Source organism: Pavona decussata, unplaced genomic scaffold (genome assembly GCF_977016875.1).
Source record: "Pavona decussata unplaced genomic scaffold, jaPavDecu1.1 SCAFFOLD_72, whole genome shotgun sequence".
Lineage (NCBI taxonomy): Eukaryota > Metazoa > Cnidaria > Anthozoa > Scleractinia > Agariciidae > Pavona > Pavona decussata.
The window spans coordinates 2085388-2157476 of record NW_028145491.1 but is presented as its reverse complement, the minus strand read 5'-3'; the positions used below and the strand labels follow the sequence as shown (position 1 = coordinate 2157476).

General features: G+C 38.4%; 2 protein-coding genes, 3 long non-coding RNA genes and 1 pseudogene across 8 annotated transcripts; 5 read left to right on the top strand and 1 right to left on the bottom strand.

Annotated features, from left to right (window-relative positions):
* Nucleotides 1-3448: 3448 nt before the first annotated feature.
* On the top strand, nt 3449-5182 carry LOC146476925 (uncharacterized). Its single transcript, XR_014865454.1, has 2 exons — nt 3449-3680; nt 5039-5182. It is a non-coding gene; the product is annotated as an uncharacterized LOC146476925 (long non-coding RNA).
* Nucleotides 5183-12775: 7593 nt separating this feature from the next.
* LOC146476924 (uncharacterized) lies at nt 12776-29496 on the top strand. Of its 2 annotated transcripts, XM_085114028.1 has the most exons (4): nt 12776-12939; nt 19014-19079; nt 19739-19909; nt 29280-29496. In XM_085114028.1, the coding sequence occupies exons 1-4, from the start codon at nt 12820-12822 to the stop codon at nt 29367-29369; spliced, it is 447 nt and encodes a 148-aa protein (XP_084970154.1). In that variant the 5' UTR covers nt 12776-12819; the 3' UTR covers nt 29370-29496. The 2 variants fall into 2 exon arrangements, with proteins under 2 accessions (XP_084970154.1, XP_084970155.1); XM_085114029.1 differs by lacking the exon at nt 19014-19079.
* Nucleotides 29497-31769: 2273 nt separating this feature from the next.
* LOC146476923 (uncharacterized) lies at nt 31770-35889 on the top strand. Of its 2 annotated transcripts, none has more exons than XR_014865452.1 (2): nt 31770-32024; nt 35672-35889. It is a non-coding gene; the product is annotated as an uncharacterized LOC146476923 (long non-coding RNA). The 2 variants fall into 2 exon arrangements; XR_014865453.1 differs by lacking the exon at nt 31770-32024 and adding an exon at nt 33765-33939.
* A 1830-nt stretch (nt 35890-37719) lies between these two features.
* On the top strand, nt 37720-39045 carry LOC146476922 (uncharacterized). The gene is made up of 2 exons (XR_014865451.1): nt 37720-37925; nt 38841-39045. It is a non-coding gene; the product is annotated as an uncharacterized LOC146476922 (long non-coding RNA).
* Nucleotides 39046-50777: 11732 nt separating this feature from the next.
* On the top strand, nt 50778-70752 carry LOC146476921 (gamma-aminobutyric acid receptor subunit beta-3-like). Of its 2 annotated transcripts, XM_085113859.1 has the most exons (9): nt 50778-50873; nt 58502-58593; nt 62013-62107; nt 62255-62331; nt 63073-63293; nt 63429-63511; nt 64001-64132; nt 68346-68701; nt 70257-70752. In XM_085113859.1, exons 2-9 carry the CDS (start codon nt 58523-58525, stop codon nt 70506-70508), a joined length of 1287 nt encoding a protein of 428 aa, XP_084969985.1. In that variant the 5' UTR covers nt 50778-50873; nt 58502-58522; the 3' UTR covers nt 70509-70752. The 2 variants fall into 2 exon arrangements, with proteins under 2 accessions (XP_084969985.1, XP_084969987.1); XM_085113861.1 differs by lacking the exon at nt 50778-50873 and having other exon boundaries at nt 58476-58593; nt 62255-62322.
* Nucleotides 70753-71960: 1208 nt separating this feature from the next.
* The window catches only part of LOC146476920 (uncharacterized), a 1773-nt pseudogene continuing 1644 nt past the window's right edge, over nt 71961-72089 (bottom strand).

Here is a 72089-nt window from a genome sequence, read left to right as displayed (position 1 = left end):
AATCTAGCGTGAGAATACAAAAAAAATTACAAATATAGCTATCTAAAAATAAAAAGTAAAAAGGATAAGATCGATAAAAGAGTTTACATGTTTCTAATAAGACGTCTAAAAACTAAAAAATTGGAAATGTTCCTAATGCCGTCTGGGAGAGCGTTCCAGTCATCTACCGCATGACAGATAAAGCGATGCCGACCCCATGAGCGCTTTGATTGTGGTTTACATTGATTGTGATTGTGATTGTGATTGTGCTCTACTCGACACGCTCCCTTCTGAATCACTGAGGAAAGCTGAAATATGATCTCTACCTTTACCGGAAAGCAATCAGATTGGATGTGTGAAATAAGTAGAAACAGTGTCATGGAATTGTTCTACCTTTAAAATAAACTGCGTAAAACTAAAGATAACTGACGGAAAATGTGCGCTTGATACTTAGAAAAAAGAATTTTCCTTTCAGATTCCCTTTGGGTTGGAATTTCCTTTTTCCTATAGATAACTGCCTTCTCCAAGGTATGTTTGTTTTTGCTTCCGATCTTTTGTTTACTTATTTTGAACTTTGCGAGTTCCGTTGGTCTGTCAATGAACACATGTCGTGAAGCGAAATATTTACCTAGGAGCCCTCACTGAATACGTCATTTGCTTTTAATAAAAGCGTTGGACTTACCATTCCGGCTTGTCATGTACACCAGAAGGCCCTTAAGAGTATGTGCTTTTTGGTTATAAAAGCTGCTGTTGAAAACTTACACAACAAATTAACAAAAAATTAGTTTTGGCTGTATTATCTCCGCTTTGATACCTTGATAAATATGATAGGAGACGGGAAGGAGAAGCTGCCGGACCGTCAAGCACGCTAATTAGAGAATAAACAAATAACATCACGTTAACGTAGAATCTGCAACGCCCAACTCTTAAACTCTACTGGGATCATCACAAAATTGTCTCCGGGTCGAAAAAATAAAGAAGTTATATATCGGTCCAAGGGAACAGTAATCAAAGGTAGCAAGGAGGTAGGATCCTCCACTTTAAATCTGCTTGAATGGCCTTTTCGACAAGTGTTACACAGGGCTGAAACAATATTTGAAATGTTGATTTCAATTGAATGGTTTATGGTTTATCTATGGTTTATCCAATAGTTCTAGGAAGCCTATAGTTAATAAGCCCCCGGCTTCCTAGCCTTTAACACATTTAATATTGTAAATAGTCAAGTATGAATATTGTAATAGTAAGAATATTTTGTGTCGTCTATAATGTATTTATGTTGTATTTTTTTTGTTAATGGCAAATAAAAATTGAAATGAATTGAATTGAATGTTTGTTACATTGTAACAAAAACAACGCATCTGATTAATTAGCAGAAATTTCCGAACTGATAAGAAATTACACGTAAGGTAAAAATATATTTAGGTAACATATAAAGAGTACATTAATTACCAAAAATAGGTGAATTGCGAGAAAATAATTTAATTATTGGCTTATTGTACATACCGGATCCTATTGGAACTGAAACTTGAAACTCCTGGTATATTTCTTCCGACACCTGTTTGTTTACCCGACGAGGATTTTTTAATTTTTTCGCTTCACCTCTGTGAGATGGGTAAGAACAACTGGATTTTAACTTCTGGTAATGTGTTGTTAATTCGTATTTGTGCTTTGGACATTTCCCTGTCTTCCTCTGATAGAGAATGCAATCCGGCGCGATTGAGAATAACATCAGCTTCGTTAATCCGTTTCCCTAAGCCTCGACTTCGATCCACTGACACCCAGATTAGTTAGTTAATCTGTTAAATTCTTTCTGCATGATTTTAGAGGAATAACATAAAGCTCATTTGGCGCTGATGGTGTTGGACCGCATACACGGTCCACAGTTGAACTGAATGAGCAGCTCATTTTGCGTTGTACATTACACTTCTGACTGCAATGTAAATCTGTCGCAAAAGACTGGAGCGAAGACCATATGTCACGTAATAAATGTAAATATGGTAAGAACAAAATTGTCATAAAATACTTTCGTACGTGTATAGTCTCTTACGATATAAAATAATATGACGTTATTTTTTCGGATTTTTTTCCCTTTGTATTGAAACAAAATAGAGTTCCTGCAAGTGAATCTGCAAACAAGACTTCCAACTGGGCTACGGTATTGTTTCTCCAAATTACCCTTGTGTTTTTGGCTCTTATTTGATTCGTTGAAATCGCGTCTTTGACAATTCAAGACAGCTTGACCCAGAAACTTCGCCTAATCAAAGCCCACAAAATGCAGATTAAATTTCAAAACGATTTTCCCTGCCCAGCAAGCATAACAACATGTAGGCCATTTAATAAGCAAGGAAAATGGTTGTAACTCTCGTTGGTATCTTCATTTCCCAATAGTTTGTTATTCCTTGCCACTTACGGCATGAGCCTAAACCAGCCTTCCTTAAATCAAAAAGCTTACTTATGAAAAACAGCGTGGAACAATCATCTATGGCCAGCCTTGGCTAGCCCCTGGCTCCCTTACAACCAATCAACTAGTTCCCAGTCTATCCCGAGTGAACAAATTCAACATGGCGTCGTTTTGTTTATTTTCGCGTTTTCTTGATTTTCTTTCCGTTAAATTCGCAAGAGAGGAGATTTGAATTTTTTGTGGAACTAATTTGATCAACTGAATATTTTTAACTTAAGAGAAACCCAATGCGAAATCCAGGAGCGGCTTAAACAGCACATTGATTGCGTCGTGTCGTGCTGTACATGACATCGAGTAGTAGGAGAAATGGAGGTGATGTAGCATCTTGCTGTTTGAATGGCCCAAAAAGATTATTGCTGATTTTAATAGATGGAAGGTAAGAGTGTTTGGTTTTGGCATCCAGCTTTTGCTGAAGATTTAGTTGTGTGTTCTGCGTGAGTTCGAAAATGGCTATTTTCTTGCTCATTCGCAGATACGAAATATAGGTATTCCAAAAGTAAATGTTGTAGAGTGACTTTTGCTTATTTCGCATATCTCTGGCTTTTTACAAGAAGTTCAATGTCTATTTATATCAGGTACAAAACATGAACTCCGTTCGCTAAATTTTACAGTTTTTGCTGGCTGTCAAATTTGGGTCAAATTTACCAGAAAAACTAGAACCTGAGGGGGTGATGGAGAGTGGATCTCATTTCTCCTATACCAAAACACTTGAAGAGCAAACTTTAGTATATTTATCCATAAGTCCACCTAACCTATCTATGATGTTAGTATGGAATGATTTGGCCGACCCCGATCTTTGACCACCTGCCTGGTTTTCTCAGACAATAACTCTTAATATCCAGTGGAAACTTCTAATTGATGAACACAGCTGATACACTGTGCTTTTTTTAGTGTGCGGGCATTGTTTTGTAATTCGCTTTCATTGTAATTCGCGCCCATCTTAGAATAATACCTCACAAATGGCACTCCCTAATAACTCATTAAATGGTAATTCCCTGTTAACTGAACAGCACCCTTGGCTTTAATAAATTAAAACGAAAACTGTTTTGTTTGTTTTAGATACGGCACAGTATTCAGCACAACACACCAAAGATTACCAACCAGAAAATGAAATCAACATCGGCAATTCTGTTTGTGAGCATCTTTCTTCTGGTCTCACCAGAGCAGGAGAGTGAAGGTTTTGGAGCTTCGTTTAAAAGGAGAAAAGAGAGCAGGAAAGTTTAAGAGGTCTTTTGAAAAGGTAATTATACGAACTTCGATAACCGTAATCATATGCAACGTGAAACTCAGTTCTGCACTGTAGAACACATAAGCTCTGCCCAGCACTGACGAATCTGACGAGTTGCCGATGTGATTTCAGACAATAGCTCTTATGTTATTTTAAGCTTAACATTCTTTTCCTTGCCCGCTTTTTATTTTAATTTGAAGCAGTTTACGTCTCGTACCGGCGTGGGAGAATTTGACGGCAAAATCATGAAAAGCTTTTGCTCGGTTTAAATCAAGACGTAAACCGGTCTGAAAGTCTCTCTCTGAAATTTTCCTATTTTAATTTATATCCCGGTTTAGTGAAAAACTAAAAATTTATTTTCATCCACTGAATGTTTTTTTTGATATTCCATGAGCAATGGAAAACATAGGGGTCGATTACTCGAATGAAATTGTCTGAAGTATAAAGCTGAATTTAATCGACACTTGAATGAAATTATAATCTTACTTTCTGATCTGTGTCTTCTTCAGTTCTTCTTCTTCTTCTTCTTCTTCTTCTTCTTCTTCTTCTTCTTCTTCTTCTTCTTCTTCTTCTTCTTCTCCTTTTGCTGTTTGAAATCCCCGTTTCCCGTTTATTCAACACCTGCTAACCTGCCGCCATCTTGACAATCTACTCAGTCCCGGTTCTACACCAACTAAAAAACCCCAAGAAACAGCGCTGGGTAGGCGATCGTTTCGCGTGTTGCCGTAATATACCATCCCTTGTTCAATTACAGCACCGGAATACAACAGAAATTTTCTTTTCTTTTATTTTCTTTTATTGATTTAGTCTTTTCTTTTCATTATTTTGTTGTTGTTGTTGTTGTTGTTGACCACATAAGGTCAGAGGTCTCGGCTAGTAAGGCCAAAACGCAATTTTGATCAAAATATAGGAAAGAAATTGGTACCCTCCGCTAGTAATTTTCCACTAGTAATGGATTTGACTGCCGAAATCAGAATTTACTTTTTGAATACGAGTTCGCTTTCAGAAAGCCCTCGAAACCTAATTTGAATAGTCTGTTAAGTTGCACCGCGGCTAACTTCCAAATAATGAAGTCAGTCTTGCACTTACGAGCTTGTTAAAATGACCTGCATCGATCGTCCACCCTGCGTTTCTTGAGTGTTTTCAGTGGTAGCCTACTATTAGAATAGATTACGGGGTTGCAAGGGTGAAGTTTCAAACACACAAGAATTAAAGTAAACCGGGATATAAAGAGAAGATGTGGGAATCAAAGACACTGAACAACAGAGCATGACGATAAGATGAAGTGACCATGAAATTCAGCATTTTTCTCGAGACTGCTCAAGTGAGTCGACCCTCATGTTTCCAACGAATCGTGGTTTTCCTTTCAGGAGATGTCGCTGGACGACCGTCGCAGTTTGTGCGCAGCTGCACGTGTCCTGAATTGCAACCGGGAACCGGCGGACTGGTGAAGAGTAAAATCATTTTTCTGCCACAGAATGAAAAACATGAGCGAATAAACTTAGGCAAACTACCGCGTGTTTGGTTGTGATATGTTTTTAGTGCTTTAATTTCTTGAAATTATTTGGATAGATGGGTCCCAGAACGGAGCCTTTTAATAGGAAAAAATATATTTTAAACCGGCTCTGAGAGACTTTACGTCAGTTTTTGACAATTTCAATATTCCAAGGTAAAACATTTAGTCCACTGGAAGACAAAGAAACTGATATCGCAGTACTGAATCATTTTATCTAAGTAAAACCTTTACAGAAGTTCAATGTTAAGTAGCTGTTGCATGATACCAATGACAGCTGACAGAACATTGAATGGAAAATTCCATAATAAACAAGCAATGAACAAGGGAAAGTCATGAAACACTCGGCAGCGGCTGAACTACCATGTTAATATTCAGTGGAAAGTTCTAAGTGCTATGAGCTGATCACAACTTAAACCGAGTCTGTTTTCTGCTTTGCCAACTTTGTTTTGTAGTTTCTTTCTTTAAACAGCACTTCACGGCCATCTTAGAACAATAACTGGTAGCTAGGATATAGTTTGCAGGAGTTGTCATTGATTAACACGATATGAATGACAATTCCTTGTCACTGTAAACGATAATAAATTCCACTAAAAACTGTTTTGGAGCCATAAGCTTGCACACCGCGCTCACAGCATTAGCTGGATTAACCCAAGACAACTAACGTGAAAATGAAACCGACTTCTCTAGTTCTATTGTGCGCGATCTTCCTCCTAATCTTCGCAGTACAAGAGAGTGAAGGTTATGGAGGGACTATACGCCAAGGGAAGAGGAAGAAGTTGTTTAAAAAGGTAACTATATCAGAACTTTATATTTATAATGATATCATACAAGTAGCTGTGGCACTAGCAATTGTCTTGCGCAACATTACCCATAGCGTTTCCAGCATGGAAGGACGGAGTAGCCTGGTGTGTTGTGGAACGACAAAGAATGGAACTCAATTGCGTGAAAGTTTGCACTGTATGATCCTGCCTGGTTAGTTTTCAGTAAGAAAACTCAGTTGCAAGCAGTATGTCGGTAACAAAAGCCGGGTATCAGTATTAAAGCGACTCCAAAAGCTTCGAAATATGGGTGGTATATTTGAACAAGGATCCGGACAGAGCACTTAAATTTGCAGTTTCTATGAATTCCTGACTAAAAAAACAAAATTCACAGCCTGGGAGAATTTTTTTTCACTTTTCTGTGATTGTGTGAATAGCTTGTGTTAACTTTGGGTAGCGTAAATAAAACTGGTTAATAATATCTTTCTCCAGCATTATCACTCGGTAGTGCCAAAAAACTGAGTCGGCAGATGTAAGATTATATTGTATTTTTCAGTGGTTTAGTTTCGTTCACCTTCAGATTGAATGAAAATTGAATGAATTTTCCGAGATCCAAGCCATGCATTCTTGGTTAGAACATCTGTTTAGAGTTTCCGCTTTCAATTTACACCCATCACTGACCGGGTTATGATGGAAAGCGGGCCGGTTATTATCCTCAGAGAACTTTACCATGCTGCTTTTAAAAGTTTAAGATTTCAATTTAAAATTTCAGTGCATGAACCGATCTTCCCATCTCAAGTAACTTAAGTAGAGTGCTTTTGAAAACGAGAACATTTGTATTCTAAACTTAGTCCAAGCTTGTATCATGCTTATAAATATAACAGCACCGGGCGATTGACTGAAAACTCCAAGCGTCAGTCCGCAGCCTCAAAGCAAACCCCAACCTCGTGGGTACTCTCTGGTTACAACAAAGAATATTTCAAATTTTTGGATAATTTTTTTCATCCTTTTAACATATGTGTTAAAACTTTTTTTTTTTTCTGCGGAAAAATTGCATTTGACACCTGAAAAGTTCGGCGTCTGAATCAACAGGAGTAGTTCATGCCTTGATTTGGGTCGGCCACAATTCAAATTAAGTTCGGCTCATTGTCCAGGATACCGATAAAAAACTGCTTGCCAAGATTCAGGTTTGAATAGAATAACGCCATATGATCAGCCAGGTCAAGCCTTGATATGCTTGAGGTGGAATCATTTTTATTCAAATGTAACCAATAAATTCCCTGTTAAAATTTGCTGTTGCTTGATAACAACCGACACAGTGTGTGAACTTTGAATGAAAAATGCGATAATATGCACGCAATTAGCAATGATAAAGGGCAAAATACCCTTTCCTCTTCTGAAGAAGCCTTGTCAATTTGTTATCGTGTATTCGACAGTCTGCTTTCATGTACGCTGACTTTGTTGTGTAGTTCTGTTTTACACGGAAAATCACGTCCATCGTAGTTAATCACTAGCAATCACCATTCCTTGATCAACACTGTTGATTACAACTTCCTGCCAAATAATCGGTCCCTAAGCTCTTAAAAATTCCAAGTTAAAACTGTCTTGGAGTCAAACGTTGCACACGGCGTAACATCAGAATAATCCTAGCCATGATAATTGAGGTGAAAATGAAATCAACCCTCCATTTTTTTTTTTTTTAATCATCACTCCTACTTTTTATCTTAGCAGCACAGGAGAGTGAATAAAATATTGGATGGACCATTCGTCGAATCGGGAAGGCCAAAAAGGTAATAGTCCCGAGCATAGTCTCCACATTAATTTGAAACTCAGTCTGTTTTTCGCTAACCGGTCTCCAGCAAGGTGAAAGTTATCAGCACTAACAAATAAATCAAGCGTGCAGAGATCAGTAGCCGTAACATCAGCAACTCCCAAAAGTTCCTCTCTACAAAACAGCTCAGTAGAGGCCAGAACACGTTTTAGTACTGCAGAACAGTGAATATCTGGAACTCTCTGGACTCCTCACTGAAACTTTCTAACTCTGTACTTGTTCAGTCTTTAAAAACGTGTTTCATTACTTCCTGGAACTCTTTAGAAAAATTCCCAACTCATTAAAACAACTGAACGGTTTTTAATGATCTGTTTTGAGAGAACCTAAAAAAATATTTTGATCTACTGAACGGTTAAATTTTTTTCTTCCAGGAGATGCCGGCGCTGGACTATTGACGCAGTTTGTGCAGAGGGAGTGTACTAACATGAATTGCGACCGGGAAATGGAAGACGACTGAAGCAAACGACTAAGGAAGAAAGTTGTTCTTTCATTTTTTCGAAATTGTTATTGAAAATTGAACGCTTTTAAACGTAACTATAAACAATAAAGCACTCCAATGTAAACTTACACATGAGCATCGTAAAGGAGCTGTAGAAATATAGATAAATAAAGCGATACTTACTTTAATTGGCTCAGTGTTATTTTAATTATCTATATCAGAAATGAAGACAAAACCGATTGAATACTGAAAGTAGAAGCTCTTTGTTTCGTAAAACATAAGCAAATACTGAGGCACCTCAAGGAATTCTGGATAGGATGCTGGATTACAATTATCAGTTAAATTTTCGGCCATTTCTCACCTAGCAGTTAATTGTACTGCTCTCAATTATCATTTCAAACGCGGAATATCTCAATCATGGTTACAATTTTGGCGAATTATAATCTACTGAAGGCATCAGGTGAGACCCATTTACAGTGCAACGAAATCAACCGGGGCCACCCAACATTGATAAGCCAATCACAAGTCACGTTCACAACAAAGGGGTCTGGCTTTGGTAGTTTGTAAACCAATCTAAAACAAGAACATTTCTGTAAATTTAAAAGTGTCGGTTTTTCCGGTGAACCCGGTTGAGTTCGTTCCACTTTAAGACCTCTTTCAAGTTCAGACATTTGCTCAGCACCTAGTACGAAATCTCTGCAAGCAGCATTTGCGCCGTGACAAAAGCAGGGCCTCTCCAAACTTTGTGAGTGTACCTTTACACCTTTGCGAGCATGTTTGACAAAGAAATTAAGTTTACAGTATTTGCTGATTCATGAAAGAAGATGCAAAAGTTTTAGGAACGGAGAAGATATTTTGTGTTTTGGATCAACAAGAGAATTTTCTTAGAATTAAATCTTTTTTAAAAGGAAAATGCACTTCAATATGGATCAGTGAAGCTGTTTTTTGGTCTAGATTAGACTGCATGCAGTCCCTTTCTGGTCAGTCGAGTCAGGGTGCGTCCACAGCGCAGCGAGACTGGAGCGAGGAGAAATAAACGAAAAGAGACCCCAAGCCCCCCTCTTGTTTGCTTGTTTGCTCCAGGTTTTTCGCGCTCAGCTGTTTCGTGCGACCTCTCGACTATCCAGAAAGGGACTGCTTGCAGTCTAGGTCTAGATTGGCTTTTCGTATCAACATTGACAATCAGGCCCCCGTTGCTCAAAGAGCGGATAACTTTATACACTGGATAAGTCACTATCTAGCGGAGGAAATGTACTCCAACCAACGCTTTTGGCGGCCAGTTTTCCACATAATCCCATACTTAAATTTGACATATGCTTCTACTCCATCCACAAATTATAGGGCTATCGGGAAAATCTTGCACCAATTTCATCTGCCGGATAGCGACCTATCCAGTGGATAAAATTATCCACTCTCAAAACAACTGGGACCAGTTCTTGACTGATTGAGTTAGTTCACAGTTTCCACAAAAGGCAACGCTTAACGGCTTTAGGCGCCGGCAAATCTTGACCTGAAGCGATATTTTGTTAAACCCATGATGTTGTCGTTATTACCATCATTTGTATTGCCCCACAATTAGTCATGTTTTCAGGGGCACTCCCAGATAATTTTGAGCTCAGTTACGGACACATCTGTGTAAGCTAATGCGGATTGATCTGTTCTGATGATTTAGCTGCAAGTTTATTTGAACAAAGTTTTAGGAAAATAATTTTATTTCCCGAATTCTATCGAGCTGACGTGGATTTTACGAAAATACTAGGCTGACCTTTTCCCGTATTTTTAACGACATATTTGCCCCTACGAAACGAAAGCTTTTCAGTGTTAAGAAATTTTGAGTTGATATTTTGTCGAAGAAAACTGTAGATTTTATTTTTGTTTAAATCCAAATTTCTGTGACAATCCGAGCAGATTCAGAAATTCATTGAAATGAACCTTTGAGGTTTTACGCCACAACCTACGGTCATGTTAGAACAAGTACTTATATGTATGTTTTTTCATCAACGTGTCGCTACGGTAACAATTCTAGTTATTTCGAGCGTTCAAAACATCTTTTTAATCAAAATGATTTTGTATTGTTAATTTCAGTGCCTCCCGGCCGTGCGGCAAATTAGCAGAATCGGTCACCACTGATGTAGGGTAACAATTGCAGCTATTTTGCTGACCTAAACACATTTTTGTCCGTTTTTAATTTAAGCTAGTTCCAAGCAGGTTATGTCTAGCACTGTGCGACAAATTTCCATGTTTAATCACTTCCTAAAACACTCTCAAAAATTATCATCCTTTTGGAAACATAAGCTGTTATCTCAATTCGCCGTTTCGGGAAAAAAACCGGCTTCAAAAAGTAATAACAGCGCCTAAACAAAAGCCTGGGAGTGTCATATAAAACGTTTCGCAATATGCCAGTACGGTCAGGTGCCGAAGAAACAACATTTAAATTTACAGTTTCTGCTCTAATTACACCATCTCAGCTCCATATCTGTCTGCTAAAATTAATAATAACCACGCAGTCAGTTATGAAAATGGACGAATCATCATCCCTCGCACTATCTAACAAACCTTGTTAATATCCAGTGGAAACTTCTAATTGATGAACACAGCTGATACACTGTGCTTTTTTTAGTGTGCGGGCATTGTTTTGTAATTCGCTTTCATTGTAATTTACGCCCATCTTAGAATAATACCTTACAAATGGCACTCCCTAAAAACTCTTTAAATGGTAATTTCCTGTTAACTGAACAGCACCCTTGGCTTTAATAAATTAAAACGAAAACTGTTTTGTTTGTTTTAGATACGGCACAGTATTCAGCACAACACACCAAAGATCACCAACCAGAAAATGAAATCAACATCGGCAATTCTGTTTGTGAGCATCTTTCTTCTGGTCTCACCAGAGCAGGAGAGTGAAGGTTTTGGAGCTTCGTTTCATGGAGAAAAGAGAGCAGGAAAGTTTAAGAGGTCTTTTGAAAAGGTAATTATACGAACTTCGATAACCGTAATCATATGAAACGTGAAACTCAGTTCTGCACTGTAGAACACATAAGCACTGCCCAGCACTGACGAATCTGACGAAGTGCCGATGTGATTTCAGACAATAGTTCTTATGTTATTTTAAGCTTAACATTCTTTTTCTTTCCCGCTTTTTATTTTAATTTGAAGCAGTTTACGTCTCGTACCGGCGTGGGAGAATTTGACGGCAAAATCATGAAAAGCTTTTCCTCGGTTTAAATCAAGACGTAAACTGGTCTGAAAGTCTCTCTCTGAAATTTTCCTATTTTAATTTATATCCCGGTTTAGTGAAAAACTAAAAATTTATTTTCATCCACTGAATGTTTTTTTTGATATTCCATGAGCAATGGAAAACATAGGGGTCGATTACTCGAATGAAATTGTCTGAAGTATAAAGCTGAATTTAATCGACACTTGAATGAAATTATAATCTTACTTTCTGATCTGTGTCTTCTTCAGTTCTTCTTCTTCTTCTTCTTCTTCTTCTTCTTCTTCTTCTTCTTCTTCTTCTTCTTCTTCTTCTTCTTCTTCTTCTTCTTCTTCTTCTTCTTCTTCTTCTTCTTCTTCTTCTTCTTCTCCTTCTTCTTCTTCTTCTTCTCCTTTTGCTGTTTGAAATCCCCGTTTCCCGTTTATTCAACACCTGCTAACCTGCCGCCATCTTGACAATCTACTCAGTCCCGGTTCTACACCTTCTGAAAAACCCCAAGAAACAGCGCTGGGTAGGCGATCGTTTCGCGTGTTGCCGTAATATACCATCACTTGTTCAATTACAGCACCGGAATACAACAGAAATTTTCTTTTCTTTTATTTTCTTTTATTGATTTAGTCTTTTCTTTTCATTATTTTGTTGTTGTTGTTGTTGTTGTTGTTGACCACATAAGGTCAAAAGACACTGTCTTGGTCTCGGCTAGTAAGGCCAAAACGCAATTTTGATCAAAATATAGGAAAGAAATTGGTACCCTCCACTAGTAATTTTCCACTAGTAATGGATTTGACTGCCGAAATCAGAATTTACTTTTTGAATACGAGTTCGCTTTCAGAAAGCCCTCGAAACCTAATTTGAATAGTCTGTTAAGTTGCACCGCGGCTAACTTCCAAATAATGAAGTCAGTCTTGCACTTACGAGCTTGTTAAAATGACCTGCATCGATCGTCCACCATGCGTTTCTTGAGTGTTTTCAGTGGTAGCCTACTATTAGAATAGATTACGGGGTTGCAAGGGTGAAGTTTCAAACACACAAGAATTAAAGTAAACCGGGATATGTCATGAAACACTCGGCAGCGGCTGAACTACCATGTTAATATTCAGTGGAAAGTTCTAAGTGCTATGAGCTGATCACAACTTAAACCGAGTCTGTTTTCTGCTTTGCCAACTTTGTTTTGTAGTTTCTTTCTTTAAACAGCACTTCACGGCCATCTTAGAACAATAACTGGTAGCTAGGATATAGTTGGCAGGAGTTGTCATTGATTAACACGATATGAATGACAATTCCTTGTCACTGTAAACGATAATAAATTCCACTAAAAACTGTTTTGGAGCCATAAGCTTGCACACCGCGCTCACAGCATTAGCCGGATTAACCCAAGACAACTAACGTGAAAATGAAACCGACTTCTCTAGTTCTATTGTGCGCGATCTTCCTCCTAATCTTCGCAGTACACGACAGTGAAGGTTATGGAGGGACTATACGCCAAGGGAAGAGGAAGAAGTTGTTTAAAAAGGTAACAATATCAGAACTTTATATTTATAATGATATCATACAAGTAGCTGTGGCACTAGCAATTGTCTTGCGCAACATTACCCATAGCGTTTCCAGCATGGAAGGACGGAGTAGCCTGGTGTGTTGTGGAACGACAAAGAATGGAACTCAATTGCGTGAAAGTTTGCACTGTATGATCCTGCCTGGTTAGTTTTCAGTAAGAAAACTCAGTTGCAAGCAGTATGTCGGTAACAAAAGCCGGGTATCAGTATTAAAGCGACTCCAAAAGCTTCGAAATATGGGTGGTATATTTGAACAAGGATCCGGACAGAGCACTTAAATTTGCAGTTTCTATGAATTCCTGACTAAAAAAACAAAATTCACAGCCTGAGAGAATTTTTTTTCACTTTTCTGTGATTGTGTGAATAGCTTGTGTTAACTTTGGGTAGCGTAAATAAAACTGGTTAATAATATCTTTCTCCAGCATTATCACTCGGTAGTGCCAAAAAACTGAGTCGGCAGATGTAAGATTATATTGTATTTTTCAGTGGTTTAGTTTCGTTCACCTTCAGATTGAATGAAAATTGAATGAATTTTCCGAGATCCAAGCCATGCATTCTTGGTTAGAACATCTGTTTAGAGTTTCCGCTTTCAATTTACACCCATCACTGACCGGGTTATGATGGAAAGCGGGCCGGTTATTATCCTCAGAGAACTTTACCATGCTGCTTTTAAAAGTTTAAGATTTCAATTTAAAATTTCAGTGCATGAACCGATCTTCCCATCTCAAGTAACTTAAGTAGAGTGCTTTTGAAAACGAGAACATTTGTATTCTAAACTTAGTCCAAGCTTGTATCATGCTTATAAATATAACAGCACCGGGCGATTGACTGAAAACTCCAAGCGCCAGTCCGCAGCCTCAAAGCAAACCCCAACCTCGTGGGTACTCTCTGGTTACAACAAAGAATATTTCAATTTTTTGGATAATGTTTTTTCATCCTTCGTAACATATGTCTTAAAACGATTTTTTTTCTTGCGGAAAAATTGCATTTGACACATGAAAGATTCCAACCAACAGGAGTAGTTCATACATTGATTTGGGTCGGCCACAATTCAAATTAAGTTCGGTTCATTGTCCAGGATACCGATAAAAAACTTCTTGCCAAGATTCAGGACTGAATAGAATAACGCCATATGATCAGCCAGGTCAAGCCTTGATATGCTTGAGGTAGAATCATTTTTATTCAAATGTAACCAATAAATTCCCTGTTAAAATTTGCTGTTGCTTGATAACAACCGACACAGTGTGTGAAATTTGAATGAAAAATGCGATAATATGCACGCAATTAGCAATGATAAAGGGCAAAACACCCTTTCCTCTAATGAAGAAGCCTTGTCAATTTGTTATCGTGTATTCGACAGTCTGCTTTCATGTACGCTGACTTTGTTGTGTAGTTCTGTTTTACACGGAAATCACGTCCATCATAGTTTAATCACTAGCAATCACCATTCCTTGATCAACACTGTTGATTACAACTTCCTGCCAAATAATCGGTCCCTAAGCTCTTAAAAATTCCAAGTTAAAACTGTCTTGGAGTCAAACGTTGTACACGGCGTAACATCAGAATAATCCTAGCCATGATAATTGAGGTAAAGATGAAATCAACCCTCCATTTTTTTTTTTTTAATCATCACTCCTACTTTTGATCTTAGCAGCACAGGAGAGTGAATAAAATATTGGATGGACCATTCGTCGAATCGGGAAGGCCAAAAAGGTAATAGTCCCGAGCATAGTCTCCACATTAATTTGAAACTCAGTCTGTTTTTCGCTAACCGGTCTCCAGCAAGGTGAAAGTTATCAGCACTAACAAATAAATCAAGCGTGCAGAGATCAGTAGCCGTAACATCAGCAACTCCCAAAAGTTCCTTTCTGCAAAACAGCTCAGTAGAGGCCAGAACACGTTTTAGTACTGCAGAACAGCGAATATCTGGAACTCTCTGGACTCCTCACTGAAACTTTCTAACTCTGTACTTGTTCAGTCTTTTAAAAACGTGTTTGATTACTTCCTGGAACTTTTTAGAAAAATTCCCAACTCATTAAAACAACTGAACGGTTTTTAATGATCTGTTTTGAGAGAACCTAAAAAAATATTTTGATCTACTGAACGGTTAAATTTTCTTCTTCCAGGAGATGCCGGCGCTGGACTATTGACGCAGTTTGTGGAGAGCTGTACTAACATGAATTGCGACCGGGAAATGGAAGAAGACTGAAGCAAACGACTAAGGAAGAAAGTTGTTCTTTCTTTTTTTCGAAATTGTTATTGAAAATTGAACGCTTTTAAACGTAACTATAAACAATAAAGCACTCCAATGTAAACTTACACGTGAGCATCGTCAAGGAGCTGTAGAAATATAGATAAATAAAGCGATACTTACTTTAATTGGCTCAGTGTTATTTTAATTATCTATATCAGAAATGAAGACAAAACCGACTGAATACTGAAAGTAGAAGCTCTTTGTTTCGTAAAACATAAGCAAATACTGAGGCACCTCAAGGAATTCTGGATAGGATGCTGGATTACAATTATCAGTTAAATTTTCGGCCATTTCTCACCTAGCAGTTAATTGTACTGCTCTCAATTATCATTTCAAACGCGGAATATCTCAATCGTGGTTACAATTTTGGCGAATTATAATCTACTGAAGGCATCAGGTGAGACCCATTTACAGTGCAACGAAATCAACCGGGGCCACCCAACATTGATCAGCCAATCACAGGTCACGTTCACAACAAAGGGGTCTGGCTTTGGTAGTTTGTAAACCAATCTAAAACAAGAACATTTCTGTAAATTTAAAAGTGTCGGTTTTTCCGGTGAACCCGGTTGAGTTCGTTGAGACCTCTTTCAAGTTCAGACATTTGCTCAGCACCCAGTACGAAATCTTTGCAAGCAGCATTTGCGCCGTGACAAAAGCAGGGCCTCTCCAAACTTTGTGAGTGTACCTTTATACCTTTGCGAGCATGTTTGACAAAGAAATTAAGTTTACAGTATTTGCTGATTCATGAAAGAAGATGCAAAATTTTTAGGAGCGGAGAAGATATTTTGTGTTTTGGATCAACAAGAGAATTTTCTTAGAATTAAGGGACCGTTCATTTTTTATGAGCATGGGGGGGCTGGTGGGATTTGCTTAATTGCCACTACGAAACTGTATAACCCCCCCCCCCCTAGCATGCAATTTTTTTCCACATGCCCCCCCCCCAAGCAGTATTTTTTTTTTTGATGACCCCCCCCCCCCCCCCCCCTGCCTCCCGCCCAACCAGGAACAAATCATACCCTTAACTTTAACAAAACGCTTATGTACTGTTTATATCAAAGATAAACGTAATTGTTACTGTGATTTCTTTACAGTACTATTAAAACGTTACCGTTCTCTGCTTAGGTAAAGATTTCTCTTGTTTAAAAAAAACGTTTTATAGATAGCAACACGTTTACGGCAACGGCAAACCCTAAATTTCCATTTAGATTCTCAAAGGAAGTATAAAAATTAATCAAGCAAATGGTTAACGTGAAATAACTCCCCTTCGAGTAGAAACAATTAATACACGTATGGACACACAGATATCAGGCGCGTAGGTGAGGGTTAGATAGGGGTGTTCGTTGAGCCCCAAATGTTGGTGAGCGCCGGAGGCACTCTTACTAGGGGGGCCCGGGGGCATGCTCCCCCGAAAATGTTTGAAAATCTAGGTTCCCAGAAACCTCATTTCCTGCATTTTGAGACGCATTTTAGGCAAATCACAAATTTGTTTTACAGCAACTTTTTGAGCTATATACATCATTTTTACGGCACAATTGTTTCAACTTAAAGAAGAAAGTTCAATGTACATTCCGCGCCCTGTCGAGTTCTGATAGCTATTCGATCTGCTGATAGTCATACACCAAGCTGGTAAACTGCATCATTCTCGGGTGTAGGCCTTCGAACAAATTGACTATCTCGTCAAGATTGACAGGCATATCATATTTGATATGCATTAGAACCAGGGCGGACATTCTACTCTCTCGCATGGTACACCTCATGTAGTTGTTCAACCTCCTCATTGTGCTTTTTCTTCCGCCATTACTGATCTGTAAAGGGGGTTCGTTCGAACCCCTTGAACCTCCCCCCCCCCCCCCCTCCTACGTGCCTGGGTATCAAAGTACTGCTATTAAAAATGACAGTTACAAGCTTTTCTGAAGATGGCCTACGGCTCAGATTTACCGTCAACTGAAGTCACCAACAACAGTTCTATTATTAAAACTAATCTGGATGTTCACACTAGGCATACTACTGAGTCTACTAATACTCCTGGGTTCAAATAATTTACTTATATAATCAACAGTCTTTATAAAAGTGAGTACTATTAAACAGAACGTTAAACAATCTATTGATATAGTTCTGAGTACAACCACTTTGTAGAAAACTACTCCCCCATGGATGATTCAATAGTGAGACTGTTGCGTTTTTATATTAATTTGAACTTGTACAAACATAGGTGTCTACTTCAGTTTATATTCATTATTGCTTTTCCAACAGATATGCTTCATTTCCTCAGTTGTTGTTAATGTAAAATGCAGATTTCGACCTCAGTATGTAAAACAAATTAAAAGTGGTTAGGAAAATCGCATTAAATAAAATTGAAATAATATTCAATTTCTTCATCGGTTTCTGTGTTGAGCCACTTTCAATTTCCCCTACTAGCCAATTATTGCTGGTGACCCCCCCGCCCCCCCCCCCCCTCTTTCACTTAATTTTTTTTGGTAGGCCCCCCTTTAGTGCCATTTTTTTTCTCGTGCCCCCCCCCCCCCCCACCCCTAAATCCCTCCAGCCCCGCCATGCTCATAAAAAATGAACGGTCCCTAAATCTTTTTTAAAAGGAAAATGCACTTCAATTTGGATCAGTGAAACTGTTTTTTGGTCTAGATTAGACTACATGCAGTTCCTTTCTGGTCAGTCGAGTCAGGGTGCGTCCACAGCGCAGCGAGACTGGAGCGAGGAGAAATAAACGAAAAGAGGCCCCAAGCCCCCCTCTTGTTTGCTTGTTTGCTCCAGGTTTTTCGCGCTCAGCTGTTTCGCGCGACCTCTCGACTATCTAGAAAGGGACTGCTTGCAGTCTAAGTCTAGATTGGCTTTTCGCATTAACATTGACAATCAGGCCCCCGTTGCTCAAAGAGCGGATAACTTTGTACACTGGATAAGTCACTATCTAGCGGAGGAAATGTACTCCAACCAACGCTTTTGGCGGCCAGTTTTCCACACAATCCCATACTTAAATTTGACATATGCTTCTACTCCATCCACAAATTATAGGGCTATCGGAAAAATATCTTGCACCAATTTCATCTGCCGGATAGTGACCTATCCAGTGGATAAAATTATCCACTCTCAAAACAACTGGGGCCAGTACTTGACTGATTGAGTTAGTTCAGAGTTTCCACAAACGTCCAAACCACTATTTTGGGGCGCTTAACTTTAGGTGCCGACAAATCTTGACCTAAAGCGATATTTTGTTAAAATGTTGTCGTTATTACCATCATTTGTATTGCCCCACAGTTAGTCATGTTTTCACGGGCACTCCCAGATAATTTTGAGCTCAGTTACGGACACATTTGTGTAAGTAAATGCGGATTGATCTGTTCTGATGATTTAGCTGCAAGTTTATTTGAACAAAGTTTCAGGAAAATAATTTTATTTCCCGAATTCTATCGAGCTGACGTGGATTTTACGAAAATACTAGGCTGACTTTTTCCCGTATTTTTAACGACATATTTGCCCCTACGAGACGAAAACTTTCCAGTGTTAAGAAATTTTGAGTTGATATTTTGTCGAAGAAAACTGTAGATTTTATTTTTGTTTAAATCCAAATTTCTGTGGCAATCCGAACAGATTCAGAAATTCACTGAAATGAACCTTTGAGGTTTTACGCCGCAACCTACGGTCATGTTAGAACAAGTACTTATATGTATGTTTTTTTATCAACGTGTCGCTACGGTAACAATTCTAGTTAGTTCGAGCGTTCAAAACATCTTTTTAATCAAAATGATTGTGTATTGTTAATTTCAGTGGCCAAACACGTTACTCCGCGCCTTCCGGCCGTGCGGCAAATCAGCAGAATCTGTCACCACTGATGTAGGGTAACAATATTAGCTATTTTGCTGACCTAAACACATTTTTGTCCGTTTTTAATTTAAGCTAGTTCCAAGCAGGTTATGTCTAGCACTGTGCGACAAATTTCCATGTTCAATCACTTCCTAAAACACTCTCAAAAATTATCATCCTTTTGGAAACATAAGCTGTTATCTCAATGCGCCGTTTCGGGAAAAAAAAACCGGCTTCAAAAAGTAATAACAACGCCTAAACAAAAGCCTGGGAGTGTCATATAAAACGTTTCGCAATATGCCAGTATGGTCAGGTGCCGAAGAAACAACATTTAAATTTACAGTTTCTGCTCTAATTACACCATCTCAGCTCCATGTCTGTCTGCTAAAATTAATAATAACCACGCAGTCAGTTATGAAAATGGACGAATCATCATCCCTCGCACTTTCTAACAAACCTTGTTAATATCCAGTGGAAACTTCTAATTGATGAACACAGCTGATACACTGTGCTTGATTTAGTCTACGGGCATTGTTTTGTAATTAGCTTTCATTGTAATTCGCGCCCATCTTAGAATAATACCTTACAAATGGCACTCCCTAAAAACTCTTTAAATGGTAATTTCCTGTTAACTGAACAGCACCCTTGGCTTTAATAAATTAAAACGAAAACTGTTTTGTTTGTTTTAGATACGGCACAGTATTCAGCACAACACACCAAAGATCACCAACCAGAAAATGAAATCAACATCGGCAATTCTGTTTGTGATCATCTTTCTTCTGGTCTCACCAGCACTGGAGAGTGAAGGTTTTGGAGCTACGTTTAGACGACATAGAAAGTTAAAGAAGTCTTTTGAAAAGGTAATTATACGAACTTCGATAACCGTTATCATATGAAACGTGAAACTCAGTATGCTGTTCTCGCACTGTAGAATACATATCTGACGAGTTGTCGATGTGATTTGAGACAATAGTTCTTATGTTATTTTAAGCTTAACATTCCTTTTCTTGCCCGCTTTTTACTTTAATTTGAAGCAGCTTACCATGGTATCCATGAGCATTGGAGTGGAATTGTCTGAAGTATAAAGCTGAATTTTATCGACACTTGAAGAAAATTGTCATCTTGCTTTTTGTTCTGTCTTTGATATCTTCTTCTTCTTCTTCTGTTTGAAATCCCCGTTTTCCGTTTATTCAACACCTGCTAACCCGCCGCCATCTTGACAATCTACTTAGTCCCGGTTCTACACCAACTAAAAAAACCCAAGAAACAGCGCTGGATATGCGATCGTTTTGCGTGTTGCTATTATACCATCATTTGTTCAATTACAGCACCGGAATACTAACAGAAATTTTCTTTCTTTCTTTCTTTTTTTTTTTTTTTTTTCATTTTTTTGTTGTTGTTGTTGTTGTTGTGTTGTTGACCACATAAGGTCAAAAGTTACTGTCTTGTTCTCGGTTGGTAAGGTCAAAACTCAATTACCACCTTCGCGCGCAGCAATTTCTCATGTTGCAGAAAGTAGGCATCGTTTCTGTTTTTTGCAACATGAAAATTTGTTGCGCGCAAAGATAGCAATACGGGCAGCAAATAATCGGAACTTGCAACGCAACATTTGTTGCGCAACAAGTTGCAAGAAAATATCGCCTGTATTCCCCACTCCGGAAACTACGGGAAGACTGGTGCGAGTAAGGGATTATGGGATCGTTTGGGTAGACGGATGGAAATTGCGCTGATGAATAAGTGCATTTCTCGGCAGTCATCAGTTCTATAGGAAATACTCATTTAGTAACAAGAGCTACGTTACCCCGAGAAAATGCCAAAAAAATGCATTTATTCGTTTGCGCGATGTCCATCCGTCTGCCAAACGATCCCACAATCCGTTACTCGTACCAGGCTTCTCACAGTTTCTGAATTGGCGAATTACTTGGAAGAAAACAACAACGCCATAGCATCTCTGAAACATAGCCACTGTAATGGATTAGTTTAACGCTTCTTATGGCTCCACTCGTTTTGATAAGAAATACCACAGGGAAAAATTATTGCTAAGGCAAAGAATTCCTAAAAGATCAGTTCAATTCATTATTGTTGTAATGCGTGCTAACATGCAATAATTCGTGCAGGTTGATTAACTCGCTTGTTAGTTACGGAACTCTATTCATTCGTCTCTGGAATGCAATACTCATTGTTTGTGCACTTGTTAGCCTGCGAACGCGGACGTATTTGCGACAGCCAGAAATACGTCTGCGTTCGCAGGCTATGCACTTGATCGCTTTCCCAGAATTACTGGTGTTAGATATTTATATTTTTTAAACAATTTTTGTTAGCTTGACGTGACACAGAATATACAATACAATAGCTACACTACTTAGACTGCGTTAATCGATTGATCATCGATTAGTTACGTCTGGTACGTTACAGGCGCCTTAGTTTAGTTGAAAATCACTGCCTCACTTTTTTTTAAAAAATCATTTCAAGTGGAGTTTTTTTTTTGATGGTTTGATCATTCGGTTCGATATTGGTGTCATTTAAGTCTCGCTGTTGGCTCGATTCGAACTCAATGTTCATAAAATTCGCTTTGATAAATTAAAAAGGTGTAATCAAGAAAGTGACTGCTGTGTTTGTGGGTTTAATTTGTTATAGACCTTTAAAGTTGTGCTACTGATTTAAGCCTGAAAGCCCTCAAGGTGATTTTGAGGGGTGAAGCAGAAATCCCCTGAAGCTCGCAATACTTTAAGGATCCGATCAAGCGAATCGTAGTTTTGTAATACGTACATGACAGTCTCTCAAAATGTAAATTAAGTTTCCTGCTTGCTACTGGGTCTTTTTGTGATTTGCTTGCAACATGTATAAAGCAGACCTTGTCAAGCCGCGAATACAGAGAATATGCTGGGCGAAGACTCTAGTGGTGTACTGACTCCGCAGCGAACAGGACAGCGTTCTCCGTAATCAAGCGATCCTTTAGCTAACGACACCCAGTGGTTCTGCCAGCTATAGAAAAGAAACTCGCTTCCATACGAAGAATCAAGAAGCAAGATGGCGGTCGTGGTATATATACCACGCTTGTTCCCAGCATCACATAGCTAGTGTCCAGTTTTATTCGGGTGTAATCCATCCTTCTACGGTCATCGATTAAAATAGGTCCGCGATTAAAATGTGTTTTAACTAGTCGTGGCATCAGGGGTATAACCTGGGCACCAAAGCAAGCGGGGCACCACACAGCTCTTAGAAAGGTTCACAGGACTGGCTGAAAAAACAATAGCGGAGTAATGCACAAATAATAGAAACAATAGATCCTAATCTTGAAATGGGAATCCTACGTGGCCGGCGTAATCGGGGAAGGCAGGGGAGCGAGGGAGGCGGGAAAAAATGAGGGGGATTGGGGAGAGGGGAGAGGGAACGCCTACCGTAAGAACCCCCTTCGATTGATTTCTGCGTTTGCTGGCGAACGAAAATTTCTGATTGGCTAATTTCGACAGGAAGTCTCTTGAGAATTGAAGCAATTTCATCACACAATAAAATGGCGTGCGACGAGGACGTGACGTGTTATCGAAATTTTTAGCGTATCTGAACTTGTTGGAATTTAGCTTGAAACCGGAGCAAGAAATGACAGTGAGAGATCTTATAGAGGGGAAGGATGTGCTGGTAGTTATGGCAAGAGCCTCTTCTATCAAATATTTGTTCGCACCTGGATGGTCAGGTAACCATTCTCGTGATTTTCCCGTTGATCAGCATCATCGAAGATCAAACAAGTGAAATATAAGCCCGGTAGTTTCTTGAGGTCTTCTCGCTATTATTGTAAATTCGATCATTTCTTCTATTTTTATTAAGGCAAATAAATAAACGATGATGATGATGAAATTAAATCACTTGGATATTCAGCGATTCTGATCGCCTCCATTGTATGGAATGCTGGAATGTGCCGAATGCATGCGTGATTAGCAGCGGCTTTCCAATTCTTCAGCGCCAAATTTGTAATTAGGGATTTCGTCGATTTATCGAACGATTTTCTAACAGCGACTTCACCATTAGGATACAAAATCACTACATTTATCTGAGTTACTGGTTTCCCAACAATGTCTTCCACATTACAATATAGCTATTCAGATTATCGTCTTCTCGTTTACATTGTTTCTTGCTCTGGTCTACGCCAGTGGTGATTTGCTGTCTGCGGAATCAAGTCCTGAATATACCATTTCTGAGTTGCCGTGAACCTCACTATGAAAGCGAGGCTAAGTGCAAAACTTTTCATATGAAAACTAATTTTCATAACAAAAACTTTGCACTTAGCCTCGCTTTCATGATGAGGTTCAAGGCAACTCGAAAATGGTCTATTATGTCATGAATTTTTGGAAAAACAAGGACTTCTTCGAATTTGCTTTTACAGCAGTACTTTTTACGTTCCTCAACGCTGACTTCGATAACTTTCTTGTTCCCATAGATTTCGCTAATGTCAGACAGAGCGTAATTGTGATTGAAAGCTCTCTTTTGTTTCGATTCTGCGAATTCATATCTTCAGTGCCAGAAACCGCTTCCCCGAAATTTTGCCTACACGTTATTGTGCTTCAACTGATTCGGTCAAAATCAGACCCAGACGTTTTCTTTCCTCCCTCAATGTCGGACAAAATAAATTTGGAAACGGCAGTCCTCTTCCAACAGACTCAAAGTTCATGCCACAAAATCTACAGTTCTTGTTTCGATTCTCTTTCTTGGGCTTTCTCCATCTTACAAATTTTTGTTTGCATTACCTACATTATGTTTTTCACAGTTTTCTCATTACTAGCCGCTCCACGAGCAAATTCAGGCGAGTTTTTGCGCCTTGACGAGTGTCTGATTTTGACTGGTAAGTGCAGTGACAGTTATTGACGGATAAAGTAATTGGATTAACTGAAAATCGTTGGGAAATGAAAATGACGCGAACGGGGTTCTTACGGCAGGCGTTCCCTCTCATTTTTTCCCGCCTCCCTCGCTCCCCCCCCCCCCCCCCCCCCGTTCCCTGATTACGAAATACTGAAATAATAAGGCGTTGATATTCATGTCCAAAGAAATAAGAGGTACTAAAGAACTATGTGCTATCCGCAGTAAACACAGTACATCATCCCAATTTTTTTGTTTCGTTTCTCTTTACAAAATTATAACCCCGGCTGTCAGTGACAACATCACGAGATAACAATGTGAAAAGAAAGGAACATTTCTTAACTCAGGTGAAATCTCATAATCACTTGCAGTAACACAGAAGATTAACTGGTAATAATCAAACATTAGCCGGGGACCGAATTTGCTGTCATCAGGTTTTCTCTCCTTTGCCAAGTTGGTGATGATGTCATCCGCCCCTGCAAAATCTGCGGGGGATGCCAGATACGCGTCCCAAGATCCACTCATTCAATCAACGCGTTGTCCCATACAATCTCGACTCCAGTTTGTATTAGGAGTGCGTTCTTTCTACGTCGAACGCAATGAATAAAGAAGGCGGCCATGTTTGGTTCTACTGAATTTCCAGTTGTTTATTTTTGTTCACCTTAGGTAAATAATTGGGCCTTAGATCGCATCTATACATACTAATCAAAGTATTTACCTAGAAATTGCCCTTTTCTGATACCTGTCATTGAGGTTGTGATGGCAAGCTAGAAATATAAATTCGCCATTTTTGTACTCGACTAGTATAAAGGTGGACACAAGACGGTTAATTCGTCTGCACAAACTATCTTTGGTATTAAATGACGTAGCAGTGATCAAACGCCCTACCAATTTTTCCTACCAAGTTCGTCCCAGATACAGTTACGCGTCTCGCTTTTTGAAAAGTTAAATATTCCAAGCGGAAAATTCAGTGCAAGGGAAAAAAAGCGATATCACAATACATTCATTTGTATTCAAATAAATCGACTACATTCCGTGTTAAATTACTGAGTTTTACTTGTTGATACTGAACGAAAGCTGAGATGAACATTGAATAAAAACTTCCAGGAAGTTAACAAACACATCTGATGAAACATCCCTCGCACAATTGAACTAGCCATAATATATCCAGTCAATAGGCCTAATGAACGTATATTAGATGAACACAGCTACTGATACTGTCTGTTTAACTGCGCGCCGGCTTTGTTTTGCCGTTCCTTTTTAGATAGCAATTTACGGCGATCTTAGAACAGTAACTGGTAATCAGCATTTAGTTGGCACGGAAGTTTCATTAAATTGGAACGTTGAACCACAACTTTCAGAATAACCACGTAATTATCAACGCCGTGTCACAAAGCTGATCACTCACACTAATTATAATGAACAAACCGTGCCGACATGTAACGAAAAGTTCTAATTATCATTTATTACATGAACACAGCTGATCCAGTGTGTGCCGACTTTGTCTTGTAGTTTGTTGTCACATTACTAATCGGCTTACGATCAACATTCCCTACAGAGACTGTAAATAAATGTTCCTAGCCCAACTTATGTCATTCCGCCGAAACTTGTTGGAGCCTTAACTGCCTTAAGCGTGTACAAGGCACAACAGCAGAACAATCCAAGACAATTGACTTGAAAATGAAATCGACATCTACAATTCTAATGGTCAGCATCTTTCTTCTTGCTTTACAAGCGCAGGAAGGTGAAGCTTTTGGAGTTTCGATAAAATCAGGAATCCGAAAGTTGAAGAGGGGGGAGTTTCCTAAAAAGGTAACCGGCTATCCAATCGAACTTCCATAATATAGTCACATGAATGTGAAACTCAGTCTAGTCTACGTTAACGCCTCGCACAGCTGCAAGCTTATCAATTCTTCAATTCTTTTTACACATAGTTTAACTTCGTTTTGTTGCACAATTTTGATTTTTGTTCTTAGAGGTTCGAACGGGCGATAAATTACCATGCTGTTTGAGAAATATGGTAACAAAATCGTGAGAGTCTTTTTGTCCGGCGTTGTTCACTTTGAAAAATGAAACCGGTTTGAGCGAAATTTGAATCGATAATACAACAATTTCTCAAGTCCTCCGCTCTTTATCCCGGTGTTCTCCATCAATCTTGACACACCTGGCGATTTTATACGCCGATCGCGGCGAATTTGATTGCAAACTTCGCTTGCTCTCGAAAAATTTTCCATTTTTGAATTAAAATTTGAAACAATAAGCTTTCATACAACAGTAACTTTATGTTATTGTAACAAATTACAAGAAATGTTCAACAAGACGGATTCTGAATGCGCTGCTTAGAAGGTCGGAAAATGAAAATTACCATTAGTAATACTTTTCGCTTTGGCGAAAAACAAGGTGAAATACTTTTGTTTCCACTAATACCGTGTCTATTAACCTTTTTTTCAGTAGCGGTCTTCCCATGCAAATTAATGACATTTTCCTGAAGGTTATGAAGGCACGACTAACAAACAACGATGCCATTTTCATATTCACGGCACTTTTTGTTTGAAATCTTGAAATTTTGGGTCGAAAAGGGAAGCAAAAACAAAAGTTTTGCTGGTGACAGTTTTTTTCCGTTCTTTTTCTAATACACTGACTTTCTCGTAAACTCCTTTTTTGTAATCTGTTAAATTACGATAACTATGGCTCTGCGTGTGTGCGATTACAGAGGAGCCTTCAGTTAAATGTTTGATGAACTGTCCGATTCGCAGCTGTCAGCTGAATTAGAAGCGACATCCATCTAGCGTACTGGTTTCCGGTTTTGTTATTGTCCTTTTTTAGGCGAGTTTTGAGCATCATTTTGAACTTAACTTAAACGAATTTCTTAGTTCATTTTTGAACCTTAACTTTATCAGCCTTCGTGCCTTCAGCGGCAAACGGATCTGGCATTAAAATGGAGTTTTGGATTTTCTGTGAAGTACTCAATTTAGCAAAAATTCTCTTTTTTCCTTCCACAACTTGTAACTGAAGGATCAGGGAAGTTTCGCTTTTGGCATGAAAGGGGCCGATTGTGTAGAAATTCACCTCTACAAAGAGTGCTTTAACACGAACATCGGTTACGTTTACCTTTTTTTCCTATACTCTTTAAAAAACACACAAACGACGACAATCATTTACAACCTTTCATGCTGCGACATTCATTTTCTGCTATATTTTGTCTGTACATGCAAAGAAATTGTTCATTGAGAAATTTTCATCAGCATGAACATCTTGCGAGCGGTATACCAGTAAGAAAAAGGTACCGCTCTTACTGAAAACGTTTTCAAAAGCTTTAAAAAAAAACATCTTAAAAGAGTCAAATTTCAGTGATCAGTGAGGTCTTAATAAGCTTATTAATGACACACGGTTTCGTATAAGGCAATGCTGTCAATCTTCAAATGAATTATAGATAATAAAACGAATGAGAAAAACGGAGCATTTGGTATATATCCGCGTCAGAACAACCTCAGACAAGTGACGTGAAGATGAAATCAACCTCCGCAATTCTGTTATTCAGCATCTTTCTTCTGATCTTAGCAGCACAGGAAAGTGAAGGTTTTGCTAATACCGTTGTACCAGGGAGGAAAGAAAAGAGGTTGTTGGGAAAGGTAACTCAATTAAATTCTTTTATCTCAGGCCGTAGAGCCGGCGAATATTATGCCGGCTAAAGTCACCGATGTAAAGCGACAATTGTTCTAGTGTACCACGATAATTATAATTTAAAGCTCGACACCTTGATTGTCTCCGCATTGGTTCAAAGCTTAGTGTTATAAGATTTACTCCTTGTATCGTGTAGCAAATTTCTGTGTTTCAAAGTTGAGACTACTACTATTTTAAAAACGTTAAAAGTTTGACGATGCACTGGACAGTAAGTAGCAAATTATGTTTTTTTTCTCGCCACAAACTTAATTGCTCTCTCAGTTTAATGTTAAAACACGAGACCATGTTAGTAAAGGGGTCAACAAAGCTCGGATCATCTAACCCAAAGATCGGTGGTTACCATTCAAAATCGGACTAAAATGGACAACAAAGCTAACAGCGAGATGAGCCATGAATGACAGGGTAAGGTCGGCACCTGCTAATGTGGTTTAATCTCAAACACATTTCAAGACCAAACTTGACTAAGGAAACGAAGAGATGCCGGACTGAAGGACATGAACTGTAGCGATCCGTCAGCCGAAACATTGCAGTCTGTTTCTCTCTCGAACTTCGGTTATGAAAAGAAATTAGGTCGAGAAATATAAAACGAGGAGGATTCGACCAGACGTCCGAAAAGCTCTTTTGATCGACTCGTCTGGTTTCATCGAATACTTGACTAAGGTTTTAAGGTTTTTATTATTATGCACTATTTCAATGGTTTACAACAAAAGAAAATTACAATATATAAGAAAAGTAACATAAAGACAGCATTAAATTAGATAAATGTGAAAAGTAAAATGTGCGCAGTGACCAAAGGAGGTTAGGCTTTCGACTAGCCCTAAGAGAAAAGGGGACTGCAAGCAGTCTAAGCGTACCGCGCGCCAAGTTGGCTATTATCATTCCATATCCAACAAGCGGGAGTTGGAACAACTGTTTCATTAAATACAACAAAGAAATATTGTTAGATCTCTAGATCTTACTGATATCATCTTTCAAGAACGACCGGAAGACAATTTTATGGCTGCTATTTCTTGAACATTGCATAATGATTGACATCCCATGACCGCTCAGCCAATCAAAACTCTGGAATTGTATTATCCAATGATCTAGTTTATAATAATAGATTTAACGCCGGTCAGGTTACACAGAACATCGGCAAAGTTTCAAATTATCCTGATGCTTTTCCTAAGGAAACCGAAACTTATTTCTGAGGTTTTTCTACTTAAAAGATTTGTTTTTCATTGTTCTAGAACAGTGTAAATTTTCAATCTCTTAATTAGTTGGATGCTTCGTTATCGCTTCTTGCATTTGAATCAACAAAATAGCCAATACTCGTATTTACTTTTTATATTTGAACTTATGATTTGCTGTATACGTAAAGTGCTAACACCCGTTTGAGCAAAGGCTCTCAAAGTTTCTCGTTACTAGTATAAATGTACTTTAAAAAGGAATTTTTTGTTCACACATTAAACTCTGCAATCTCGTGCGCAGAATCCTCAGCACTTGGGGGCCCTGTAAGACTCTGGGAAACTGGAATTTTATTACCGCATGATTTTTACGGTATAAAATAATGAAAGCCTTTACTTAGCAGCCAATCAACAAATTTAATTTTTTTTCGATTTTCCTATAGTCTCTCCTGGCGGCCAACCGCTGGCCAAAGAGCCTGAGGACTCTGGGTACGAGATTGTAAGTGCTGCAAACATGTTTTTCTTTTAGGAGATGCCGCTTAACTACCGACGCAGTTTGTGCGAAGCTGCACGTAACCTGAATTGCCACCGGGAACTGGAAGACGAACCAGAGGACTGAAAAGAGATTGAAAACTGAGCGCTTTTTAACAAGAATACGGAGACACGCAAACCTAAACGTATAAAGAAAACTGTAAAGGAGCTGTTAAATGTAAATGAATAAATAAATTAACAAAGCGACGGTAATACTCATGGCTATGACTCGTTATATCGTATTATTTTATTTATTTTTTTTTTTTTTTGCAAACTGTTTCAGATTCTAGGCTCTTTGACTCGGCCCTAAAATATAAAAAAGTAAAAAACGTAGCCCAGTCCATTGAAAGCTATTTTCTTCAATATAGCTATTCAGAATATCGTCATCTCGTTTACATTGTTTCTTGCTCTGGTCGACGCCAGTGGTGATTTGCTGTCTGCGGAATCAAGTCCTGAATTATGTCATGAAGTTTTGGAAAACAAGGATTTCTTCGAATTTTCCTTTACAGTAGTACTTTTCACGTTCCTCAAACGCTGACTTCGATAACTTTCTTGTTTCCATAGATTTCGCTAATGCCAGAGCGTAATGGTGATTGAAAACTGCTTTTGTTTCGATTCTGCCAAGTCATATCTTCAGTGCCAGAAACCACTTTCCCGAAGTTCTGCCGCATTTCTTATTTTATGACTACATGCTATGCACACCCGTTCAGAAAAAATTGGTTTTTTTGCTAATGGTAGCCCGATTGTGCTTGAACTGATTCGGCCAAAATCAGACCCAGACGTTTCCTTTTCTCCCTCATTGTCGGACAAAATAAATTTGGAAACGGCAGTCCTCTTCCCACAGACTCAAAGTTCATGCCACAAATTCTACAGTTCTTGTTTCGATTCCCTTTCTTGGGCTTTCTCCATCTTACAAATTTTTGTCTGCATTACCGACATTATATTTTTTACAGTTTTCTCATTACTGGCCGGTTTTTGCGCCTTGACGCGTGCCTGATTTTGACTTGTAAGTGCACTGACAGTTAATGACTGCTAAGGTAATTGGATTAACTGAAAACCGTTGGGAAATGAAAACGAAGCGAATGGGGTTCTTACGGCAGGCGTTCCCTTTCCCCTTTCCCCTCTCCACAATCCCCCCTCAATTTTTCCGGCCTCCCTCGCTCCCCCTCACCTTCCCCGATTAAGCCGGCCATGCAGGCTACTGAAATAATAGAGCTTCTTGAGCACCACCGCAGCAAACCCAACAAATCATCCAAATTTTTTTGCTTCGTTTCTCTTTACAAAATTATAACCCCTGCTGTCAGTGATAACAGCACGAGATAACAATGTGAAAAGAAAGGAACATTTCTTAACTCAGGTGAAATCTCATAATCACTTGCAGTAACACACAATAATCAAAGATTAGGGAGTGCGTTCGATGTCATCAGTTTCTCTCTCCTTTGCCAAGTTGGTGATGATGTTATCCACCCTGCAAAATCTGCGGGGGATGCCCGATACGCGTCCCAAGATCCATTCATTTAATCAACGTTGTCCCATACAATCTCAATTCCAGGCTGTATTAGGAGTGCGTTCTTTCTACGTCAAACGCAATGAATAAAGAAGGCGGCCATGTTTGGTTCTACTGAATTTCCAGTTATTTATTTTTGTTCACCTTAGGTAAATAATTGGGCCTTAGATCGCAGCTATACATACTAGTCAAAGTATTTACCTAGAAATTGACCTTTTCTGATACCTGTCGTTGAGGTTGTGAAGGCAAGCTAAAAATATAAATTCGCCATTTTTGCACTCGCCTAGTATAAAGGTGGCCACAAGACGGTTAATTCGTCTGCACGAACTATCTTTGGTAATGACGTATCAGTGATCGAACGCCCTACCAATTTTTCCTACCAAGTTCGTCCCAGATACAGTAACGCGTCTCGGTTTTTGAAAAATTAAATATTCCAAGCGGAAAATTCAGTGCAAGAGAAAAAATAAACCGATATCACAATACATTCATTTGTATTCAAATAAAACGACTACATTCCGTGTTAAATTACTGAGTTACACTTGTTGATATATACTGAACGACAGCTGAGATGAACATTGAACAAAAACTTCCAAGCAATTATATCCAGTCAATAGGCCTAATTAACGTATATTAGATGAACACAGCTACTGATACTGTCTGTTTAACTGCGCGCCGGCTTTGTTTTGCCGTTCCTTTTTAGATAGCAATTTACGGCGATCTTAGAACAGTAACTGGTAATCAGCATTTAGTTGGCACGGAAGTTTCATTAAATTGGAACGTTAAACTACAACTTTCAGAATAACCACGTAATTATCAACGACGTGTCACAAAACTGATCCCTCACACTAAGGAACAAACCGTGTTGATATGTAACGAAAAGTTCTAATTATCATTTATCACATGAACACAGCTGGTCCAGTGTGTACCGACTTTGTCTTGTAGTTTGTTGTTCGCAGCAGTTCGCACCTACCTTACAACAATAACCGGCAAACGATCAACATTCCATAAACAGACTGTAAATAAACGTTCCTAGCCTAACTTTAATATGTCATTCCGCCGAAACCTGCACGGCACAACAGCAGAACTGAATCCAAGACAATTGACGTGAACATGAAATCGACATCTACAATTCTGCTGTTCAGCATCTTTCTTCTAGTTTTACAAGCGCAGGAAAGTGAAGCTTTTGGAGCTGCTATAAAATCAGGAAAGTTGAAGAGGGGGAAGTTTCGTAAAAAGGTAACTATATCCGATCGAACCATGATAATATAGTCACATGAATTTGAAACTCAGGCTAGTCTATGTTAACGTCTCGCACAGTTGCATACACCAGCACAAATCGTCAAGTGATGCCAGTTTATCAATTCTTCAATTCTTTTTACATATAGCTTAACATCGTTTTGTTGCACAATTTTGATTTTTGTTCTTAGAAGTTGGAACGAGCGACAAATTACCATGCTGTTTGAGAAATATGGTGACAAAATCGGGAGAATCTTTTTGAACGGCGTTGTTCACTTTGAAAAATGAAACCGGTTTGAGCGAAATTTGAATCGATAATATAATACAACAATCTCAAGTCCTCCGCTCTGCATCCCAGTGCTCTCCATCACTGCCGACTTTGATACTCCCTCAGACAGTTGGACGAGGCGAGTCCGTGAATACCGTGATACACTCCGATCTTCGAGAAACAACTCAGTGCAATGAAAACGGAAACAGTTGACCGGTTTGATGAAACGGGATTTAAAATTGTAAACTTCGCTTGCTCTCGAAAAAAATTTTCCTTTTTTGGATTAAAATTTGAAGCAATAAGCTTTCACAGTAACTTTATATTATTGTAACAAATTACAAGAAATGTTCAACAAGACAGATTTTACATGCGCTGACAGAAGGTCGGAAAATGAAAATTACCATTAGTAATACTTTTCACTTTGGCGGTCATTTTGCACCCATCCCCCCCCCCCTCCCCCCCTCCAAATAAAGGCTGACACGCTGTTGTTTCCACTAATACCGTGTCTATTAACTGCCAATTCCTTTTTAAAGTAGTGTTTTTCCCATGCAAATTAATGACATTTTCCTGAAGGCACGACTAACAAACAACGATGCCACTCTTCATGTTCATGGCAAATTTTTCAAAACTCTTGAAATTTTGGGTCGAGAAGGGAAGCAAAAGCAATCGTTTTGCAGATGGCACTTTTTTCCGTCACTGACTTTTTCGTAAACTCCTTTTTTTTAATCTGTTAAATTACGATAACTATGTCTCTGTGTGTACGATTACAGAGGAGCCTTCAGTTAAATGTTTGATGAACTGTCCGATTCTCAGCTGTCAGCTGAATTAGAAGCGACATCCATCTAGCGTACTGGTTTCCGGTTTTGTTATTGTCCTTTTTAGGCGAGTTTTGAGCATCATTTTGAAACTTAACTTAAACGAATTTCTTCAGTTTTGAACCTTAACTTTATCAACCTTCGTGCCTTCAGCGGCAAACGGATCTGGCGTTAAAATGGATTTTGGATTTTCTGTGAAGTACTCAATTTGGCAAAAGTTCTCTTTTTTCCTTCCACAATTTGTGACTGAAGGATCACGGAAGTATCGCTTTTAGCATCAACGGAGTCTACAAAGAGTGAAGCACGAACATCGGTTACGTTTACATTTTTTCCTATACTCTTTAAAAAACACACAAAGGACGACAATCAATTTATACATCCTTTTCTGCTGCGACATTCTTTTTCTGCTGTATTTTGTCTATACATCCCAAGAACTTGTTCATTGAGGAATTTTCGTCAGCACATCTTGCGAGCGGTATACCAGTAACAAAAAGCTACCGCTTTTTAAACGTTTAAAAAAAACATCTTAAAAGAGTCAAATTTCAGTGATCAGTGAGGCCTTAATAAGCTCCATAATGGCACACGGTTTCGTATAAGGCAATGCTGTCAATCTTCAAATGAATTATAGATAATAAAACGAATGAGAGAACTGAAACGGAGCATTTGGTATATATCCGCGTCAGAACAACCTAAGACAAGTGACGTGAAGGTGAAATTAACCTCCGCAATTCTGTTATTCAGCATCTTTCTTCTGATATTAGCAGCACAGGAAAGTGAAGGTTTTTCTAATACCATTAAATCAGGGAGGAAAGAAAAGAGGTTGTTGGGAAAGGTAACTCAATGAAATTAAATTCTTACATCTCAGGCCGTATAGCAAATATTATGCCGGCTAAAGTCACCGATGTAAAGCGACAACTGTTCTAGTGTACCACGATAATTTTAATTTAAAGCTCAACACCTTTTTTTGTCTCCGCACTGGTTCAAAGCTTAGTGTTATAAGATTTACTCCTTGTATCGTGTAGCAAATTTCTGTGTTTCAAAGTTGAGACTACTACTATTTTAAAAACGTTAAAAGTTTGACGATGCACTGGACAGTAAGTAGCAAATTATGTTTTTTTTCTCGCCACAAACTTAATTGCTCTCTCAGTTTAATGTTAAAACACGAGACCATGTTAGTAAAGGGGTCAACAAAGCTCGGATCATCTAACCCAAAGATCGGTGGTTACCATTCAAAATCGGACTAAAATGGACAACAAAGCTAACAGCAAGATGAGCCATGAATGACAGGGTAAGGTCGGCACCTGCTAATGTGGTTTAATCTCAAAACACAGTTTAAGACCAAAACTTGACCAAGGAAACGACGAGATGCCGGACTAAAGGACATGAACTGTAGCGATCCGTCAGCCGAAACATTGCAGTCTGTTTCTCTCTCGAACTTCTGTTATGAAAAGGAATTAGGTCGAGAAATATAAAACGAGGAGGATTCGACCAGACGTATTTCATCGAATACTTGACTAAGGTTTTAAGGTTTTTTATTATTATGCACTATTTCAATGGTTTACAACAAAAGAAAATTACAATATATAAGAAAAGAAACATAAAGACAGCATTAAATTACATAAATGTGAAAAGTAAAATGTGCGCAGTGACCAAAGGAGGTTAGGCTTTCGACTAATCCTAAGAGAAAAGGGGACTGCAAGCAGTCTAAGCGTACCGCGCGCCAAGTTGGCTATTATCATTCCATATCCAACGAGCGGGAGTTGGAACAACTGTTTCATTAAATACAACAAAGAAATATTGCTAGATCTTTAGATCTTACTGATATCATCTTTCAAGAACGACCAGAAGACAATTTTATGGCCGCTATTTCTTGAACATTGTATAATGATTGACATCCCATGACCGCTCAGCCAATCAAAACTCTGGAATTGTATTATCCAATGATCTAGTTTATTATAATAGATTTAACGCCGGTCAGGTTACACAGAACATCGGCAAAGTTTCAAATTATCCTGATGCTTTTCCTAAGGAAACCGAAACTTATCTCTGAGGTTTTTCTCCTAAAAAGATTTGTTTTTCATTGTTCTAAAACAGTGTAAATTTTCAGTCTCTCAATAAGTTGGATGCTTTGTTGTCGCTTCTTGCATCTGAATCAACAAAATAGCCAATACTCGTATTTACTTTTTATATTTGAACTCATGATTTGCTGTATACGTAAAGTGCTAACACCTGTTCGAGCAAAGGTTCTCAAAGTTTCTCCTTACTAGTATAAATGTACTTGAAAAAGGAATTTTTTTGTTCACACAGAAAATGGTGCAATCTCGTGCGCAAAATCCTCAGGCTCTTTGGCCAGCGGTTGGGGGCCCTGTGAGACTCTTGGGAACTGGAATTTTATTACCGCATGATTTCTACGGTATAAAATAATGAAAGCCGTTGCGGAGCAGCCAATCAAAAAATTTTTTTTCGATCTTCCCAGAGTCTCTCTTCGCGACCAACCGCTGGCCAAAGAGCCTGAGGACTCTGGGTACGAGATTGTAAGTGCTACAAACATGTTATTCTTTTAGGAGATGCCGCTGAACTACCGACGCAATTTGTGCGAAGCTGCACGTAACCTGAATTGCGATCGGGAACTGGAAGACGAACCAGAGGACTGAAAAGAGATTAAAAACTGAGCGCTTTTTAACGAGAAAACGGACACGTGCAAACCTAAACGTATAAAAAAAACTGTAAAGGAGCTGTTAAAATGTAAATGAATAAATAAATTAACAAAGCGACGGTAATACTCATGGCTATGACTCTTTATATCGTATTATTTCTTGCAAACTGTTTCAGATTCTGGGCTCTTTGAACCCTAAAATGTATCATTGAAAACAACGAGGCTTTGTTTGAATGTTATAATTCTCGGCATGAAGGGTTCATTTCTCATTTTTTTTATTGAACCGTCAGCCTTTTTTTTCTCTCCATAGTATTGCTCTGTATGCATTTTTTTATCTTTTTATTATTTTTTATTTGCACTGAAAGTATGTTTCAACGATAGCTGAAACGCCTTAAGCCCGCTTTCTGTCAGTTTGAAATCAAAATATCTGTGCATATTATGAATGTTAAAAGTAGCCCAGTCCATTGAAAGCTAATTTCTATGGTCTAACGGTGAATTTCCACCGTGGCATAAATTTTACGTGCCTAGTATACGCAGACAAAATAAACATAAAGAGTCATCAAGCTAAGCAGGTCTTTTAATTTTATGTACGTTCATAAGCCGTTGTTAAATTCACGCCCGTACGACGTAGACTTTTACAAGACAGCGAGAGCCCAACTTAAGGATATGAAATTAAGGAACGATTATATGAACGGCTTGGGTTGGGAAAAAAGCCGCTATTTAACGTCTCCCGCGTTTACGTCAGCTTTCGAACATCAGAAAATATTTTTTAAAGTACAAAACAATCCTTGGTGGAATCAGATTGTTATTTATGGTTTGTGAGTTAAAACAGAGAGGAAAACAATGATTTTATTTATGTGTTGGCGGCAAAAAACAAAGCATCCGCAAAAATATCATTACTAATGGAGATTATCGGGCAAACACGGAGTAAGTTATAAATTGGTCTCACTTCGCTACAAGCGCACTGGCAGTTAATCTGAAAGCGTGCTCTAAGCTCTCTAAAGAGGATACCAGGTGACCATACTTAAGGCGTTGTTTATTGACAATTTGAAGAATTAAACCTCCGGCAAAGGCGCGCCGACGTGTTGGAGAAGTTTTAAACCAGATAATGAGGCAATTTAAATCTATTTGTTAACAGGTGAAGGTGACAACGGAGTTAGAACAGTTATTAAAAACACTTTTAATGAAAACTTGTTTATGCATCTAGATGGTGCCTTTGAAATTGCTTTCGAATTAAGGCACATATCACGCGAATGAATAATTTACCACTTTTAGACGAAAAAGGAGCAAAAACTTTTCAGAGAACTTTGATGAACTCTATTCGAGATGTCTGAGTTCAATAGGTTTGCCAAACTGCTTGTTATCGTAAAAAAAATATATGTATATAAAAAAAAAATAAATAAGAAGGATAAAAAGCGGAAACACTCCCGCTGAGGTATCATACAACATGGAATTGCTCATTTATGTTTTGGGCCAAAACAACTTCCCATAATAAATAAATCATCATGTAGATGATTTTTGTGTCATTAAAGTTGGCTTTTGAACGCCGAGAACGTTTATAAATGCAAATGATACGAAACTGTTTCAAGAAATGATACCTTAACGGAGCTAGAATGACCCCTAAATGTCAACGACAATAAAACATGACTCAATGAGGATAAGAATGGCTGTGTATGTAATGATTAGCAAACTTTTCTTGTGAAATAAAAAAAAAACGTGAGGGGTCAGACGAATATGGAGTTTAATGCCTGACCCAAACTGACAGCTTTATTGTTTTACGTGGGAGCCGGGGTATGTCAGCCTTCTGCAACTTCTCTATAACACATAAAAATCTCTTTATTTTCACATTTGGTTAGAGCAATTATCTGCCATTTCCATATTTAATATTCCGACAAAAGGCATCGCTTCATCTGCCTTTTATAATTAACCCACGCAGGGGAAATAGATATCTATATAAATCACACAAATAAAGGTTTATTAACCCAACCACACTGTGTGTAAGTTCTTCAGAAAAACACGGACGAAAACAAGGCAAGTTTAGAACAATGCAATCCAAACTCTTCATTGTTTTGCTTTGTTTGACTGTACTACTATCGTTGATGAACCAATGTGATGGGTTCACGGGACCAATTCCAGGCAAGAGAGAGAAAGTTATCCAAAAGGTAAGTTTTAACTCAACTAAGCACTGACACCGAAGAACATTTAATCGGGATGCTGTCAGTGAATTCGATATAACGTTAAGTTTGTCTCGGCATCGTCGGCCGTCTTCAAAAACTTCGACCAGTCATAGAAAGCACGCAAATGAGAAATGTTTTAACTGCTGCTGGACGCTTGCGCCTTTTAACGTAACAAATGGCAGATTAGAGCGTCCAATCGCTGAAAGAAAGGTCACGGTTTACATTTCGGTCTGGGAATCAGTCCTTTCTTTGTCCGCCATGCAGTAACATAGTAAATACTACATCTTACTCACGAGAAATGCTCTTTATTTTCGTGTATTGTTTTTGCGCTTTTCAACTTGCCAAGTTCATACTTGTTTCACATTCAGTTTTTATGTATGCTTATACCTTCTTCAGAACTTAAAGAAAAGGGTAGGTCCCATTAAATATGTAAAGTTTTCTGTTCTGAAAAAGAAAATCCAGGAGGTTTCTGTGCGAATGAGACCGCCATATGTGTTTAATGGCTAGAAACTCAATGGGATGTTACCCAGTGCTGGGATAAACAGGAGACACGACAGGATGGCAATCGTTCAAGACGACAGATATCAATATTCAATCTTACCTAGGCTTACCTAAGCTTATTTGTCTGTATTGCGTTATCCCAATCTTCATCTAGTTTACGACAAATGGCAATGTCAATTGCATTAGTCAGTACGTTGTGGAACATGCTCTGGTTTACAATGATGTTGCGAGACCAGTTAAACTAATCATTTCACAGTGCATCACTGTCTGCCTTTCACCCTTTTCCGTCTGTAATGCCATAAAAAGATTCTTAACCGAAGTATCCTTATTTTTTTAATGTTGGTGGTCTTGGACAGCACAGCCTTTTAATACTTTGTATTTTTTGCCGGATCGTTTTAGGCAGCACCGCTAAACTACAGACGAAGTTTGTGCGCAGCTGCACGTAACCTGGATTGCGGTCGGGAACTGGAATCGCAACAAGACGAACCAGTGGATTGGTGAAGAGAAATATCACATTCGGACCGATTCCTCAAAGATGATGAAGCAGCAAAACCAGCCAGATGAAATAGTATCGACAAAATAAAATGTTCTAATACTTATCACATGTATTATTTGTTTTGTCACTGTCTGTGAGCATACCTAATTACCGAAATCAAGCTGTAAGGCCTGTTTCAGACTTGTGAAATAAGCTCAATCATAAGGAAAATTGTCAGCGAATCAGCTTGAGACGCACTGTGCTTTTGATTAAAAAAAGATAAAACGGTAAACTCGCGCTATGCGTAGCAAAAAGGCTACCAGGAATGCCGCTTTGACGTCAAGGATGGCGAATTTTTTTAGTAATTTGCTTGTATTTTTGCATAAAAGTAACCCTTCGATTTGTCATTCAGCAATTGTAAGTTAGCTAAAAAAGGAAAGGGTACGACAATTTCGGAATACGCCCGCGGGAATAATGATAGCTTTGTTCTGTTCTGTTCTGTTTTCTTAACTGCCGTGGACAGTTTATAAATGGGGTTTCTGTTATTGAAAAATTGTAACAAAGTACAAGAAAAACCCGCTTTGATGGGCTTGCTTTTTGCTTGCTTTGTGTAGGTTTACCAGAGCCAATCGAACTCAATCAATTAAATTGTGTTCGATTGAGTTCGGAAACCGAACTCAATCGAACACAATCAGATGGATTTAGTTCGATTGAGTTCGATTTGTTCGATTGAATTCGATTTGTTCGGAAATCGAACTCACTGAAAGTCTGGTGTTCGATTTCGTTCGATTGCCGAACTCAATCGAACTCAATCCACGGATTGAGTTCGATTGAGTTCGATTGGGTTCGATTTTCGAACGTTCGATTTACTATGCTGGGAAAGTGGCCCACGCGCCCAGCGCTTAACCCAATCTCTAATGGAGTATTGCTTTTTGCGTTGGGTAAAACAAAAGTGGAAAAAGGCGACTGCTCTCGCTGGCTACACACCGGCAACATGAGAGAGCACGCTTAAGGACGATGCTTTCTAATAAAGAAGTAATTGTGCCCCGCAGTTTATAACTATGTGGAAAGGGCAGACCAATTTAGCAGATCTTAGCGCGTCATTTCCGCTCGCGAGGAAGGGGGTACCGCAGCATTTCTAGAAAACAATCAAGCGTCAAAAAATGACAATTTAAAATTCCTGCAATTTGATTTCATATCCCGGGGACAGCGCCAAAATACTTTTATTACTTTTTATTAAAGTTCTCAAAAGGACTCTTTTATCACAATTTTTTTAGTCAAACAAGAATTATCTTTGCAACGAAAGTGAATTTTTTCTCGAAGCTGATCAACCGAAAGAAAATATGACCTCTGTCCGGGAGAGGCAAACCGATGGTCTTTTGTGAAGTACACTGAGATGTTGGTCTGAAAAAGACAATCTATTTTCTTTGGACACGTTTTTGCTCTTCAAACTGAGTCCGACCGTAAGCCTCTTTGACTTTTCATTCGACCTTATGACAGGAGACTCTTTCCGATGTAGTTTTTCTGTGAACAGTAATTAGACTGCGCTTGGTGGAGTGTCGGAACACAGAAATGCATTAGAGACTGGTGGAACTCGAAAAAGTGATCATGGAAAGTGGGACCGTTTTTAAGAGTCCGTAACAATTTCCATCATTTCATTCTTTCCTTTGTTAAACCAACTGAACTGGAAAAGTTAAATTTCACTGTTATTCCATTGCTCTGTCTTTTACGAAATGTAGCAACTAATCTGTCAATAGGCAATCAACACCGCGACTTTTAATAGCGTTGCCAATTGCATTTTCATTGCGCTTAATTAACGCCGTTCTGGCGCACCTATTCTACTTATTAGCACCCTTTAGCGTTTCCTACACATTTCTCCCATAAATAAACCTATTTTACTGTTGTCGGTCTTTTTTTTAACGTTTCCTACACATTTCTCCCATAAATAATCCTATTTTACTGTTGTCGGTCTTCTTTTTAACGTTTCCTACACAATTCTGCCATAAATAGTCCTATTTTACTGTTGTCGATCTTTTTTTTAACGTTTCCTACACATTTCTCCCATAAATAATCCTATTTTACTGTTGTCGGTCTTCTTTTTAACGTTTCCTACACAATTCTCCCATAAATAGTCCTATTTTACTGTTGTCGATCTTTTTTTTAGCGTTTCCTACACATTTCTCCCATAAATAGTCCTATTTTACTGTTGTCGCTCTTTTTTTTAGCGTTTCCTACACATTTCTCCCATAAATTGTCCTATTTTACTGTTGCCAGTCTTTTTTTTAACGTTTCCTACACATTTTTCCCATAAATTGTCCTATTTTATTGTTGCCGGTCTTTTTTTTAACGTTTCCTACACATTTTTCCCATAAATAGTCCTATTTTACTGTTCTCGGTCTTTTTTTTTTGGCGTTTCCTACACATTTCTCCCATAAATAGTCCTATTTTACTGTTGTCGGTCTTTTTTTTGGCGTTTCCTACACATTTCTCCCATAAATAGTCCTATTTTACTGTGCTCGGTCTTTTTTTTAGCGTTTCCTACACATTTCTCCCATAAATAGTCCTATTTTACTGTTGTCGCTCTTTTTTTTAGCGTTTCCTACACATTTCTCCCATAAATAGTCCTATTTTACTGTTGTCGGTCTTTTTTTTAACGTTTGCTACACATTTCTCCCATAAATAGTCCTATTTTACTGTTGTCGATCTTTTTTTAGCGTTTCCAACACATTTCTCCCATAAATAGTCCTATTTTACTGTTGTCGATCTTTTTTTAGCGTTTCCTACACATTTCTCCCATAAATAGTCCTATTTTACTGTTGTCGGTCTTTTTTTAACGTTTCCTACACATTTCTCCCATAAATAGTCCTATTTTACTGTTGTCGGTCTTTTTTTAACGTTTCCTACACATTTCTCCCATAAATAGTCCTATTTTACTGTTCTCGGTCTTTTTTTTTTGGCGTTTCCTACACATTTCTCCCATAAATAGTCCTATTTTACTGTTGTCGGTCTTTTTTTTGGCGTTTCCTACACATTTCTCCCATAAATAGTCCTATTTTACTGTTGTCGGTCTTTTTTTTAGCGTTTCCTACACATTTCTCCCATAAATAGTCCTATTTTACTGTTGTCGCTCTTTTTTTTAGCGTTTCCTACACATTTCTCCCATAAATAGTCCTATTTTACTGTTGTCGGTCTTTTTTTTAACGTTTGCTACACATTTCTCCCATAAATAGTCCTATTTTACTGTTGTCGATCTTTTTTTAGCGTTTCCAACACATTTCTCCCATAAATAGTCCTATTTTACTGTTGTCGATCTTTTTTTAGCGTTTCCTACACATTTCTCCCATAAATAGTCCTATTTTACTGTTGTCGATCTTTTTTTAGCGTTTCCAACACATTTCTCCCATAAATAGTCCTATTTTACTGTTGTCGATCTTTTTTTAGCGTTTCCTACACATTTCTCCCATAAATAGTCCTATTTTACTGTTGTCGGTCTTTTTTTTAGCGTTTCCTACACATTTCTCCCATAAATAGTCCTATTTTACTGTTGTCGGTCTTTTTTTAACGTTTCCTACACATTTCTCCCATAAATAGTCCTATTTTACTGTTGTCGGTCTTTTTTTAACGTTTCCTACACATTTCTCCCATAAATAGTCCTATTTTACTGTTGTCGATCTTTTTTTAGCGTTTCCTACACATTTCTCCCATAAATAGTCCTATTTTACTGTTGTCGATCTTTTTTTTAGCGTTTCCTACACATTTCTCCCATAAATAGTCCTATTTTACTGTTGTCGATCTTTTTTTTAACGTTTCCTACACATTTTTCCCATAAATAGTCCTATTTTACTGTTGTCGGTCTTTTTTTTAGCATTTCTTACTCATTTCTCCCATAAATAGTCCTATTTTACTGTTGTCGGTCTTTTTTTTAACGTTTCCTATACATTTTTTGTCCCATAAATAGTCCTATTTTACTGTTGTCGATCTTTTTTTTAGCGTTTCCTACACATTTCTCCCATAAATTTTCCTATTTTACTGTGCTCGGTCTTTTTTTTTAGCGTTTTATACTCATTTGTTCCATAAACTTTCCTATTTTACTGTTGTCTTTTTTTTTTAGCGTTTCCTACACATTTCTCCCATAAATTGTCCTATTTTACTGTTGTCGGTGTTTTTTTTAGCGTTTCCTACACATTTCTCCCATAAATTGTCCTATTTTATTGTTGTCGGTCCTTTTTTTAGCGTTTCCTACATCCCATAAATTGTCCTATTTTACTGTTGTCGGTCCTTTTTTTTTGGCTACTAGTGCTGCGCTGTTCTCGGCGAGTCGTAGACGTACGCTGTTCTCGGTGTATTTAAGATTTTTGCTGCTATCGGCGAATTTTCATCTCTTATGCTTCTAGCCTAGTTTGTAAGTATTTGCTATTTTCGTTTGTGTCGTTGTAGGCTTCAGTTTTCGTTTATTTTGTTGTTGATTAGCTTATGTAACACCCTTGTATTTTGCTTGTTATTTTCAGTTGAATCGTTTTCTCCGTTTTCTCCGTTTGGTTGTTTTCTCCGTTTTTCTTCCTATCTTTTTTGTATTAAACGAATTCAAAATGTGAAACGTTTGATTGTTGTTGCGGTCATTACACGAAAAAATCCGCAATCGTCTACGGAACAAGTAGCTTGCATGATTGAACAAGAAATGGCAACACTAAAACCGAAAAATGTCAAATAGGGGGGAGAGGAAAAAGATGAGCTACATGTATGTGTACCATCGTCTAACAACTCTCTGTTAAATATCATTTGCAAAGTATTGTACACTTTTACTAACCCTTTCACTACCAAAATCTGAAAGCTAATTCTCCTAAGTAATTAATATTCATGTCTCTGTTGGTTTTTCCTGAGAGTTTGGTGTCAGAGCAAACACTATCCCCTTATTAATTTTTTCGTTAATTCTTAAGACCTGTCTGCTTGACAGTGTATTAAAATTATAAGGAGAATTTAAAATAATGCTGCCACTTCTAGAAGTGAAAGCTGGGAGACCGTTGCACAGCGGTACACTTAACCATGTCCATGGTATCTATTCTTTGCCCTTCTGTTATATGCTTACCCTTTATTGAGGGACTACTTCTCAAATCACACAGTGACCAATTAACAGGGCTTTGGAGGGATGACTAAGGATATCAAGGCAATATATAGAACCTTCTGGCTAGGAATGCACCATTACAAATGTGAACGGCTGGGGCGGAAGGAGGAGTGACTTTCTGGAAAGGTATGTTATTTTTTTCCCAACCACCAGGGGTGCAAGATTTTCTTACCATGCAACTTTCAAAACCTTTTCTCGGCTTTCTTTGCAATGCAGGATTCTTTTGTCTTACATTTTAGTTTTGCATGATTTTTTTTCCTGTTTATGGACTCCCCCCCCCCCCCCCTTCACATTTCTAATGGTGCATCCCTAATGTCCTGCAAATTACAGTGTATCACTCCCACAGTCCGTGGAGATGACATCGCACAGAGTGGGTGTGATTACACAACTTGCACAAGGGTTGGGCTATTCAAAGGGCACACTATCCTCTCAATCACTATCATAAAGAACGAGACAATTCATACTTTCTAGCTGCTTTAGCAGATTCCTTCACTTCAAATCAACTGTCCACCCAGCCCTAGCCTCGCGAGGTTTTGCGAGTCACTTATTTCTAGTACTTTAATCCTTATGTCAGCGGAATTCCGATGTTAACACATTTTTAATAATAATTCTTCAGTGTGAAACTGTCAGATACCAAATGATACTTCCTTATGGAAAATCAGTAATGTTCCCGCATGATACCAGGGGGCACTTAGTGATGCATATCATTCCATATAATCGGCCGAACCGATGTTAAGTAATGGCACTATCGATGTATCACAGAGCACAAAAGCCTGCGACTTGGTGAGCGTCGGAGATTTAAATACACATGGGAACCAAGACAGGAATGTCTGTGTTCGTCTTCCTTTCTTTTCCTGCTTTTATAAGCAATATATACCACAACTAGACTTGCAGTTGAGACTTATACAGGGGATGCTTATTGTGAACTTTTGAGGCCATCATTACAGGAATGTCCCAGTTTATCCATCAATGCGATCCATTGTTGACGGCCTACATCTATTTTATTCGACATACCTAGCTTTGGTCTCTCTTTACAAAGTACACGTCAAAAAAGAAACTTCTATTAAAGATGAATTGTAATTGCTATGAAACTCTTTTTACTATACAAGACAATAAATTCTAACACTATTTTTAAAATCAAACAACGTTTTGAGAGTAATCTAAGATCAGATTGAAAAATGAAACTAGTTGTAATCGCGTTCAATTTCCCATCATCTTAATCAGTTAGAGATTAAATCTGAATAGGATTGAAACTAATTAATTCCGACGTCATCTGCATATTCCGTACTCTTATCATAGGATGGTTTTGTATTAGATTGGTGTTCACAATTATGAACACCACTTGATAGCGTATCTTTATTCTTACACTGCTCATCTATAGGCATCATATCATTACCTGATGCGTTTCTGGTGTGACCTTCACGGGTAGTAAGTGGTGAAAAACTCACACATTCACCAAAAGGATCCTTTTCTTCCAACTTTCCATGTGGGGTGTCTTCACCCATTGTGTAACAGTGATTTCTGTCTACTTCATATTTTTCGCAAGCGTCAAGGATCAATGAAGATTTCGCATTTCGTAATCCCGAACATGCTTCCGTCCTTGGATCCTCAGAATTTTCTTCACATTTTCTAAGCTCTTTACATGAGGACTCGTCTGATGATTCCGATGCTTCACTATTGCATTTTTTCATGGTTTGAGATATCAGTAGGCCAGAAAAACAAGGGCAATTTGACGAGCAAATGTTTTTAACCAGGCTTTTCACATTGGAGCAATTGTCTTCTCTTTTCGGTTCATGGACAAAACATGGATTAGCTGACGGTATCAGTGATGATTGGCAGAGCTGCTGTTCATCAGGAAATACAGCGAAACTATGCAGCGAGGAACAGTCCCGTAGAATAAGGTTCCTTATTTCATAGCACCTTGCGATCATGTCCACATTCACCTGTGATTCCTCCAGGTTTCGCATGCAGATCACGTCTATGCAACCACCTTCCACCTTTAACACTCCCTTGATTCTACATTTGTTAAAATCCAAGTTATCTATTTCTTCTGCATTTACTTCCACACGGTTGAAGATACATTTGTGCGCACTGAATGTTTTGAGTTTTTTACCACCTTCAATTCGGATGACGCTACAGCGCATGTCGAGCTTTTGTTTACCGACGTTCAACAGAAAGTGCGTGATTGTCTTACATTTGATGTTGATGGAGGTAATCCGAGGCAATGTGATAAAAGCATCAACAAGATCATTACATCGCAAATCTATGGAAGCATCTTCCGCTGGAAACGGGAAGTCTCCTTCTGGATCATGATGATTGCACATGAATGATTTTAATGTTGGGCAATGCACCTCGATGCGTTGCACTTTGCAGATATCTATGATCCACAGGCGAAGTTCTGTCAAAACACAATTGCCCTCTCCTCGAGAAAGTTTAAAATTCGTTAGATGCCCTCTCACGGTGCAATTTTCAATCTTCTTGTTACTCTGTAGGACCTTGTCTATTGTTTCTGAGGTCAATGCTTCACAGTTTCCAACCTCTAAGAGCTTCAAAGTAGTCGCTGTGACGTGAAGCGATTGAAGTTGTGGAAGGTAGTTGAGAAAAAGCTGCTGTAGCATTGAAGATAAGACTTGAAGACATCTCAAGCTGGAACATCCAATGAGCACAAAGCGTCTTAATTTGGGCATTGCGCACTTTAAATTCACAATGTTTTTTGCTGGTAGGTTTTCCAACTCAAAATACTCCAGGCTATTGGATTCAAGGTATTGATAGCCTGTCATACAGCGATATATATCAAGGAAACGGAGTTTCAAGAATCGTAATGATTTAAGAACTTTCAAGAGAAGTCTAAGCTCTTTGTGGCCAATTGAAACGCACTGGAGATCAAGCTTTGATACAATTAAAACGTGGCGAGATGATAGCAGACACTTTAAAAGCTTTAAACCACTCTGGTTCATCTGGATGTTAACTTCACTGCTGTTATAAGCACAGATTTGGAGATCTTTTAGTTTTAGAGCATTTAAGAAGTCAACCAAAAGCTTTCCTGGCATTCGGAGCATGTTCATCGACAGTTTTAATACTTCTAGCTTTGAATACCTTACTTTGAGCAGTTGAAGATGCCCCGGATTAATTAATGACACTGGCTGACTGTAGGACTGGGTCCATTCTATGTCTGACAAATCCCAAAAACAGTAAAGGTTTAATTCTTTTAGGTTCTTTGCGCTTTTTAAGGCCACAAACTGTTGGAGGTTCCAAGGGAGGGTAGGCACATCAAGGCAAGTGATGTTTGTCATCTCCAAGGTTACAATACGAATGAAGAACCAATAGTCGTACCCAAACACAACGTGCAGCGCAGGTACTCTTAAGCACTTGATAAATGTATTATACTCCCTAAGACATCTAAAAGCGATATTCTTCTGCTGTTTTGTTAGTTGCACTAGCTTAAGATGGAAATGCTCCCAAAGAGAAGGTGTCTTGTGGATGATTTCATTCCAACGGTGACATACCGTAGACAACTTGATAAGTCCATCGTAAACAGGGTGAACGAAACCAAGTATTTCAGAGAGGAGCTCGTTTGGTAAATTTTCCATCTCGCGTGGCGCTACTTTGTAGCTGCCCTTTGTTGCTTTGTTTTTCTCTTCAAACCTCCTTTATGGCATCACCATTGTTACGTCATTATCAGCATTCTAAATGTATCTATATATGACAGTCACCCCATAGAACTCTTCTTGTTGTCTGGCAGTAAATAAAATTGATCACTAAGATATTATGTCTCCTTAGGACAGAAATCACTTGGAAAAGATTTCAAAATTCAAGTTTTCAAGCCAAAGAAGTAAATCTCGCATGCGCGGGCATAAACTGATAACACGCGCGCACTATTCCAAAACGCCGCGCGCGACGTATGAAGCAATTCACCATCGAAAAAGAAAAGAACGCGACTGAAAATTATCCAGGAGCATTAGAAGAAAAGCTGCTTACTGCAGTTTTCAAAAGACCCCTGGGATGCAAATGGGTTAAAATGCAATACGGATATTGTCAAAGTCTTGCAAGATTGTCCTCCAGTGGTAATATGTGTTACACTGGCTACTAGGGCCGTTACATTGGTGGCAGTCTCGATCGGTGTTGGGATAATTCATATTTTGAATTGAAATCCATGTCATTAGGATTCCTGGTTCTAAACTAGTTATTAGCGCTGGCTTCTTTCGGTATACATGTTCGAGTAACCAGTAACAGGCTAGCTTTGCACACAAACAGTTCCTGATCCTAGTACTGGGAAAAGAGCTTGAGGGTGAAGATGTTTAATAAAAATTCATTTATGTTCTTTTTTAAAACTCAGGACCACTTTCAATCAACTTTTAACTTTTCAGATCATATAGATTGAAAAAATTTTGCAATGGAAGATATGATCCCCTTTATGCTCCCCTTAAACCTTGGGAACGCTTTCGATTTAGTTGATATCCAACAGGTCTTATGTATTAATAAGTTAGTAGTTACAATAGTTTGTTTTTGTTCTTTAAATAACTTTTGGTATAGTTTAATAAGTTTTAAAACTTTATATTATTATACGTTTGTCGGGTTGCAATAATTCGCTGTAATAACATAACGCATTTTTATATTGTACAGGCAAAGCTTTCCTCACCTCACTTGCAATAATTGAACCGCTTTTTATGTTGCACCATGCCACACAATACTGACTTAAAGTCATCAGGATGTAACGACAAGTTATGATGGGCCCACGAAGCGGATGCTTTGTCCGTCTCTGGTCTTTATAGACCGAACAACTGAAATTTTCTGTGTGAATGGATCAATGCTTTTTGTAGTTTAACAGCCATAAGTGAGCCATGAATGAACTAATCTTGCAACATTTGCCACTGTGTACGGTGAAGAGTAGATGTTGCGAAAAATAGTCAATCATTCTAGCAGATGAACACGTGACAAGGCTTCCAAGTGGCTGTACTTCCTGAGAGTAGTGGAGAAATTCAGTGTCCCTTCCAGCGCCTTATACATGTTAACTACGCTTCAATGAGTTCAGCACGTGAGTATTGTCGCTTAGTGTGGCCGGCTCAGTGTCCTTCCTCATTATCTTTCTTATATCCTGTTCGCAAACGTCTCTACGCTGACACGTTCTCGATCACTGGCTGTCTGCGTCTGGTTGTAAGACGTGACCACCTTTGTGGGAAGACCACGGGTCACCAAAGTGTAATATCGGAGTTTGCATGGAGTTAAAATTCGATCGATACTTACAATTTGCCCTCAAAAAACCTACAATAATTACAATTAAGTCTAACAAAGTTCACCTCGTGCGTTTTGCTTTGTTTTTGTGGCTTCTCCGGAGCTCCCGAAAACCGTTTTGAGTGGTATATCTCTCAGCGGCTTGTCCACGACAGCGCACGGCTGTACTAAGGCGAAAATTGTAAAGGTTGGGAAACTGGAACGCATGGCTTTGTAAACGGCTCCAGATATCTTAGTAACCCAGTCCCAATGTGAATATGAACTTTTATTGATCTTTGCATTGTAAGGTTACTGCCATTCCCTTTTAGTACCAGGTAAACAATCTTGCCGAAGAAAAACACTTAGCCAAAATCGCAATCGGCAACTGTTCTACACTATTCCATTGGCCACCAAAATATATTACGAAATGACTTTAAAGACCTTTAAAATCCCGATGTTCCGAAGCCATTTTGCTATTTTAAGTATAATCTGCCTGAGCTATAAGATACAAATTAAGCAATGATAGTGTAAAGCGGTAACAAAGACATATAGAGTATAGAGTACACATTAAAACTACCCGTGGCCAAATGAACACAAACAAACACACCTGTAGTCTAAGGCACCTCCTTATTGGTGCGCGGTTTTAGCGGATTATTCATATTTATTTACATGTATACCGCGCTCGCAGCTTGGATATTAAAATTATGAGGGTAGTAGGGGACGCGTCTCTTCAAATAAGAAAGTTACCGGAAAATCTGTACTGAGATTTTGTCATAACGATTTCCATAAAAAGGTAAGACTTATTAGCTCTCAATGATCATTTATATTACCAGAGAGTTTCAGTCAGTAGTACTGCGCTGGTCTCGACTGTTCTTTAACTCCGAAATCATTTTTTCCATTCATGGGTATAATGCCTAGTTACTGGATTAGAGATTGCAACATAGTATGTCATATTTTCAGTATTTTGAATCGTTGCTCTGCCTCAGTTTTTCTTCATTAAAACTTTTAACTGAATATCAACAACGATTAGTAGACTTGATAAGCAACAACAGAAAAATAAAATCCTGACTTAAGTTGCGCAATATATTTTCTTTCGATTTAAACGGAAAAACAATGAACCTTTTTTTAAAATCTGATTACAAATACTATCTGTCAGCCGTGGCGGTTGCCTATCATTCCTTAAGTAGTGATTTAATGTCTTCTTTCATGAGATTTGAACACTCTGCATGCGTAATTACATTGTGTTTGAATGAGGTTTTAGGTAATATATCTGGGTTCATATGGACACTAAATTGATTTACTAGAAATAGCAAATACCAGCTTCCATTGCGCTACTGCAAACCTATCCGTAATTGTGTTAATCGTGACATTAAGTTAGATTAGGATCAGATTTATAAAGTAGAGTGTAACTTGGAATAGGTGCCAAGCATACTGGTTCAGGTATTCGTCAAATGAAAATTGGCTTGAATTTAATAAGAAAAATCAGAATTTAACCTTTGGCGCTTGCAAACTGGACCAGAATACACGACAGCTTGTAAGCCGGCGTAATTCTTGAATGGAGATTGAGGGAGCGACTATTCCTCAGTGTCTGAAATGTATTTACCAATCCAGAAGGGACGGAAAGGTAAACTTTCGAACATAAGCTTTAGGCTTTATTCGTGCAAACTATATTTTTTGCGGCTTTCTTTCGGAGAGGACTTTTCCCGGGGAGGGTTTGTTAAAGGAGAGAATTATGTGTTTCAAAACTCGCAAAGCTTTAACACTAACTCTGAAACTATGTATCATCTGTAGGATTTAAGCGTCTGAGATTTGTGGTGGTTTAATATATCAGGTAGGTGGCTTATATTGGTAGTCGAGTCTTACTGCGGAATTTACGGTAAACCATTCACTTCGATGCACTTGTTGAAAAATGCGAATTGTTGAAGTCAAAAGCGGTTTGAAGTGGATTTTAAAATTCTATTCATTGTTTGAGAAGAGCGTGGTATTATCATTGAAGGAGTGTAGTGTTTCATTATTAATTAGAGGATTTAATTAATGTTAAGAAACCGTCAACACGAGAGCAACAACTAAAAGAATTTAAAAAGGAAATAACTGCGGGGCATGCAGCCAGTAGAATCAGAATCGTGCTATTCGAGGCATGGCAAGAAAACAATAGTAATAACAGGAAAAGAAACCAATAGTAAGGCATCAAATGAAAATAATAACAAGGATAGCAAATAATGCGGCTTGAAGCGTCGAAACTGTGGTCGTTGTCGGTTTTCGGTACTCTAAAGGTGCCGGAACACATATGACTGTCTCCAGCGTCTAAAAATGTTGTTTATAAGCGCTGAACTCGTCACTAAACGTGCAAAGTGATTCGCGCGAACTGACTATTTATTTAAATGAGCTTTCCGCGCACAGGCCGATAACGATTGTTAGACTGATTTTATTCACTCTTTGACTTTATTTCTTGATAATGATGTTAGCTATTACATCGAAACGTCGAATCGCTTTAATTTTTGTCTTTTTAGTTAAATATTTTTTCCCACAGTAAATCGTCCAGATATATCCGAGCGAAAAGTTTATTAACAATTTAATAAACAAGAAAGAGTTAGATTTGTCACCGATAGGTGATTCTGTATCAAAAGTGTTCTTAAAAGTAGTGTCTAACTCGTTCGAACCTTTTGACTTCCTAAATAAAGTTTCAAAGTTGCAGTGAATTGTATACTACTGAATTGTAATCAACCATCTTAAAAACTTCAAAATGATGATTTAGCTACTGTTCTCCATGATTTTTTGGTTCGTTATGGCTTGTTACAGGTATTGCTTCGAAGCGACCGTCATGATTACAAGATTTAACTTGAACATTGGTATGCATCAATGAATCATTATGTTTTTTCAGTCATAGTCGTTTGCAAACGTGTTCTTAAAAGTGTATATTATTACATCCAGAACCGGCCCCCACATAATCGAAGTAAAGACGTACGAAATCAATTTGGTTATAAAATGAGATGTCCCACTAACCGATGAGTTTAAGGGAAAGCGGCTTAATGTGAATTTTAGGTGGAGTTTTCCCTTTCTAGCTTACTTATAACTTTTCTTTTGAGACTTAATCACCGCTTCAAATACCCTGACGCTTTTTCTATGACATGATTTGGAATTTTAAGTGGAAGGGTGTTATTTCCTTGATTCAGAGCGCCCTCCCGCAACTAGCCCGTTTGGTGTCTTGAAACTGAGATAGCCACAGACCTCTTACCAACAAAAAAATTACCTTTAACCATTTTCAAATTTGCGCGTCCAAAAGCGACGCCCATGCGCCTATGCTGCTAATAAATTCATCCTTGAGTCGCACCTACACTAATCGAGTTTGAAACGATAGGCTTTTAGCACGAATCTTATTAATGGCAAATTTAAAAATTACAAGCTAAAATGTTCCGGCCACAATAAGAGATTTTGCATCAGTTTTTAACTCGGTAAAAATCAAACTTACAATGTGCTAAAATATTAAGGTGATTGTAGAGTCACAATGACAACAGCCAGAAGAAGAAGAAAACAATTAAGAAAACGCATTATAAGAAATTTGGGGTTGCTAAAGGCCAGAAAGGGAAGAAAATGATTGCAATCACTTCGGGCAGACTCTGAAAGTGATAAGAGATAACCACCTGGACCACAATTTTTAAGACCTCTCTTTTAGCACGCGTACGCATATTTACGAGGTAGCCGTAAATTGAAGTTTCTAACATTATAGTGTAACAGGGTCTTTCGGGGAATTTTAGCTCTGTGGCTAAGCGAGAGGTGCCCTGCTACCTACCGGGAGATTTTACATCAAGTGGACCAAATCTTCTTCACAGTAACATAGCGTTTATTGCAGATCTTGACTCATTCTCTTACAGGCAGAACTCAGGAACTTTTACTGAAGAACAGTTGTCATATAAGACCCGTAGCCAATAGTATTTCGACAACTCAATTTCACTTGCGTAAGCTTAACAAATGGAGGGAAATTCTAAAGAAATTACTTTTCACGCCTTTACAAACTGAAGCTCATTTCTTATTCGAAAGAACAGCAGGTGTTCAACACCTATGTGTTTTACTTGACGGTTAGAAAGGCTCCGATATTTCCTAAACTGAGTGAAATCTACTTTTACTGAAAAATGTCCCGTAACAATAGCTATTCACGTCCTCTCCATGGAGAAGATAAAATGGAGTTTAAAGCTGGATGCTTTTAGCGCAAGTCCGTTGTTCTTCAGACTTAGTATTTGCAAGCTAAAATATAGTGTTAGATTAATTTTGTCACCTTTGTTAAAATCAAAGTTAAAATATGTTAAACGGTAGGGTGATTATAATGACAACAGGGAGAGAAAAAACTATTTAAAAAGAATAAAATAAGCGATTTGGGGCTGTGAACGATTAAAACTGAGAAAATGATTGTGGCGACTCCAAGATTGAAAATTTTGAAGTTCAAGAGATACTGCCGTACATTGCCAACTTTGTTCCATTGCCAGGCCGTCCAAGCAACTAAGCAGGCAAGTATTTTTATTGTCTTCTGCCGGGAAAATGAAATGAAGTCTGCGATCAAGCAAATTTGCAATAATACGGAAGAGTAGCGAAAAGTTCTCCGCGGCTGGGGGGTTATAGCACAATAGAGCCTCAAAAACAAGTTTTGCTACCAAAAATATTTTCAGAATTCAGTTTCCTCCATGCTCAGCCCACGAAGTCCACTTAGTCTGTGATGAAATGCAAATCAGTCAACCAGGTAATTTTGCAAATACTCGCTGCAAAATGGATCAAGAGTACTCAAACGTTGAATAGCAGAGAATGTCATTTTCGCATACTAGAGCCTTTCGCTTTTACTTTTTTAATTCGCTCGTATTGACTGGATACTACAATCCCGAGCTTAGAAACGTGCAGTTGGTGAGTTCATCAGTTACTGATTTTAAATTTATCTTCTCGTTGAATTCATTTTCTTTCAGTCAGTCACCTTATCTGTTCAAAAACTTACCGTGTTAAACATTCACAATTTGACTGGTAATTGTGTTTATCGAGTTCAATATTTTGCTGAAACGCCTCCTTTCAGAGTTTTGGAAACTCGGCCATCCTGATATTCTCGTCTGTACCAACAGTCTAACGCTGGACTTCCATCGTTTTTACAAGTTTTAAAGTTTTCTTTTATCACATGGAAGCAACTTGGGTCAGTATCTCGTATGAAATTTCTTAGAAATAAGGTCACCGTTCTTATGAGGCAATATTTATTTACCGTTGCCGAAGGTTTTCTTGTGTGTGGTTTTGTTTACAGTCATTTTACATGCTTACATATGGTCAAGCACTTACTTGAGATTGTAGCTAACTCACCAGTGATTCTTTTTAGCTTATTGATAATAGAAACTGGAACGTCTTATTTTTAAGTCACACTGAAATGCAATACGCGAAAAGTAAGTTATTGCGATGGAAATGGAAATCTAAAAAGTGTTAATTGTATGGTACTGAGTAACAACTTTTCTGACAAGCAGCTTGTCTGAACATTGTGTCGTGACTGAAAAGTAAATAAAATAGGAAGGAGAGCAGTAACGATGAAGAAAAAAAGCATTAAACGATTTTTTTAATGTCATTTTAAAATACTATCTTAAGAAAGGTTAATCAATTTCAAAATTGGTCTACTTTAAGGTGGCCCGGCAAAGGAAGTTTTCACTTCTTCTCTGCGGGACTTTAAAATGAGGGAAGCTATTTGATTGTTATGAGATAGGAAGAGATTTAAAGAAAAAAAATTAACAGGGAATCAAACTGTTCTACAATTTTATACTGAACAACGATGAACATGAAATAAAAAGACCCGTCTCAAGTTAAATTTATCAGCAATATTCTTTTAATTAGGATGATTATTTCGTAAGACAAATAAGCAGTCTATTTACAGTCTGATGTGCGCCTGTCTATCCATCTAATTTACAAAAAAAAAAACGTTAAAAAAATAATTGATTTTGAAAATAAGGTTCGAGAAAACCTCCAACTGGCAGGAAGTAGAACCGTTTGCTGTTTATATAAGCCCTAGCTGATAATTAGAAGATTAAGAAAAATTATTTTCGTACCCAAACGTTCTTACTCTCTGATAGTTAACTTTACCCTTTTCTATACATTTGTGCCTGTTTCTACCTGTCTCCGGATTCTTGAGTCTAAGGAAGGACCATTAGAAAGGTGATGGGGTGGGGGGGGGGGGGGGGAGATTTTTAGATCCTTCGTCTACTGCCTGTGCAGGATTGTGTTGTTTTCTTTTGCGTTCGCTCCCTCTCCTCCCCCCACAGTAAATCCTTAAAGCAGCTAAACACTACTGGAACCAACATTTGCTCAGAATACAAGTGTTACTATAGTACCTCAAAACATGCAAGGTTCTTGAAAGATTTAAAAAACAAGATTTTCTCACTGCAAAGTGACGCTTGAAGTGTTTACCAGTCGGCCTTGAAGTCCTCGAATACAAGCAAAGGAGGGCACGAGCATCACTGATACGAACTGGAAAAAATTGTAAAAATAAATATTTCAAGTCTTCAACAGATTGAGTGACTCAAGTTCGAAGCATCCAGAGAACTTATCCTTCATATGGTAAAAATTTGTTTTTTATTCTTACTTCTGCAATGTTTATAGTATGCGCTTAACTGGCACCATTTTCTTGGTAGTAACATGCATGAACCATTTTGTAATCCTGAGGGAAATGAGCCCTTGAATATTTAGTAACTAAACCCCTTCAGGCGGCTGGTATATCGGACTAATGCCCAAGGCTAAAATAAAAACTACCACTGAGTTCCCGAGAAGCGAAGCTTCGAGGGTAAGTGTGAAATAGTAAGGACAATTTTTAAGCCGAGTGCATTATCCTCCGATATTCTGAAACGAACGCGCTTTTCGGTGGAAAAGACAAAACAGCGTGATTGCAGTCAAATAACTGCAAGCTAACTAGTTTGCTAGGTTTTATCAAACTATGATTGGATTTCAACAACTAAGACCTATAACTGTGGTGATGGAAAAAAAATCGTGCGACTATTATCAAATCGGACGACTGTTATGGTCTAACAAACCGCAGTCTGATTTTGTACCACATGACGTGTTTAATTTTGTGAGAACATTAATCAGTAGGTTATAATTCCGGATATCCTTGGAAATGCTTTGTCTGTAAAGTCCTTAAATTAAACTTCCTCAGTCTGATCATGGCCTCACTTTCAAAAAGAGGCTGAAGGGAATTCATAAATAGCTAATGGCTAAAGCCGACAGAATCAACTAAAGAGGGCGACACTATATATTTATTTGTCTGTTTTAAATTTAGGTTATGATTATCAACATGCAGAATCCAGAAAAAGTAGCGGCCATAATTGTGTTATTTTTTCAAAGAGTGGGAAGCTCAATACTAAGGTAACTATCACTGAAATGTAATCAACAAGTATGACTCGCGTGATAGCTACAACCGACTGGGAACCAATCAAGAGTTGGCAAAATTGGTTGCTTATCATTAATACACTAATGCAGTTGGGGAAGTTCCTTTACACTGATTCCTAGAGTAAATGAGCAGAACAAAATGTTTAAAGCTCTATTTACTTTCATAAAGTGTGTCGGCGAAAACTTCACAAAATCGTCTGCAAAACGGCGACTGAAACAAAATAAATTGACCTCGATCCTGTCAAATAATGCAAAAAATCTTGCAGGTAAAGTAGTAGATCCCTTGAAGACGTCTGACATCGGCATCTGGCAATATTATTTTTATCGAAGCCAAAAACAATTAACTCAAGAATGCCTTCACTCGCTAATGGATGGATTTACCTTCAAAACTTTTGCGTTATCTATGTTTTCAAATAAGCGTGGGTTGTGTCAGTTACGTATAACACAGGGGGGAGGGGTCAGGGATTTTGAGGGAAGGGATTGCAAAATTAACCTGGGTTTGCAAAAACGTGCCCGCCCTCAAACTACGCAGGGCCCAAAACTACAACTGTACTCAGTATCTAAACACTTCCCTCCCCACCCATGTGTTTTCACACCCAAATGCGAGTCATTCACCTGCACTTTAAGTCTGACCCTAGGCTATGTATCCTCACCAGCCAATTGAATTTGAAGTGTTACAATTTGGCCTTAAAGTCCTCGAATGCATACGACTTACAGACAAACAGCCTCATTTTGTCGCCTAAGGAGGGCATGAGCATCACTCAACAGGAACAAAAACTGCAAAAATAAGTATTTCAAGCCTTGAGCAGTTAGAAGTTCGGAGTATACAGAGAACCTACCCTTCACATGGTAAAAATTTGTTTTTCATTCTTACTTCTTCTGCAATGATTATAGCATGCGCTTAACTGACACCATTTTCTTGGTAGTAACATGCATGAACCATTTTGTAAACCTCACAGAAATGAGCACTTTAATATTAGTAAAATAAATAATAAGGCGGCTGGTATATTGGACTAATGCCTAAGGCTGAAAGAAAAATGACTAGTTCCCGAGAAGCGAACATTTGACGGCAACTGTGAAATTTTATGAACAATTTTTAAGTCGAGGGCATTATCCTCCGATATTCTGAAACGTACGCGCTTCTCTGTGGAAAAGACAAAACAGCGTGATTGAAGCCAAATAACTGCAAGCTAACGAGTATGCTAGGTTTTATTAAACTATGATTGGATTTCAATAACTAAGACCTATAACTGCGACGATGTCTCTTTGTTTTTCTTGTGGAAAAAATCGGGCGACTATTATCAAATCGGACTACTGTTATTAACAAACCGCCATCCCATTTTGTATTACATGACGTGCTTTGTTTTGAGAAAACGCGCAGAAATTAATCGGTAGATTGGCTATAATTAACAATTTTTCCACGAACGCGCGTTGGATATGAGATGATATATAGCGAGATGGCTGTAATCATCTCATATCCAACGAGCGCGAGTGGATTAACTGTTTTATTAACAACAATCAAGAAATATTGTTAGATTTTGCTGATTTCGCTTTGCAAGAACAATCAGAGGACAATTTAATGATCGCTTTTTCTCGGGCATGGTATAATGCCTAATATACTATGGCCACTAAGCCAATCAAATCGTTGGAATTATATTAGACACTGATCCAGTTCTTAGTAATGCCGGGTAATTATCCTCGGGAAGGCCTTTGTCTGTAATGTCCTTACATAGAACTTTCTAATTCTGATCGCAGGCCTCATTTTGAAAAAAGCTGATGGCAATTTATAAATAGCTAAGGGCAAATGGAACAGAATCAACTAAAGAGGGTGACACTATATATTTATTTGTCTGTTTTAAGTTTTAGGTTGTGATTATCAACATGCAGAATCCAGTAACAGTAGCGGCCATAATTGTGTTATTTTTTCAAAGAGTGGAAAGCTCAATACTAAGGTAACTATCACTGAAATGTAATCAACAAGTATGACTCGCGTGATAGCTACAACCGACTGGGAACCAATCAGTAGTTAGCTGAACGAATTGGTGTAAAATTGGTTGCTGGTCATTGCATTTGGGGAAGTACCTTCACACTGATTCCTTAGAGTGGATTGCTATCATTAGAGTCAAATTCAGTCACATGCCTAAACGAATGGACTCCGAATTTGCGTACTAAGGAGTTCTTACAAGCTACAAGTGGCTGTTTTCATTGGTAATAGGGCAATCACATAGACATAGAAAACAACCAGTTCAATTTTACATTGAAAATGAATTTCAACGTTTGAATATTTGAGCAAAACAAAATGTTTTTGTTGTTATCTAGACCTGTGCTAACATTCCAGCAGAACGCATACAGTATATATAGAATTCCAGCAGTGATTATGAGAAGAGTAGATTCGTTTCACCACACTTGTATAATTCTCTTTCTCTCTGTCTCTGGGTGTATGTAGCGGTACTTTAGAGTACCGACAATGGTAGCCTGTGAACAGGTTCCCAAGTGGGGTATAGTTCGAAGACTAAAATCGAGGTCGGAGAGGGGGGGGGGGGGAGAGAAAGAAAAGGAAGGAGCCTGTGGACATTCCAGTTTGATGCCGCCGTTTCGCCTCCTTGTAATTAACCTGTGAGAAATATGTTAACAAGGTAATTTTATGCCAATCATTCATTCCGCTCGAATGAGTCAAAATATCAATAATATTTGGCAATAAGGGGAAATTCAGCGAGAACGAAAGCGCACAAATTTGTAGATTCTGCGAACAATTCTTAAGACGCGAAAAAATTCTTAAACGCAAAAGAGTACCGGTAGTTTCATTTTTCAACTCTTTAAGGACAGTGCCTACTAATACCGAAGTATTTTTGCGTGGTTAATGACTATGCAGGAAAAGCAGGTCTTAGCAAGTGTTATTGGAATCCAAAAAGAAAAATGGGGGTAACCAGGCATTTTTTAGAGATAATTAAGCAACAATTATTCCAAAAAACAGTAAAATACAAAGCAATGTATGGCATTTTTTCCCAAACTGAAGCTTTATTATCTCTGAAAAATGCGTGGTTATCCCCAATTTTCTTTTTGCTTACCAAGAGCACTTGCTAAGTTCTGCTTTCTCCACATAGATTTAAACCACGCAAAAATATCCCTGTATTAGTAGGCACCACCCATAGGAAACCCGAGTATCCCAAGATGCGCAGAACGTTTGCGCACTAACAATAGTAGGCACCGTCCTTAAACACGGAGCGATCCTATAAGACCAGGCTGAACGGTTCAGACTGTCAATCAAAAATCCAAAACGCGCGTATCGGATTGGTTGATTACCAAAAATCTTATTTTAGCACGTTCAAGTTCCCGCAACTTCAATTCGAAAGGACGTGACGAGTTGGCGGAAAAGCTGTTTTAGTTCGAATTATTTTGTTCAAAATCAATCCAACGAATATGGTACAGGAGAAGAATTTAGAAAGTTAAGCTATCCGTCTATTTTGAGTTCAGAAATTCATTTATCGGCTGGTAAAATCTTATCCTTTCGAGATATTTCCGAAATGATTAGGATAAAGTTCGTAAACAAACTCTGTCTCGAAATAGGTTGTTCTTCTGAAACCGGCTTCCGAGATGGAATCGCTTCGATCCTTTGTGTCGTTTAGTGGGGGAGAGATAAGTAAAGACACAAAGTCGTACAAACGAAACCTAAAAGAAACAACGGAGCGGGAAACGGAGGAGAAAAGTGAAGTGTCTCAAGGGGCGAGCGATCGCACGCAAGACGACGGAGCTGATAATCCTTTTGAAGCCGGCCTCTCTCTCTATTGTTTACTGTATATAATAAAACTTAGAATATATTTGGTACTGGCTAATTTTAAAAATGATGTGAGAGACATTGCCATTATCATTTCATCCATAAGATAAATGAGAGCAACATCGGGTCGTGTTTTGTTTATATCTTTGGTGATTTTTCGAATTAGCAAATTATTCAAATGTGCATGATCAGGTACGAAATGTGTTTAGATGTTTTTATTTTTGACTTGTGCATAAAAGTTTAGAATTTATTGCTGCCACTTCCAGCGAATTAGTAGAGTTAGTTTTCACGTACGTGATCGATAGATACACAAGCGGTAATAAACATGACGACTCGAGCGGCCGTTTAGCGGAGAACATCTGCTAAATTTTGAAAATCCTGCCAGTTTTGGCAAACTCGTTTTGGTTATCGGCATGTTCAGATGGAGGGATGCAGATGTCCAGTTCGTCGCAGGCTTCAGTTCATAATGGTTTCGATCTTTGTACTGTGTATTTGGTAGAAGGATTTCGAATTTCGAGGTAAGTTTCATATAATCTTTCGATTGCGGCAACGAAACTTGATTATTTCCGTTATTATCGTTAATCTCGCTAATTTCTGGTGTTTTACAAGATATATAGTTAGCGTTTAGCTTATTTTTATTGATAAATCGATTCCCTCTTCGATTTTACAAACGATAGTTCTTCTCTCTTTTTTCCTCGACCGTTACCGATGCCACCCACCATTATACTGGTCCGTTTGGAAGCCAACAAAGCGCTTCAAAGGGGCGTGTCCTTCCCTTTTATAGGATCGCTCCGTGTTTAAAACAAGAAGTTGCTTGTTTTTCCTGGGCAACAAACTCCAAAAGATTCGCAGACCGTACGCCGACTGATGAATCATGTATCTGGTATCACAAGACGGCGACATTCTGAAAGAATGTCCACAGGCTCCCTTCTTTCTTTCTTTCTTTCTTTCTTTCTTGCTCCCATACTGCGCTCCGCTCGCCCGGTTCGCTGAGTTTTCTTTTCGGCCTTTTCCCCGCCTGAGAGCCTGTTCACAGTCGCCCGGTTCGCCGAGGTTTCTCTTCGCCCTATACCCCACTTGGGAGCCTGTTCACAGGCTAGTGCTTCAGTATAATGTTCAGAGTGCAAGTAACATCATTTGGAAAGGATTAAGAGAGAAGGGGGTCGTATTTTTTCCTTGAGGTATAGAGGGGAGAAGTTATACATGAATAGGGAGGTTTGAAAAAGAGCCAATGCAAAATAAGTCTTTTACACTATACTGTGTAACTCTACTGTGTGATACATAATGAGTGAAGCTTTATTGACGCATAACTTTAAAAAAAGCTTTCAGAGTGCTAGTTGTTCTTGAAAAAAAATGGAGCCCTCGAAATGAAATTATCAGTGATCCGCTGGTATAATTATAGGTCATAACAAACCCCGTAACGAACCACGTACAATTCTACTGAAGGGCCATGACTTCATAAGTGGTTGCGGAGCAATAAAGTTCAGCCCATTGTTTCCAGATTGTAGGCCTAGCGCAGGGCAGACAGAAGCAAGGGCTGAGCCGGAACAGAGGGCACTCACGTTTTGCTGAAAGATATCTTTTCTTTCGATTTAGTGACAACTCAACTCAAGTTACACAAGAAGTGTCAAGCGTTATTATGCGGCTTATGGCGGACGAAAGTCACAGATTTGTTCGACCAAATGCAGGAGGTATGGGGCACTTTATGATAACATGATTTGAGGGTAGTGCATGATTGTGCTGTCACTTTCAAACAATTTTCGTCAATAAATCAAACAATTTGTAACGATTTTTAGTAATGAAATGCGAGACTCCATTTTAATACTTTTATTTCACAGGAAGGCCAACAACAGTCCAAGTCGATATGCAGATAGTTTACATTGGAGACTTTCAAGAAGCTGACATGGTTGGCCAGGTTTCCTTTCGTGTTCATTTCTTCCCGTCTTTACCACGATTCTCTCTCATACACCCTAACACAAAAACTGTTCATCCTTGTTCATTCTTTTTTATTATCGTTTCAGTTTTTAACATTTTCATCTCTTTGACTCTTATGAACTTGGTTTATCAAAAGTAGGTCGTTACCTAAGGCGCTGAGGAAAAACAGTAAAATAATAAAAAAAAAACGCGAATGTGTATACCTCAAAAGACTAAGGCAATACAGACTTTTCTTAGTGTTTTGCTCCTCAGAGTTCCCCGCTGTCTTTCACTCGAAACAACTTATGCCCGGTAAAAGACCCAGGAGAAAGGCTAGCATGCGAGGACAATCTCAGTCTGCGAAAAAAGGAACTGAACCCGAGAATCGCAATCATTGATAGGGGGAGTGCTAAAAACACTGAAATAATTCTATTCTCGTTTTCTGAATAATCGAAAAAGAAGGAACAAACGAAAAAAACAGACCACATTCACCAAAACCTAACAACACCAGCTACAATGCTGCACTCATGTAAGAAAACTGTTTTGTGGGATTCAAAGTTGCCTTCGGGAGGGGGTGGGGGAGTAAGTTACGTTTTAAACGGATAACATTTCTTCTTTAGTCAGATTACGAGCACCCAATTAGTAGTTAACAGCATACTTTAAAGATTTGTACCAACCTCTTTTGTCCACCATTATAGGCTTATCGTGTATTTTCTTATCTGTTTGTTTGTTTGTGTTACAGGCTTTTTCTCTAGAGTTGTACTTCCGTCAGTACTGGCAGGATAACAGATTAGCTTACATGAAGCCTAACACACAAATCACGTTACCTGGAAATACCGCTGACAAACTGTGGCAGCCTGACACTTTCTTTGAAAATGGAAAGAAAGGAGAGTTGCATAAACTGACAACCTTAAACAAGGTCATGACGATTCACCCTGATGGTAGAGTATTTGTTAGTACAAGGTAAGTTCATATTTGACCTTAATGAAGGCAAAACTCTGAGTCCCCGAAGCTGTTTCAGGGCATCATACTATAGTGCTTTTAATTATTCATTGTTATTCGTCATGCATGCTGAAATATTCCTATCTTTCATTGTAGGATCACTTTGACATGTTTATGTGCAATGGATTTTCGCAAGTTCCCTATGGATCGACAAGTGTGTCACTTAAACTTCTTTAGTTGTAAGTTAACTGAACTCAATCTGATTGAAAAACAGTGATGATAAGGTATCATTGTTACTGTGTTAATTGCGGTCTAATTAAGTTGAATTGTATCACAGCTGCATGTCTACCGTATGGTAGGAAGTGAAATATATAATGGTATGGACTTTTGATCAACTGATGTAACGAGATAAAGAAGAGCAAGAATAAAGTTATAACACAATCCAGTTAGGGGTATTGTTTAGTCAAACTCTTTCTGTAGCAAGTAGTTTGCTCTTTATTGTATCAAAGACGTATTAGCCATGTTGACCCGTATTGCATTTCTTGTTTTCTGATCTGTTTGATGTGTCTTGCAAAGTAGTAGGAGACTCGTAGGATATGAACTCAATTTATTTATTTATTTATTTATTTATTTATTTTTTATCTTACGCCGAATACATATCATAGCTACGTGTAAGTCACTACTGTCCTCCGTTCTCATATATCTAATATTTTATCTTTTGTTTTTAGATTCCTTTACTGCAGATGATATCGTGTATAAGTGGAAGAAAGAAAACAAAACTTGGTCACCAAATCTTGAAATCGCCCAGTTTACGCTTGATTCTGTTACCGTCCAACAAAAAGGCAAAACATATGTAACTGGTACGTGTGATAGTCGACAGGGTTTCTTCAGATGTTACGGTTTAATTTTAATTTTTGCTTGAGATTTTTCAAACCCACTTCATTTTTATTTTACATACATCCTTTATTTATTATTATTATTATTATTATTATTATTATTATTATTATTATTATTATTATTATTATTATTATTATTATTATTATTATTATATTATTATTACTTGATAAGTAGGTCAGTACCGGCAACTGAAGAGTTGATGTGGACCTACAACTTATTAAGCCCTAACTAACTACTAATATTATTTACAATTGGTCCAAATTACATATTAAAACATTTAAATGAACAGGTTACTAATAAATATAATTCGTAAGATCCTTATTATAATTTGTTAAGGTGCCATTATCGAAAGAAACGTTGTTCAGTTGTGTTTAGTTTTGCTCAAGAGCTGCTTTGAAACAGGCTAGCCTTTCTAAGTTCCTTGACTTGATATCAAGTGTGTTCCATACAACAGGACCTCTAAAAAAGTATTTTTTCCAAGTTCGTTGTTCTTTCTTTTAGATTTGAGGAGCAGGCCTTTGCGCATTTATTCGGTGAAAGTAAAATCTGGTGATAGTCTTGTTCAGATCTTGTTTAATCTTACTGGAAACACTTCGATCGCAAGCCTTCATTTATATAAGTATCCTAGGTCTTGCCGCTTAGTACATGTACAGTCTAAAACATAAAAATCCAAAATACTTTGCGGCTTTAACATGCAGGCTCTCGATTTCTGCGAGCATGGAAACCGATCAGTTTCCCCAGACAGCAATGCAATAAATCAAATGAGGAATAATGTTTTTTTACTAAATTTCCTCCAGACGTTTAGTTAAGCTCATCCGCTGAACGACTTGTGTACCTCACGGCAGCATGCTCTCTTCACACGAGTCTGTTGTTTACAATAACACCCAATAATTTTGTTTTGTTAGTATATTCAATTTCCATATTTCTACACTTAAAACTGCATGGTAGGGTCCCACAAATCGATTTCTTTGTATTATCATCACACCAAATTTTCCACTGAGTGTGTGAAGTTAGCTTGTTGAGCTCCTACCAAGAATAGACTTCTTCAAAAAAAATACCGCATCGTCAGCAAGCCCCAATTATATCGGCCGTTGTGTCGTCGGCGTATAGACGTAACTCTCCTCGTGATATACTGTAAGAGAAATCGTTCACATAAATTGAGTACAGCCTTGGTTCAAGAAGTGACCCTTCGCTTGTAGTAAAGGTGATCTAACACCATTTTAAAAGCTCAACAAATTGATGGCGGTGGGATAAATAACCATAACTTTCCGCTCAGTCCGCAAGCTTACATTTTGTAATATAAAATGTCATGAGAAACGGAGTCAAATGCCTTTCTAAAATCATTGGAAATAGCTCCTATAACTTCGCCTTCGTCTACAAAATGTTCCGGCCCAGATTCCGTTAGGTACAGTGGTAGTGACTCTGACAGGATTCCCTTTTTGCAGCCCCATTGGTTTCTCCGAAGAACCTCACGAAGATGTGATTATCAACATTTGGTCAAAATGAAAATGTTCTTAACTGATTTTCAGCCGGGGTAATGTTCTTAGTATGTGATCTTAGATTAACCTTAGCCTCAAGATTCTTATTAAAAAAAGAATTTCCGCCTTTGTGTAATACTTTTCAATCTGCCAAATTAAGGTGTTTGCTTTCCTCATAACTCATTTCTTCTTATGTTCGTTATGCTGTAAGTGATCTCCTTGGCAATAATTTTCAATTCTCTCGGTTTTATTCCATCAGTTCCATGAGCTTTTCGTGTATTGATTTTGCTTAGCTTGTACATAGTGAAAATCTTTTTTTTTTTTTTTTGAGGCTGTATGCCAAAGGCGATAGAGTACTCCGAGAAATAAAAGGCAGCCTGTCAGAACATATTGGTAATGATCTAGAAGCTAATTTCTCACCCACTGTACACGAACGTGATCTTGTCATCTCTGACTGGGCCAATTCGTTTGTATTTCTTTTCACGCCTTGTCAGTTGTTATAATTTTCCAGATATCTCTTGAGCCTTTCTCAGTTTCGCTTAACGTTTTTGTTGGTTTTTTTTGTGTGTGTGTTTTTTTTGATACTCAACTACAGCTCTTTTGAGAGTTTTGTTTACTCTATTTCTCCGTTCCGGCTTTGTACTTTTCTCTATCCTCAATACTACCTGACTTTTGTACTCTACGCAGCTGCTTGTACCCTTCATTCTAAGCTTTTGGATACTTCCGCTTATCCAATGCAGTTTTCTTGAACGAATCTTTGCTCGGTTTTTATGTCCTGACTAATAGCACATCTATCATGCAGCAGTTGTCGTTGAGATCATCAAACACATTACAGGCATGCCACGGGGCAAACGCAACCTGTTCCTTAAATGCAACCTGGTTTACAGTTTTTCCAGTCAATCACCGATTTGAGCCGAGGGACTCTTGTTCTCGAGACTGGTTTCAAGACTGTCTAAATTATGAAATCTGTGATACGCAATCGGCCTATGTCAAAAACCCCAGCGTTCACAACTTTATTTCTGTCACTTATAATTTAGAGACCAATTAAAATTTTTGAGTTTTCATTTATTCTAGTTGCTCGATTGATGAAGTTTACCAAACCAAACTTCCTCGGACATTTATGAGCTCAGAGTCATTCACCTGTACTTTATCCCGCCGGTCTCATTTTATTAAACAAAAATTAGATCTCCCGTTATCACAATGTTGTTTCTTTTGCTGCAAAAATGTTTAATTGCTCTTCTAACATTTCAAAGAAGGTCATGTCCTTAGGAGGCCTGTACTTGTTGGAGAACACTATGTTTTGTGGGTGCCCACTGCCCACTATGCCCACAGCCCAGGAATGAGGTTTGTAATATCAACAACATCCCGGATGTTGTTGAGACGGGATGTTGTTGAGATTACAAGGACTCAGCATTAAACAACACTACAGACACCTTCACCGTCTTCGGTCCGCGGTCCGATCCGTTTCGCAGTGATTTGTATTCTGGGATTTGAATATCATTCGGTCAGTAATGCCTAAAACTTCAAACTTCACAGTTGGATCTCCTGTGTCTTAGCCTTTGTCAGTAATCCATCGACATTTTTATGAGCCAATTCATTTGTTGGAAGGTTTTTCCGCCGTAAGAATCGAGAAGTGATTTCTTTCTACTGAGTTTTCCTCTTGCGTTGTTAGATTAGAACTTGTTAGATGAGTACAGTGATGAGTAGCGTGTGGCTGATTAAAAAAGTGAAATTCAAAGCAGCTGGGGCAGAACCACGTCGACGTTGAAGCATTGGTCAGTTCGCTGTATTGGCGTTGGGTCACATTTCAGCTCTTTAAATTGCAAACACAACACACAGTCACGCCAAACACTTGTTTGAAGCTTGATTTATGGATCTCGGTTTGGGTTGATATCCCCACTGATTTAAAATAATCGTGTAAGCTGAAACGAAGGTGATGAATTTGCGTCGTAGTTAAGTCTTGTAGCGAAATAACCCTTACAAAAAGGAGTTGATCCAAGATGGCGGTGTAGCCGGCCGGAGTCTTTCGAACTGCGATAAACAAGATGATCTAGTTCTTCGTTATGGAGCATACAGGAATCATCAAAATAAGTTGAAATCGCTGCCAGCGAAGCAACTCATATTGTTTTTTGAGACAGAACTCTAGCGAACAAAAAAAAGTCGAGCTTAACATAAAGCGCCTATCCGCTTCACGTTGCTGAGTTATGCACTTTTTGCACCAAGCTTACACAGCAAGTAATTAATCCGTCTTTGGCTACTAATTTTGTTTGGATTTGTTGTTGATAGATATTGTTTACTGCTTGTATTGTGTTGGTATAGATATTACTTGCTGTTTGTGTTGTGTTGATAGATATTGTTTACTGTTTGTGTTTTGTGAAAAAAAACTACCAAAACGAATCGCAAGTAAGTTCGAAGACCTACATTAAAAGGCAAGAGCAAAACCTTAATGACTTCGTGTTAGTCTCGAAAGAATTATACAGTTAAAAGTGGCTCAGAACTTTCATACCCAGTTGCGGGGAATAATGTCACGCGAATTTCTCTGGCGATTTGTCACAGCCCGTGAAGTCTTGATACAAGTTCCTCGAATTAAAATTATTTCCTTTGGTCAAGTTAATAACTAATAATATCTCATTTTTAACCAAGAAAGCTTCTCCATCGTAAGCTTAAGTGGTATTATACCTTCCGTTCCCTTTTTCAGGTAATTACTCTGTTCTGGGAGTAAAATTTGTATTCACCCGACGCATTGGTCACTATCTGACAAGAGTCTACATTCCGGCCATATTTATTGTACTCCTGTCCTGGCTTTCATTCTTTGTCGATCGGACGTCAGCTCCAGCTCGCGTCTCTCTTGGAATTACGACGATTCTAACGATGACTACACTGTTAATCGGAATTGGCCAGGGATCTTTGCCCGTGGTATCGTATGTGAAGGCAGTGGACTGGTACTTAATTGTGTGCTACACCCTTGTATTTGGTGCATTTGCAGAGTACGTGCTGATAAACAGCAAAGGGCCATCGGGAAAAATCGAACCAACTACGTGTAATCATCAATTGGTAAGCTGCCTTTTTTTACTGTTTCTGAAAGATCGTAAAAGGTATGAACCGTACAAACTCGAGTTATGAACCTTAAGTTTCATTGGGCAGATCACGATAAACCAACTGATCAAGACTGGTACCTCGTCGGCCAAATCACGGACAAATCACGTTGTTCTGATTAGCGTTCTTGTTATACTTTATTCCAAAAGATACAGATTCAGATTGCGTCAACGCAAAAATGTGTCGTTCTTTTTATTATTCTTCAAACGAACTTAAGAAGAGAAAAATAAGAGTGACCAATACATACCATTTCACAAAAAGTTTCCTTCTTTCTTTCTTTTTTTTCGTTCTTGATATTGAAAATGGGTATGGATTTGTAATTCACATTTGAAAAGGGTGTTGATTTGAAGAACCGGGGGTATGCCGAAACCAAGAATCTCTTAGAGTACCTCTCCTGAGCAATGGAAACGGAACATATATATGCCTTTTCTAAAAAGCCGTGTCTTCATACCCGATAGTTGGAAACAGTCAGAGAAAAACCACAGGTAGCCCAAGCTCTAGAAGCCTTTATTAGACCTTTGTAACGTCACGTTGTAATTTTGAGTGTCATGATGAGTATCCGCACTAACGTAAATTATAAGAGTTTGTATGGGAATTTATAAACTTGTTTAGGAGTCGAAAATAAAGAACACGAATCGAACAAAGATTCCTTTCCTTGTCCATGTAAGTGTTTGTGTGACATATTTTGGCGGTAACGTAAGACTATTGTTTCTGTGGCGTATTTTGCGGGGCCGTTTCAGCGCGCCAGATTCCAGTGGGTTTTAGATTCGCCGTTTTCCTCTGTTTATATTTATAAAGACGAAAACACCGAACTTAAAACTCACCGAGAATCGTGCTGAAACGGCCAACATACGCCACAAAAACACTAACAAGGTATCAAGGAGACCTAAACACGTTCGTACTTCCCATATAAACCCTCACAATTTACGTCATTGCGGCAACTCATCGTGACATTCAAATTACAACATGTCGTTACGAAGGTCTAATAAACGCTCCTGGAACTTGGGCTACCTGTAAAAAAAACCTAAATACCCGACCATCCGAAAGAACACGCCTGAACAAAACACGGGTCACAAGTCACAACAACGGGGCACCCGTACTACCGCGCTATGTCTAAAAAAAACTTCGACAATCAGTCTCCCACAGTCCCACAGTCAGAGGGAGAGAGAAAGCGTCTCCATCTTTGTAATGGCTTGCTCCAAAGCTCGAAGAGTCCTCTGCTGCTCTACTGCTCTGCTGCATGAGCCATAACAGACGTTTTGCGAATGTGTTTGATTTTTAGTATATGTATTGTTAAGCTTTTGGACTTGAAAACTATGAACTCCTGTGCACGTACGTATTTACGTGCCAATGTTTTAAAGAATACTTCTGGGGTGAGGGGTATGCAGTATATCTCGTATCTCTGAAAAGTGGTATCTCTTATTTTTTATGCTCGAAAATGAAAAAAAAAGAAAGAGAGAGAGAGAGAGAGAGAGAGAGAGACACGATATTAACTCATGAGGATTTATTTCAGAATTCCAGAAAAAGCGCCGATCTCACTAGTAGTGGGTTTCTCGATGCCTCAAGATCACTAGACGATAGTTACAGCAGCAGCGAAAGAGCTGAACTGAAGTCAAGCATATGTTACATGCCCTACGTCAAGACTGTTCTTAAGAAGTCTTTAAAATACAATTCATTGGACGAGTCAGTTAAGATAGTTTTTCTAGCTACCTTTATTGCGTTTAACTTATTTTATTGGTTTTATTTTTTGTACTTCGATTCCTAAAATCCGACTGATACAGTTAAATTTTATTTGAGAATTCTTTCAACAATTTAATTCAATTGGTGGTAAGTCCTTGAGGAGGAGAGTTGACACCATCGTCTCTGCGTTTTCTACGCGCTCACTGGCTTGAATGTTCGGCGCTTCCACCAAATTTGTAAACTGTCATCTTACGATTTTATGATTTTATGTAATAAGCCAGACATAATTTAGCATAAAAAACGTTGAATGGCAACTGTTACGCCGCAAAATGTAACAAGAATCGCCGCAAAATGCAATACTTACGCATAATTCAATAAATTATTCAACGCAAAATGTAAGAACTTTTCTGATGCATAATGTAATAATGCAAAATGTAAAGCCTGGTTTACACATACGAGGCAGGCATAAGCATAAACACAAGCATAAGCACAAGAAACCTACGTGTAAACCAGTGCGACGCAAGCATAACCGCCTTGTGCTTGCGCTTGTGCTTATGCTTACGTCGTCCCGGTGTACACGTACGACGCAACGACGCAAGCATAAGCACAAGCACAAGAAAATGGAACGATTTCCATTCTCTTGTGCTTGTGCTTGTGCTTGCGTCGTTGTGTCGTACGTGTAAACTGGGACGACGCAAGCATAAGCACAAGCGCAAGGAAAGAAAACTAAAAAACAGTGGCAAGTTGTCAGCGTACATTCTAGTTACTCATGCGTTGCCATTTGCAAAATGGTGGCAGCAAATTTTTATGCTTCTGTGCTTGCGTATGTCACCTTATGCTTATGCTTATCGCACGTGTAAACATCCTTGTGCTCCTGCTTGTGCTCATGCTTATGCTTGCGTTGTACGTGTAAACCAGGCTTAATAACTCACTGATATATGGATCCGGGAGGAATGACTCGGGATTAAAATTTTCATGGTGACTAATCAGTATGAAAACGAGGCTGCAGGATGAAATCGTTCCTCTCACACAACATAGATAGTGTTCTGTTGACAAACAAGACAAATACAACTTAGTTGGACACTCAAGTATTTTGTGATGCAATGAGAATGTTTGTAACGATAGTCACGTGATATTCCCATGACTACAGGCTTTCGATGCCTCTGGAAGTTTTGTCCAAAGAGGCCTTCAAGGATCTTCGTCTTGTTTCCAACCAAACTCAAATGGTGCGGGGATCACCTATCGTTCCCCGAGAGACATCCAGATGCTTGCCTGGTATATGGCTCTGTTGGCGTGGTTGAAAAGGGCTTCCTAACAAAATTGTAATAAAAGACTGTTAACGATGTCTTTTTACTTAATTAGTAGATTGAATAACTATTCAAGTACTACGTATTATGTAAAATCACTTAATGTAATGAACGTCTGCTCTGACTTGACAGTTCGGCAAGTTGAAAAAGACTTAAATCACGACAGGGATTGGAGTTCTAACATCTTGTTAAAGAAAAAAAATGTAAGAGCGTGCTTACATAACTATGTGTTAGCACAGAAGAAAAAAGATAAAAAGAAAATGTATGTAACGTATGCAAGACTGGTGTTTGTGCTTATACATACAGATTGTTCCTCTTACCGCTGTCGGTGGAAAGTTTTCCAGCTGTCGTCCCTTTTT

What these genes read in the sequence shown, in the direction of transcription:
- LOC146476924 (XM_085114028.1), top strand. Translation starts at nt 12,820, where the DNA reads ATGAAACCGACTTCTCTAGTTCTATTGTGCGCGATCTTCCTCCTAATC. An exon ending in GGAAGAAGTTGTTTAAAAAG is followed by an intron (nt 12,940 to 19,013) that starts GTAACAATATCA and finishes TGTTAATTTCAG; the next exon opens with TGGCCAAACACGTTACTCCG. An exon ending in CAGAATCTGTCACCACTGAT is followed by an intron (nt 19,080 to 19,738) that starts GTAGGGTAACAA and finishes TGTTTGTTTTAG; the next exon opens with ATACGGCACAGTATTCAGCA.
- LOC146476921 (XM_085113859.1), top strand. Translation starts at nt 58,523, where the DNA reads ATGCAGAATCCAGTAACAGTAGCGGCCATAATTGTGTTATTTTTTCAA. An exon ending in AGAGTATTTGTTAGTACAAG is followed by an intron (nt 63,294 to 63,428) that starts GTAAGTTCATAT and finishes CTTTCATTGTAG; the next exon opens with GATCACTTTGACATGTTTAT. An exon ending in AGGCAAAACATATGTAACTG is followed by an intron (nt 64,133 to 68,345) that starts GTACGTGTGATA and finishes TCCCTTTTTCAG; the next exon opens with GTAATTACTCTGTTCTGGGA.